The sequence below is a fragment of the Mauremys mutica genome, chromosome 14 (genome assembly GCF_020497125.1).
Source record: "Mauremys mutica isolate MM-2020 ecotype Southern chromosome 14, ASM2049712v1, whole genome shotgun sequence".
In the NCBI taxonomy this organism is placed as follows: Eukaryota; Metazoa; Chordata; order Testudines; family Geoemydidae; genus Mauremys; species Mauremys mutica.
The window spans coordinates 4,882,299-4,953,116 of NC_059085.1; the positions used below are offsets into that span (position 1 = coordinate 4,882,299).

General features: G+C 52.0%; 1 protein-coding gene across 1 annotated transcript; it reads right to left on the reverse strand.

Annotated features, from left to right (window-relative positions):
* Positions 1-6,528: 6,528 nt before the first annotated feature.
* On the reverse strand, positions 6,529-57,091 carry CALB2 (calbindin 2). The gene is made up of 11 exons (XM_044987815.1): positions 56,909-57,091; positions 30,887-30,963; positions 24,783-24,872; positions 19,433-19,513; positions 16,283-16,339; positions 13,743-13,820; positions 11,506-11,561; positions 10,643-10,682; positions 10,489-10,542; positions 9,454-9,525; positions 6,529-7,093 (listed from the first exon to the last, which is right to left on the reverse strand). The coding sequence occupies exons 1-11, from the start codon at positions 56,997-56,999 to the stop codon at positions 6,977-6,979; spliced, it is 813 nt and encodes a 270-aa protein (XP_044843750.1). The 5' UTR covers positions 57,000-57,091; the 3' UTR covers positions 6,529-6,976.
* Positions 57,092-70,818: the final 13,727 nt, after the last annotated feature.

Consider the following 70,818-nt stretch of genomic DNA (forward strand, 5'->3'; position numbering starts at 1 on the left):
TCTATGACTCAGTCCTTCAGGGAAGCGCTCTTCTTTTGTCAGCCCAAAGTTCAGGACAAGAAGCTAAGGAGTTATTCCCAGGATGTTACTGGGGACTAGTACAGAAACAGGGCCAGTTTGCATTGGATGTAGTCTCCGTGGGTACGTGTACAGAGCAAAAAAACCCCACGTCAGCGAGTCTGAACTTGGGTCTACCGACTTGGACTTGCTTTACAGCCCTAAAAATAGCCGTGTAGTGGTTCCTGCTCAGGCTGGAGCTCGGGGTCCGAAGCGAGGGAGGGGGTAGTTTTCAGAGCTTGGGCTCCAGCACTGTAGCATGAGCCCTGCAAACCTGTCTGTAGACCTGGGCTCTGAGACTTGCTGCTGCAGTGTAGACGTACCTTATATGGGGAGAGATGGAACAGTAAAGCTAAGCTGCTGCCTCTGCAGTCCCAGCTGGGCAGGGTCTAATGCAGGAGGACAATTTCCATTTACTTCTGGCCCCTAGACTGAAAGCACTCTGGAGCCAGGGCTGCCCTCCCTGTGGCCTTCTGAAGTGCCAAGCACACTGTGGGTACTTAACAAGCAATGTTGAGCCAATGAGTCACTCCAGTTGGCACCATTATGCAGGACGCTGGGCCATTCTGTCAGCACTGGGTGTTAAAAGATGGATACTACGATCCACTCTAGTCACTCATGGGGCTGTAGGAGCAGCCAATGGGAGCAGGAGGAGAGTTCTCAAGCAGAATATTTCACAAAGCCCCTGGCCATGTGCAAAATCTCTAGCACAGAGGCAAGGTAGAGAGAGCTATGAGATACAATGACCAGCCGTGTTAGCAGGTGGGATTCCGATCTAATGAAACCATCTAATGACTATCTCATTTCTAGAGCACCTTTGATCCAGGAGGGTCCCAACGTATTCGTGGCCACACTCTCCCTTGGTGTAAATGGGTAAAACTCCACTGATGTCAATGGAGCTATGTACTTACACCACAGAAAACTCAATTAAAAGATAGAAGCATTTTTCCCAACCGCTGAAATGTAGCCACCTCTTGGGTGGATTCGGGCAATATTTGAATAGCACAGGGCACCAGCTTTAGAATAATACATGATGTTTAAACTACTGGGGCAGTTAAGGTAGATGGCCCATCACACACAGTGGGAATTCAGGCAGGAGCCTAGGGCTAACACATTAGAAATACAGGGATCCAATATGATAAAGTGAGTCTATCAAATACACATCACTGGACAGACAGAGTCGCTGTCTCACCATAAACATCCAATGTTTAAAGTAAATGACACCATCCCAATCTGCCATTCCAGAAGCAGGAAACTAGCTGCCGAGTTTAGGTTCCTGGTGCACCTCGCCTAAGAGCTCACAGAGCGTTGGCTGTAACACACCTCGTGGAGGGGAAGTTTCCTGGAATGGAGCGATTGCCGTATCCCCTGATGCATGCCGGTTTATGCCGGTTATTGATGTTTATCCTTTTTTAGGATTTTGTATTTGAGGCCTGTGATGGGGTGTTTACCTCACACAAGGCAGAGCAGGTTAAATTAACCTGAAAGGCTGCACCTGGGGGAAAGCCAGGGCTTGAGAGGCTGATTGATGATGGAGCCCAGCTGAGAAGGAACAGGGAGGGCTGACATCAAGTCAGGAAGTTCACAGCAGAAATGGGGTTGGGTTGGGAAGTGGTGGGCAGGGTCGGCTTTAGGCCAATGCCACCAATTCCCCTGAATCGGGCCCCACGCCCAGTGAAAATCCCTTCCCTGGCTAGAGGCGCCTTTTTAATTTTTTCTCACCCGGCAATGCTCCAGGTCTTCTGCAGCACTTCGGCGGCGGGTCCTTCGCTCGCTCCGGGTCTTCAGCTGCACTTTGGCGGCAGGTCCTTCAGTGCCGCTGAAGACCTGGAGCGAGTGAAGGACCCGTCGCTGAAGTGCCACCAAAGACTCAGAGCGCCGCCCGGTGAGTACAAGCCCCATGTGGTTTTTTACATGTGTTTTATTTTTAGTCATCCCTGCCGGGGCCCCGTCGAAACTGTTCGAATTGGGCCCCGCACTTCCTAAAGCCGGCCTTGGTGGTGGGGGCCATAAGCTGTAGGAAGGGCCCAGGGAAAGCAGCTGGGTCTGGAAGGAGGCAGATCACAGTTGCTAGACAGGGTCTCTGGGCTGGAACCTAGAGTAGAGAGTGGGCCTAGGTTCCTCTACCAGCATCTAGGATGGGGTGGGCAAATTTTTTGGGCTGAGGGCCACATCTGGGTGGGGAAATTGTATGCAGGGCTGGGGCAGGGGGTTGGGGTGCGGGAGAGAGTGTGGGGTGTGGTGTGCAGGAAGAGGCTCAGGGCAAGGGATTGGGGCAGAGGAGGGGTGTAGGGGTGTGGCAGGGGGCTCAGGGCAGGGGGTGGGGTGTGGCAGGGAGCTCAGGGCAGGGGGTTGGGGTACAGGAGGGAGCTCAAGGCAGGGGGTGGGGTGTGGGATGTAAGAGGGGGCTCAGGGAAGGGGGTTGTGGTGCAGGAGGGGTGTGGCAGGGGGCTCAAAGCAGGGGGTGGGGGTACAGGAGGGGTGTGGGGTGTGGTAGGGGGTTGGGGTGCAGGAGGGAGCTCAGGGCAGAAGGAGGGGTGTGGGATGTATGAGGGGGCTCAGGGAAGGGGGTTGGGGTGCAGGAGGGGGGCATGGTGCAGGCAGTGGGCTCAGGGAAGGGTGTTGGGGTGTGGCAGGGGGCTGGGGTACAGGAGGGGTGTTGGGGTGTGGCAGGGGGCTCAGGGCAGGGAGGTGGGGTGCAGAAGGGAGCTCAGGGCAGGGGGTTGGGGTACAGGAGGGGTGTAGGGGTGTGTCAGGGGGCTCAGGGCAGGGGGTGGGGTGTGGCAGGGAGCTCAGGGCAGGGGGTTGGGGTACAGGAGGGGTGTGGGTTGGGGTGCAGGAGGGGTGTGGGTTGGGGTGCAGGAGGGGTGCATGGTGCAGGCAGTGGGCTCAGGGAAGGGGGTTGGGGTGTGGCAGGGGCCTGGGGTACAGGAGGGGTGTGGCAGGGGGTTGGGGTGCAGGAGGAGTGCGTGGTGCAGGCAGTGGGCTTAGGACAGGGAGTTAGGGGTGGGGTACAGGAAGAGTTTGGGCTCTGGGGTGGCAGCAGGGCCAGGGCAGGCTCCCCGCATGCCTGCCCTGGCCCTGCGCTGCTCCAGGAAGCGCTGCAGCCCCTGGGGAAGGGGCGGGGGCGGGGGCGGAGGGCTCTGTGTGTGCTGCCCTTGCTGTCCTTCCAGGTACCTCCCTGGAAGCTCCCATTGGCCGCAGTTCCCGGTTCCTGGCCAATGGGAGCTGTGGGGGGTGGGGCCTGGAGGCAAGGGCAACACATGGAATCCTCTGGCCCCCTGCCCAGGGGCTGCTGCTGAGAGCGGCGCGGGGCCCACGGTGCCACAGGAGTGGCCATCCTGCAGGCTGGATCCAAAGCCCTGAGGGGCCGGATCTGGCCCACAGGCTGTGGTTTGCCCACTCCTGATCTAGGAGAAGTGGCACCGACTGGGGAGGGGAACAGAAGACTGCCTGGGACGATTGCCCAACAGGACTTGGTTACCCTGAAAGGGGAGGACTAGAGTAATCTGGTTAGAGGGCCAAGCCCAGGGGCGGTTCTAGACATTTCGCCGCCCCAAGCAGGGCGGCATGCCGCGGGGGGGCTCTGCCAGTCGCCGGTCCCGCGGCTCCGGTGGACCTCCCGCAGGCGTGCCTGCAGAGGGTCCACTGGTCCCGTGGCTCCACCGAAGCCGCACAGGACCAGCGGACCCTCCGCAGGCACGCCTGCGGGAGGTCCACCGGAGCCGCCTGCTGCCCTCCCGGCGACCGGCAGAGCGCCCCCCGCGGCATGCCGCCCCAAGCACGCGTTTGGCGTGCTGGGGCCTGGAGCCGCCCCTGGCCAAGCCAGGAAGAGAGGGTGCCCTGAGCTGCAGAGAGAAAGAGGCAGCAGGGTGCACAAATAAATAGCAGAAAGTGGTGTTGCTCCTGGGACGTGCTAATCCTCAGAACAGCCAGGAGGAGGCGCCATAGTGCACCTCATGACAAGGCCATATTTACAGGGGAGTCGCATCTTATGCAGAGGTTAGGTTCTGAAGTCAGCGCGTAAGGCAGGGGTTCTCAAACTTGGGGTTGGGGCCCCTCGGGGTCATGAGGTTATTATGTGGGGGATCGTGAGCTGTCAGCCTCCAGCATTTATAATGGTGTTATAAATTAAAAACACTTTTTTATATATTTAAGGGGTGGGATCACACTTAGAGGCTTGCTATGTGAAAGGGGTCACCAGTACAAAAGTTCAAGACCCACTGCCGTAAGGCGAAAATCGTGTATAGTCAAACAGTCATTGAGTGGAATGGCGGGCGGAATCGCCCACACTACAGGTACAATATGTAAATTGCTATTGTTCTCTTTTTTGTTTTCTTTTGCCAAGTGTGTATAGTTAAAATCGCATAAGTTAAATGCACTTATGATGCGACTCCACTGTAATTCATAACTTTTTTGACATCCACTGGAAAACAAAGTGGAGAGGAATACACATGTTTTTTAAGACAATTTCCCTTCCATTGTTCTGTTCCCTTGAACCTGGTACATCCCTGGTGAAATGCATCCCCCGGCATAACTGCATCTGCACTAGGGCTTTTATTGGTGTAGAAATGTTATTAAAAACCCCATTACAATTCCAGCAAAGTTTCCAGTAGACCTTCCTGTAGTTTCTCGATGACATCATGGTGAGTATGCTCGTCTTACAACTTAAAGGATGTTATTTCTAGGCTACAGCTACACTAGAGAATTTACAGTGGTGGAGCTGCACTGCTGTAAGCTAATGTAACCGCTCTAAGCTGATGGGAGAGAGCTCTCCCTTCAGCTTCAAGACTCCCGCCCTGTGAGCAGTGCTAATTACGTCGCCAGGAGAAGCTCTCCCACCAGCATAGTGTTGTCTACCCTGGTGCTTAGGTTGGTGTAACTTACGTTGCGTTTTCACACCCCCAAGTGACTTAAGTTATACTGCAGTAAGGGCTAGTGTGGACACAGCCTTGCTGTCAGCTCACTAAGGGCAAAGAGAATCAAGGTGGGATCGTTCTCATGCATCATCACCAGTAAAAATGTTCCTAAGCCCAAATTAAACCCCCTAATACCTGTGCAACTCTGTTGTCTTCAGATCAGGTCCACAGTTACATTCGTGTAATCACCCTGCCACCCCTGGGTTTGCACAGGTGTCCATGATTAGAACTTCGAACAGTTCAATTGATGGTGCACATGGGAGAACAGACGACGCAGCTCACGCCCTGCCATGTCAACACAGTGCAGAGCTAGCACCAGGAACAAGATGAGAGCTTATTTTTATCTGCTAACTCAAGCAGATATACTGGAGAGAAAACCACTCAGGCCCCAGTTTTGCCTTGCCTGCCCCTTGTGTTCTCTCCGATACCTTTGCTAAGTGAGTGTCAGATGCTACCAAATCACAGTTGTAGGGCTAAATTCTCTGCAGGCATATTACCACTGACCTCAGGGGAGTTAGCCGCAGATAATTTGCCCCCTGGTGTTATGCCCCCCTCAGACAGGTATAAGTGATGATAAACATGCAAGGAGCAAATCTGAGTAAGAAATCATTCTTGCATAGCTTCTTTTTAAACTAGAACCAGAGTTTTAAGACACTGGCAGTGGCACAAGCCAGCCCCAAGGCTGCTGCAGGACCACAGAAACACTGACCAGCCTTCAACCCTGATCATGAATCTGAATTTTGGATGGCAAAAAGTAACAAAATATCCCCCTCTGGAGTGAGATTTTCAGAAGAGCTCAGGGCTGGAATTTCAAGGGCTCAGCATTACAGCCAGTGAGATTTTTTTTGCACTGAAGCTCTTTTGAGGGAAGATTAGGGTTTTAACTAAATTATTTTTGAATTAAAATTATCTGCTTTTCACAGGGAAATTCTAATTCTCACTCTCTCCGCCCTCCATTGAAAAACTGAATACCCAAATACTGAAACACTTTAATTCAGAATTGCTTCCGTGGTACCTCGTGGGAGTTGTAGTTTCAGAGCCTCATGCTTCCATTCTCTTCTATGGGCTGGTCTCTCTGGTCAGACTACATTTCCCATGCTGCAGCAAATCCAGCAATTGCCATGATGTACTACCTATCCTCACCAAGAGAGGAGATGGTGATGCATCATGGGAGAGATAGTCTGACCAGGGAGCCCAGCCTATAAATGAGAATGGGATCACAAGGCATCTGAACTACAACTCCCACTATGCACCACAACATCACTTTTTTTTTTTGCAAACACTCCACCTCTTTCTCCTCCCCCTCCAAAACCCCCAACTACCACCACTTTCCAAACAGTTCTACTCAGTACCCAGCACCTTCTAGTCCTGTGACTCTTCAAGAGAGATTTTCAACTGAGTGTAGCACCCAGTGTGCTGGGCACTTAGGCACCAGCTGGATTTTTCCAAATTGGGAGCTGAGCTCTTTTGAAAACCTAGTGTTTATTTGCTTGCAGATGTGGCCTTCATCGTCCCAGAGAAAAGAGATCCAAGCACAGGCTGTCAGCCCCGGTAGCAGTTCTTAAGTTTATTTGTAAACTGTTCTTTGGTAAACAATAAGACAGACCTTGAAAAGAACAAAACAAAACAAAAAAAAAGAGACAGAGAAAAATTATTCACTCCAGATTCAGGAATGCACAGGAAACAAACTATGCCAACGCAAGAGACACAGGCTGTACCCAGGAAGAGAACTGGACTATCACCCTACTGAATACTTAGCCTAAATCACAGAGCCATTGGTGGATGGGGTCATGCATCACTGCCCCTCTCGCTACTGCTGGCAAAGATTCTGTGACCTGGGTCACAAGCAGATCAGCAGGCCTAGTGGGGGGAGGGGGGTTGGAGTTGTTTGGTCAGGGACCCACCCAGTTGCTCTCCCTGCTCACACTTGCCCTCTCTAGTCATCTTTGTGGAAGGTGGCAGGGTGGGGGAGGTGTTGGAGGAGTGGGGGTGGTGCCTCTTTACATGGGGGGCTCGTTGCAGAGTACAATTTCCAGTTCCTTGCGGTATAGCTTCCCCCCGTCGGAGAGGTTCATGATGCTCTTTCTGTAGTTGGTGAGCTGCTGGATGTTCATTTCCTGGCAGACGGTAACAGAAAGGAACGTGAGATAGAATGGCTGCATACACAGGACTAGATTTCAATGGTGTGTTATGGGATGAGCTGGCCCTTTGAAGTGGGGTTCGAGGACCTCCCAGATAGGGTTGCTGACTTGGAATGTCTGATTCTTAAATATTACCACCAGCAATGCCAGAACCTCCCCTGCCCCCCCATCCCAAGGCCCTGCCCCTCCACCATCACTTGCTGCTTTTCCTTTCCCACCCACTCCTGCCTGGGTCAGGAGGGACTCGCCCACAGAGCTGGGGGTGGGAGCTGCAGCTGCCCGACATAGGCAGGAGGCAGCCATAGCCGAGTAGGGGGGGCTGGAGTGGGTGAAGACCCGGCACCTCCCCATCTGCAGCATCCACAGTTTGGGTGTCCGGTCAGTAGATCTGACTGGACACTGTCTGGTCCCCTTTTTGACTGGACTTTCCAGTTGAAAACCAGGCACTGTAGGCTGGTAGCAAAGCATGCTGGGAAGAGAGGCAGTATAAAGGTTGCTTGTGGCAGTTCCCCCTAGTGAGGGGGAAAAAAAGAGGGGAGTTGGATCTCTCCATGGGAGGAAGCTTGGATGTGGGGAGACCTTGAGAAGGAGGGAGCAGAACCCCTCATAGGAGACCCTTGGGCGGAGGGCTAATGCGACTCAGCCAGCAAGGGGAAATGGACAACAGCTGTGTCTGAAGGCAAGAGGTGAGCTGCTTTCTTCCTGAGAGGGGCCAGGCCCAGAGACTCGAACTCCGCCATGGTATGCGGCTGCAGCACCACTGAGAGCAGTGCAGTTTCCCCAGCGTAAAGCGGGCGCAAGACAGGTAAATCAGGCCCAGTCTCTGCATTTGGCCTACAGACTTGCTTACTCTTTCCTTAAGTACCTCTTGGACTCTGCAAAACAGCCGGAGCAGCTGGTCGTACTCTGGCTAGAATGACCCTCACCCCTGCACAGAGAGTCAGAAGCACTGAACTCTTAGAATGGAGCAGATGTGGGACTTCAGTGGAGCACAGGCCTCTGCACGGAGGCAAACTCTGTGCATTGAGCGGCTTGCAGGTAAACACCCATGTCCTGACTTGGCAATGGGCCATATTCACCACTGCACAGTGCAATGGCTTCTTGGCTGGGTCATCTGCAGGGATTGGACCTGGAACCTGTGGATCTAGAACCATGAGCCGCTGCTGTCTAAGCTTAATACCGGTAATAATAAACCTGCTCACTGGCAGCAGCAGCTTCCTTTGTGCCGCTCTGACTGAGCAGCACCTTGCACTGCTGCAAAGGCTCAAGCAAGTGCAGGGCAACAGTGATTCAAGCGCCTGGCCTCCTCTGTCCCTGCATTCCTCAGGGCAGACATTGCTAGCACTGCGCAGGCTTCTTCACAGCCACCTGATCGGGGGCTGAGCAAACCCCCGATGCCCAGCACTAGCACTCTGGCCCACCTTCTGCACCAGGGCCGGTGCAAGGATGTTTTGTGCCCTAGGCGAAACTTCCACCTTGCACCCCCCCGTGCCCCCGCCCTGAGGCGCCCCCTCCACAGCAGCTCCCCCCCTCCACCCTGAGGCGCCCCCCCTATGGCAGCTCCCCACCCTCCACCCTAAGGTCCCCCCCCCCCGAGCTCACGCCTGCTCCGCCTCGTCCCCAAGCACACCGTCGCTGCTTCACTTCTCCCGCCTCCCAGGCTTGCGGTGCCTAAGCTGACTGGCGTTGCGAGCCTGGGCAGCGGGAGAAGTGAAGCAGCCACAGCGTGCTCGGGGAGGAGGCGGGGCAGGGGTGAGCTGGGACGGGGAGTTCCCCTGCGTGCCGCCCCCCCCCACTTACTTGCTGCAGGCGGCCCTCCCTGCGCTCCCCTGCCCCAGCTCCCTCCGCCTAAATGCCGGCAGCGACCGGGGCGGCCAAAGATCCGTCCGCCGCGGTTGCTGCCGAAGAAAATGGTGCCCCCCAAATGCCAGTGCCCTAGGCGACTGCCTAGGTCGCCTAAATGGTTACACCGGCCCTGTTCTGCACCCTGCAGGATTGAACCCTAAACGACAATACCAGCTAGGACTCCAGCACATTAACCTTTGGGCCAGATACTCCAGTGCAGCTTCTGTGCACCACATGGGTCTGCAACCAGCTGGCCCCAAGAGGAGTTCCCCATGCTTGCTGCAGGTATAAAGGATGACCCTGTGATGCACTGATCCATGCTAAGGCACTGCCCTGCACTTCATTCACACAAGACACAGACTAGTCGCGGAGGATGCAACAGCTGCTATGGCAGACCTAGGGAGCAAAGCTGCTCCAGTGGATTTGCCCGTTGACTTTAAGAGGAGCAGCCCTTAGGTTTGTCTCCATCTGTTTGCCCACAAGAAGCTCACCTTCTTGTTCTTCTCATAGAGGTCTTTCAAAAGGGCATCCAGCTCATTCTCATCAATGAAGCCACTCCCATCCTGGGTAGCAAGAGCAGGAGAATACACACACGTTAGTGGCCACTTCATCCAACCCAAGGGGCCCTGCAATCATCTCCCTGCCTCTGCTCCCTAGGGCCGCAGTGGCCCTGCTGTCAATCACCAGACCTGCCATTCCCCTGGATCACTCACAGGTTTGGGGGCCTGTAAGCTACAGGAAACCCAACACAGCAGCACTCTCTTTAGCCCAGAGGGCAGCAGTGGGGAGCTGGTTTCACTTTTGACTGTGTTCATAATGTGATGATGCCACCATCGCAGACACTGCCACTCTCACTGGGGTAAGGCCCTGAGTCAAAGCCCATTGCAGGCACCAGAAAGGCTTTGAGTATATGGCCTGGGCCAGAGCCCACTGGCACGACTCCATTGAAATCAAGGGTGTTACACTAGTATAAGTGACAGGAGAATCCTGCCCTATATACTGGCTGGTGCCAGCTCTACTCGCTATAAAGGCCTGCAGCAACGGTGGTCCAGAAAAGCAGGATTTCATTCTCAATTATTATTCTGTCTCTAAATCCACATATTCCCTGTGTTCAGATCCCTGGATTCACAGAGACTTTAAAATGTGCTCTTCTGTCCTCTGCGGGCACGACTCCCCTGCTCACATTGAAACAAGAGTCCTCCACACCCCTTCCATGAGCAGAGCGGTTGGCTACGTGCTGTGGGCCAGAGCCCCAGCTAGCATCAATTAGCATAATTATGCTGCAACTCAATGGAGCCCTGCAGATTTACACCAGCAGAGGCTCTGGCTAGAGGGTCTTTTATTCTGGGCTGGTTTTATGACGGTGAATGGGAGAAAATGCCCAAAATGCCTTTCCCAGTCGCAGCAGCTAGAGAGACTAGGGGAAATAAAGTGCAAGGAAGAGTTCTTCCTGCACCAAGCTCATGGGATTTCAAATCCCCTCGTGCTTCCCCTGCTCCCCCACCCCATCCACGCAAGCCTCTTACCTTGTCATAAAATGCAAAGATAGCGTTGAATTCCTCGGTGGCTAGTTTCATTCCCTGGACAATGACGGGAAGAATAAAGAAGTGAGCCATGCACACAGGGAGGGATGAGGGGGAAACAATCAAATGGGGGAAAAAGAGAGCCATCTTTCTTTACCTGAAATTTAAGTAGGAAGTTCTCCTGCACAGGTAAGAGTCTGCAGAGAGATTGTGAAAGGGTAAATAGGGAGCTGAGAGGAGACACTCACCCGGCACATGTGGCCACAGCGTGGGGGGAGCGTCCTCAGCGCTCTACACAGATGCTGCCCTGGAGAGATCAGCCTTGCCTGCTCGTCTGTGGATGTACTGCACTCAAGCTAGTTAGTGGAGCCCCGTGAAGATGGGCCTACAGTCTCACCAACTGGCTTCTGAATGGAGGCCTCCCTGTTTGCCACTCAGCCCGCTCAGGAAGGGCATGGTCCTCCACTCAGGGAGACCAAGGGTTAAAAGCTGTTGAGATTGATCAGATGGTCACAGACCAGACTCCCGTGGATGTCTGTCTGCACCCTGAGTTGGCATGATGAGGAGAGTCAGGCCAGATGGGGAATAGCCGCGAGGTGCATTGGCAGAATTGGGCAGGAAGCAGTTTGTTTGTACTACAGGCTGCAGCTACTGGTGATTAATCTCCAGTCATGGCAGTGCAGGGCAATGTTGTTCTTTTACAGAGGCCATAAGGCCAACGGCATCAGCCCGCCTGGAATGCTTTTCCCACAGTATCTCGTCCACCCCCGGTGCTGATTCCCCTGTGGCACTAGTGTGAGTGAGAAGTAACTCCAGGGAGCTCCATTGGTGCAATGGGAAGGGAGTCAGGGCGTTTCAAATGGCTTTGAGGCAGGACTGGAGTGGCTTGCTGAACAAGTTCAGAGGATACCTGGCTGCATGCAGCTGGATTTGATTGGGGGGAGGGGCCATAGTTTTCTTTGGCTCTTGCAGGGGAAGGGTAAGCAGCCCAAGTAGCAAGCAGTGCAAGAGGACCCTTACCGGGACATCTCCGACAGGCCCAGCTTCCCGTCCCCATTCATATCGAACATCCGCAGCTGATGGGACACAAGCCACAGTCTGTTAGTGACCGGCTCTTCCCTCCACCAACGTCCCCAGTTGGGATTGCATCTAAGCCTTTGGCAAAGCAGGGGGTCAGCTGACACCTTGCCAGCTTTCTACTGGGGGTAGGGAAAAGGGGCCTGTTAAATTCAGAGCCATGGAGGTAGGGTTGCCAGGTGTCCGGCTTTCGACTGGAAAGTTCAGTCAAAAAGGGAACCTGGCAGTGTCCGGTCACCTGCAGTAACTCGACTCCGCCAATGCAGGACGGGAAGTGCAGCAGCTGTGGCTGGAGCCTGGAGGAGCTGCTCTCTGCTCAGCTGCTCATGGAGAGGTGGCTGGCTGGCTCTCAGCCATCTCCAGCAGACAGATTGGTGTGTGGGGGGGAATCCTGCCAGCCCCTGCCTGCCCTGCTCTGCCCTGCTCTTCCCACCCTGGCCTCTTGCTCCAGGGACTGACCCCCACCCCCTCCATGCTCCACATGGGCAGGCAGGCACTGCATCCGCTCCTCCCAGCCCAGCTCTGCAGGCGGCAGGTGAGTCCCAGGATGGGGAGGGGGGAGCAACGGGGGGAGGAGCAAGCGGGAAGCAGGGCCTAGGGGTGAGGCCTTGGGGGAAGGGGCAGGAGTGGGGCTGGGTGCCCGGTTTTCAGCAGTTAGAAAGTTGGCAACCCCAGGAGAAGGGCAGGTCTGGTCCAGGGTGTGTTATGGGGAAAGCTCTCGTCAGCCAGATAAGCTTGAGTTTATAGCTACGTAAACTGTAGGGAGAAAAGTTTGAGCCAAATTGTTCCCTAGTGTAACTGTAATGGGCAACCCCCCGGGATACATTGGGCCTGTTACGTGTGTGTCTGCATTTCACACTTAGTAAAGCCTGGGACAGGTTTAACAATACCAAGCTCTTACATAGCACTTTTAATCAGTGGAGCTCAAAGCAATTTAAACAGGAGGCCACTATCATTATCCCCATTATACAGACAGCAAAACTGAGGCACAAGAGGGGAAGGGACTTGCCCAGGGTCACCTAGCAGATCAGTGTCAGAGCTGGGACAAGGCCCCAGGTCTCCACACTTCCAGCCTAGTGCACTCTTCATTAGGACAAACGGAGAGAGGTGAAACAAGTGTACTTTCCACATCACAGGCCACTAGCCAGATTCTGTTGGGAATCTCAGCAGAGAGGCCAAGGAATTGCTGGAGGCCTAGACACCGAACTCCCCTTTCGTGCTAAGAGTGGACCTGTTGGGGCAGTGGGGGAAGCCTGCCCTGCTGCCAACCATTCTGTGGTTAGACACAGGCCTCCGTTCTCCAGGGCTAGCACCGGAGAACTTTGCACTGGCCCCAGCCTGCCCTTTCCTGTGACTGAAGGGCCCAGCCCAGGGGTGTGCTGCTCACACTCCTACAACAGAATGGGCTCGAGTTTCTGAGCCAGATTTCTTACTGCCCCGGGGACTCAGGGCAGGGAGTGCTGCAGAACAAGTGCACCCGTCCTCTGTGCACCATTGCTGTTAGACAGAGCAGCACTTCTGACCGGCTCGGGGAGTCCCATCACTCCTTTGGCTGGAAGATGGTAGCGGTGACCTTGGGGAGGCTCAGGGTCCTGAGACAGAAATAGAATTGCCCCAGCCCAAGCAGAAGATAGAATTCATCCCAGTGCTACTCTGCTACGGGCGCCACAAGCTCTTTGGGGCATGTGTGTGTCCGACGCATAGCACAACGGGGGCCTGAGCAGGCCTCTCAGTGCTACCACAACCCCTGTAATAGAGAACACCTAGCCAGGCCAGGAGTTGCACTGCAGCACATGGGCTCAGACACTCGTGCGAGGGACACATTCCCCACGTTGGCTAATGGAGCTGCTCTCACTGCACCAGCTGAAGAGGAGGAGGGGGTGGGGGGAGATGTTTACCCAAACCAGGCGGGGGATGCGGGAGTATCTCTGATTTTAGCAGTGGAGGGAGGAGCTGTGTTCCCTCTGCTCTAACCCCGACGCTTTTCACCCTTCTTCAGGCAGCTGGACTCATGCAGACCGACTCCTCGGCCCCACAACTTCTTTGAGCTGGTTGCTTCTCTGCTGCAGCTGCTTCCTCAGGAAGCAGAATGGGCTCTGAATGGAGGGAGCTGGGTCAGCTGCCGTAGGGGAGGCAGCAGCAGCAGTACACCCCCCCCACCCGAGATTGGTCTCACTTACTATGGTCTGTGTATATTCTTGCAGCTTTGTCTCATCGTAGGGCTTGTTCGCTTTCTTTAACAGGTCTGACAGGAACCCCTGCGACAGGAGAGGACCACGTAAGCTTCGTCACGGTTACAGGCCCTGGCTTACCAAGGCAGAACTCCACCTGCGTTGCTGTAGTAAAAACATGCCCCTTGTTTTTCTTCACTGGGGAAAAAGGCACATTCACTGCTGGGCAGTCTAGGAATGGTGCTGAGACGCGTCACACCTGTCCAGTCAAGGGCACAATGCCAGAGCACGTCTGAAAATGTTAGTGTGGGAACTTCAAGGGGACGCAGTGGTCAGGGGCTAGTACCTTGGCACCCCCATCGCTGTGCCAGTCTCAAAGCAGCACAGTGCTTGGCACAAATTCCACTCGGACTAAACCTGGGGAATGAGGGCTTAGAGCGGAGTGCCTGCTCCTTACAGGCTCCATAGGAAGTAGCGTCTCCTCTTGCCTCTTGGGGCCAGATTTAGCCCCAGTGTACAGCGACATCAGTGGGGCTGGACCCATTTCCACTGGGGTTGAATTTGTCTGTAGGTTTGTTGGTGTAATCCCCAGTGAGCATTTCTCTCACAGCGTCACGCTGGAGATTAGGCATTTCTCACTCCGAATCACCCCCAACAGACCCTTCTTAAAAGAGCTCTAAATTCCTTCCCGAATGGGAATTGCTTGATCCCCGCTTCATTCTATGTGCCTTGAGAAATACCCCAACCCAAAGGTAAATTGCACCACAGCTCTGACCGACTCCAGTGCAGCCCTGCTGATGTGCACCAGCTGAGGAGCTGGCTCAAAACGTTCTGCTGGCTCTTCACCCTCTGAAAGGTACATGGCACCCAGCCAAGGGGACTGGCCCAATGATGTGCCCAGTCTCTCACAAGGTTTTTGAGATCCAGGGCCACCCAGAGGATTCCGGGGGCCCGGGGTCTTCGGCGGCGGGGGGTCCTTCTGTTCTGGGACCCGCCGCCAAAGTGCCCCGAAGACCCGCGGCGGGGGCCCCCCGCCGCTGAATTACCGCCGAAGCGGGACCTGCCGCCGAAGCACAGCCCGGTCTTCGGCGGTAATTTGGTGGAGGGGGGCCCCTGCCGCGGGTCTTCGGGGCACTTCGGCGGCGGGTTCCGGAAGGGAAGGCCCCCCCCGCCGCCGAATTACCGCCGAAGACCGAGCTGAACTTCGGCGGCGGGTCCCGCTCCGTCTTCAGCGGTAATTCGCCAGCGGGGGGTCCTTCCGCCCGCCAGCAAAGACCGGGAGCAGAAGAAGCTCCTGCGCCCAGCCCCGCAAGAGTTTTCCGGGGCCCCCCGGAGCGAGTGAAGGACCCCACTCCAGGGGCCCTGAAAAACTCTGGTGGGGGCCCCTGTGGGGCTCGGGGCCTGGGGCAAATTGCCCCTCTTGCCCCCCGCTCTGGGCGGCCCTGTTGAGATCAGGAGCACTTGAGCAACCCATCGAGTAAGGCAAAGCTAGGAGGAAGGGGCAGCTTCCAGCATTGTACACATCTAATATCCTAAGATGCACAGAGAGTGACCTGCCATTTCACCGGAACAGCTGGTGTTAGTAGGCTCGGTTCTGTATGGTGCAGCGAGCCCTCAACACTCCTGGACGCTGATGGCAACTGACGTTGCTCAGCACTTTACAGGAACAGCCCATAGTTACGAAGGGAATGAAGCTTTCTTGAAATGAGGCCACTGGCTCTGCAGAAGCCAGTAGGTCACAGTAAGTGGAATTTTAAGATCAATATGTTAACACAGGCAGTCTGCAAACAGTCTTATAATGTGGGGCAATATAGACAATACACAGTGAAACCTGCCTTCAGCCACCATCCACAGGGCAAAGCAGAACCCAGTTGCCTACCTAGGAGCAATGGCTTTCTAACGACTACACCAAACTGCCATGGAAACTTTGGGGTTCCTTTACAGAGGTGACTTAAGACAATGCAATGCCATCATGGAGTGAGTCCTTAGTGCAGATTCTACTGCTTGCATTTGTGCAACCCCATTGGCATTCAGTGGAGTTGCAGTGAAGTAACTGGGCAGGATTTGACCCTGGGTGTGTTTGGTGAGCTTTATTTCTAGCTGTTTCTGGACAGTTGCAGACCTCTGATCGTTATCAGCTCATCTCCCCAAGCTATTCTAATGTAGGACATTCAGTAAGAGCCTCCCATCTGCCTGAATGCTGCGCAGCCCCTAGTGCTGGGTATCCAGAGCCCAGCTCTGCTTATGCCAGAGTCAATGACAGTTTTCCCATTTGACTTCAATGGCAGCAGGAGCAGGCGCTATACTGTGAAGTACAATGCAGGCTGAAGTGATCAGGAGCTGCAAAGGGACAGTGTAAGCTATCAAGCCTAGCTTCTTACAGGCTGAGTGATCATAAGCCAGACACGAGCTGCAGCCATGCACACGCTGCTTTCCTTAGAGACTGACTCGAGAGAGAGGTATGTAGAGAATGCCACCCTAGAATAGCCCCACCAACAGCATAGCCCTTTAAAGTCATATCTCCAAGACACTCTTCAGTCATCCCCCACCTTGAGTTCATTGGCTTCTATATACCCACTGCGGTCTGTGTCATATTTCCGCCAGGCCTGCAATGGAAATGCCACATGTTAGTACAAGTGATTCTCCTACTGAAAAAAGTAATAGATTTTGGATAGTGAGACAGTGATAGCTCTTTGATCTAGAAGACAAAGGTATGGATGCGATCTAATGGCTAGAAGCTGAAGCTAGACCAATTCAGGCTAGAAATCAGGAGAAAATTTAATCCTTAGGGTAATTAACCATTGGAACAACTTACATAGGGACATGATGGATTCTCCATCACTTGAAGGCTTTAAATCTAGAATGGATGTCTTTCTAAAAGATCTACTATAGGTCAAACAGAAGTTATGGGCTCGATGCAGAAATTACTTGGTGAGTTCTAGGGCCTGTGTTATACAGGTCAGACTAGATGGTCATAATGGTCCCTTCTGGCCGTAGCAGCTTCGTGACATTCTCGTTGGGAATCCACTGATTTTACTGGGAACTGCATCCACTTAACACTGGGGCTGGATCTGGCCTGAGGTACATATGTACACAGCAGTGAATGGACTGGGACTACCCGTCAGCTTTTCCTTTTTAGGTAGCCCCTCTCGTGGCAGTGGGAATGGGGATAACTAAAGCTACCATGGCAACAGATCTACAACGCATGAGGTCCATTGTGCTAGTGATTTGTGTGTTGTCTCAGCATTGGCGCATCCATCTCAACTACAATAAGAACTACCCCACAGCCACCTGCACCAAATGCAAACGAAACCCAACCTGTTGAGGCGTTTGGCTCAGTGAGCATGAGCCTGTTCTGTAGCTGTGGAGGAGACAGGCTGTTACCCATAAACAACAGAGGTGACAAAGGGGGAGGGAAGGGCAGTAGAAATGTGCATTTTGCCCCACACTTGCTTAGCATTTATTGTAAGTTTCTCTCTGTCTCGGGTCTATCTCATCCTTTCCCATGACAGCTGAGTCCCCAGTCGAAGTCAGGCCCTATAGAGCAGGAGCCTGTTTACAGTCTCTCTCTCTGTCTCAGATATTCATGTGGACCTAACAAATCAAAAGACATTTATCTGTTCAGAGTTGGTTGATCAAAGTATTTTCCTTCTTCCTGTGAAGACCCTATGTTGTCTCCCCCACACGGTGTGTCAGAAGAGGTCTTCCTCAGTGCTATTCTACTGCCTCCTGTAGCTTTCCATCACCATCTGGCACGGGGAGATCACAGCTCCTCATTGGTCTCTGGAGTTTTCTGAAGCTTCATCTCTCAGGGGACTGGTTTTTGTCATGAGGGGAATTGGTTTAGCAGAGCTGGGTGCACTCAGGGAAAAACAGTGTCAAGAGTTCATGCTCATTATTATACTCGCTATTGATGGAGTGGGCTGAATTTAATATTTAATGGCATGTGCTTATTAAGCAATAACTCCACTTGTCTATTAAATGGCAACAGGTAGGCTCCTGTTTCATCGAACAGCATCACATTTGCATGTTGTTCTCATTTTCCAATAATGATTTAAACTCTTGCAGTGTTGCTGTGCATTGCTAAACAGCTGCTACACTTCACTAGCTGGTGAAACCTTTCATGTACATATAATATTTATGAAGAACTTTGGAATTTGTCAGACAGAGATGCCATATCACTTTATAATTTGAGAGGGTCTTTTATCCTATCCTCTTAAAGAGCGTTTAAATATTAACTACTTACGCCCCAAAAATGTCCCTCTGAAGTAGATAAGGGAGATAAAGGTCATTTTACCCTCCTCCAAAATGCTGCCACTTGTGTGTGGAACACGACTGCTGTTTGATGGCACAAAGTAACACTACATAGTTTAGGACTGAAAGTGAAGAAAAGACCATCCAAATAATACTGGGAGTGAAATTTAGGGAGGCAGAATATAAATATCTAACCTGCAATTTGGGCAAGACACAGGAGCTAACTTCCTTACTGTTCTGAGAAGTGCCACAGACAGCACCTCCAAGAGCACAGCACCCACCGACAGATATGTGTATAGACACTAATCACCTCCTGCATCCCAGATCTATCTCCCGGCTAGTCCCTTCCTCTTCAAATTCTTGAAAGAGGCTAAATAACTGATGTAAAGCACCCGGAAATTTAGAACATTCTCTTGCAACGTGAATTTCGGCAGCACAACACAAGGGAAGTCCTCCTCCCCTTCCACAAGGGAACATCCCACTAATGAGCAGCACCAGGGTGTCAAGTCCAGATTCCTGGCTAGGCCTTGGGAGTGATCAAAGAAGAGAGCTCCTGCCCCAAAACTCCCTCCCAGGTTTTCCAGTGTGAGCTGGGCCAGGCCTTTGGAGATTAGGGAGTGTTCATGGATGCCATTGTTGTGCAGGTGTGAAGATCCTGGCTTGAAGGTGAGCCTTAGTCACTGGGACTTGGGGGTTAGAAACCAGCCAACCTGTCACTCTGGGAAGAGGGAGCAGGGATGTTCCCACAGTCCACTTTGTGCTTGTCATAAACTAGCTGACTAGCTCAGGGACTTGCAGAGTACCTGTCCCCTGAACAAAGTGCATTATGACACCAGAATTATGGTGCAGGCTCTGTGGCAGACCCTGTCTGTCCGTACAGCATCGCTCAATATGGCCCCAATCCTGAACTGCTTAATACAAGCAACAGAAAGGACAAAACTACTGTGTGGATGTGTAGGGCTAAATGCTGCTCCCACTGAAGTCTGTGGCAAAACGTCCCTGGACTTTAATGGCATTACGGTTTGGCTTGTTGTGTCCATAGCTATAGCTTGCCTTCAGTGGGAGGATAGAATTGCAACTGGCATGTAGCTATTTCTTTTCCAGGTAAAAACATTCAGAGGAAGCCAGCATGGCTGCTGGACAGAGAAACCACTCCCCTAGAGAGTGTGGCCAGGCTGTATTCATTAGGAATAGCTTGTTAGTCAATGCATTTCCCCTGGTAATAGTTCAAGTATATTCCCCCTGTCCTGCCAGCCTGCCTCATGCTCCCATCATCCCCAACCTCCTAACATGCAGGAGAAACATTCTACCAAACTGGTCAGAATTAAAGAAATTACAGGCCGAATTTCTTATTCAGCCCTTGATATCAGTGGAAATTTAGCCTAAAAATGGCTTCTGGAACTGGTTTGGTTAGAATAATAATAATAATAAAAATCTCTGCTCACCTCCATGAATTCAGAGCTGGAGCCAACATGCTGTCTGAAACACAACAGGAAGTTCTCCTCTGTGGGCAGGATCTGAGCCAGCTGGAGGGTAGGGGAGACAGCAAAGTGATCAGTGAGTAGAAGGCAAGTCACACAACACACAGAGAATCCTTGGCCCATCCCACTGGTGCGTGTAGACGGTGACACAATAGGATTGTGTTTCCTTTCTTACTGCATCTTTGTAATTTTTGCTGCTGTCACAGGCCACTGCCATTTTGCGAGGGAGAATCAATGCAGCATGTTGCAGAGGAGACACATACGTTGTGCTCTCTCTCTCTTATTGCAAATTTACTTTTGCTCTTAATTGTTTTGCTTAACCTAAAATAAGTCATTGAGACTGAAATAATATGGTTGCTCTTTGCACATGGAAAGAACATAAGTTTTTAAGGTCAGGCTTGACAAAGCCCTGGCTGGGATGATTTAGTTGGGTTTGGTCCTGCTTTGAGCAGGGGGTTGGACTAGACACCTCCTGAGGTCCCTTCCAACCCTGAGATTCTATGATTCAAGTCCCATCTCCATTGTTTGCAATAATTCCCTAGAAAAAGGAATTATGTTTCAGATCTTCTATCTGTTTTGTCCTCTTCCTGATGAAACACATTAGCAGAGTGCATGTTACATTCCTCTCTAATGGCTAGGCCACTAGGCAATAACAGCCTACCGCCGCTACCAGCTAACACAGTGAAACCACTAGCTCCAGTGACTGAGGTCTGTGCTTTTGTGTGAAGATCCTGGCCTTGAATTCTGCTGATAGCTACGAATGAGGTTTGTTACACTGTAATTCAACAGACTTGCTCCATGTGTTAATAAGGGAGTTTGAAAGTATTGTGGCTCTTTTTTACTTCCTTGTGTGGTGCACCAGCATCCTTGCTGAGGCTGAGCCCAGCTCTTGGAGTCGGGCTGCCGCAGAACTAACCGGGGGAGGCCAGTCACACTAAACACTTTGTTCTACCTAAAGCTTTTGTAAAAGTGGCCGTTTGACACTTTAATTTTTGATGATCAAGAAAAGGAGGATTTAAAAGTGGGGCAAAAAAAGTCCTTACGTGTACTATTGACCCCACCTAGGACAACTGAATGCAAAAGAATCCTAAAGAAATTCAGTTTCATCGACCCTGTTTACAATTTGAGCTTTTTTCCATTTGGGTGGGAAAACAAGCTAGACAAGTTCACATGTGGCTCCTAGTCAGTTTCAGGCAGAAGCTGGGTTTCAAGCACAGGACGGACAAAAAACTCTCCTTAGTGACATTTTTTAAAGGAAAACCCATGAAAACATTAGCAAGGGGGGTTGGGAACTTTTTAATATTTGAAGATCAAGGCAGCTAGGACCAAAGAGAATTGTTCCAAAGAAGATTAACAATTTGAAAAGGCCATAGATAAAACAGACCTAAACTTTGTGAGGTCCCTCTGTTTTTCCAATCAGTCAGTTCTCCTTGTCTGCCTGCCTTTCAGTGCCCTTTTCACAGCTGTCTTCTTAACTTTGAGTCATTTCTCCCAAGATAGTGTCAGTGTCTTAATCAAAGGGCTGGACAACTTTTAATAAGGCCTGCGCAAGCGAGCAGCTGGACAGAAGATTCTTCGGAAACTCAGGTTGGCAGGAGCCTTCTTTTTATTAGGAAAATAATAAAGTGGAGCTTCCTGGTAAATCGAGAGAGCAGGCAGCAGACCGGCAGGAGACAGAGTGACTGGCTTCCTTGATTTTTTCATGCAGTGGTAACAGCTAAAAGGAACCATCTCCTAGCCACTGAGAACATCCTGGCTATATAGCTGGCTTTGTCATGACAGCAACTCATCAGAGCAATTTCATTCCCTCTGCAGGTAGGGCCAAATTTAGACCCGGTGTCACTCCAGTGACTTCAACAGGGAGGAGTTTGGCCTGACGAGTTCCCAGATACTATAAAGCTGGAAGGACGTAGACTGGGGAGCAAAAGATCGTATAGCCCCCACTGCGCATTGTATATACAGTATCCCTGCTCCCCAGTCAGAGTCCTCCCCTCGGAAAGAGAAATGAAGTCCGGTTCTGCGAACCAACAGTGGATTCATGCACATCCCACCCATTATGGATGTGACTGGCTTCAGCTGAATTGCTGCCATCCTAAGCCCGGCTTCTGCTGTGCCCATGACACACAGTGCGAAGCATGTTGGGATATGACGGAGTCAGGCCAATTACATATTACTGCTCCCTCTGCATGTGCTGGCTGAAACGCAGGGCCCAGGCCTGGGGCCTGACTCATGCTGAGGAGCATTTTGGTCCATGAGTAGTTAATGGGACTAGTCAGTGTCAGTCAGGCTAGCAGGATCAGACCTGACACAACAGTGCCTCCTTGCTGGTCACAGGGGGGAAGCGGGTGGCAGTTAAAAATGAGGGTGTTACACACGCGCAAGGGTGGGGAAAGGGATGAGGACGGGGAGTCAGAATCACTGATGGCAAAGGGGGGAAAGGGAATGGGAGGAGAGGCAGAGATCAGAGGGCAGAGACCGAAATACATGCTCTGGGAGCTAGTGCCTCATGACTCACAGGCAGGGAGGGCAGAATACAGAAAAGCTAATCCACCTCTGGGGAAGGAGCCAGCCAGACATGCTGCCCTTATCTTACAGGGACATCCCTTCCTTGGTGCCTAGCCTCCTATGCACAGGGATTTGCCAGCATCGTCACAATGTGTGGACCACATCACAACAGGGAGCGCCTCTCTACCACTATCCTCTCTCCTGTCCATCACTGTGTGCACCCAGCTCCCCTACTGGCGACTGAACAGCTGCCCTGGGCCAACCACAGTAACTACTTATGTAGCCAAAGTACTTGGGGCAGTCGTGGGATTCGAATCCAGGACCTACCGAGCTGACTAGATGGGGGTTGGACTAGATGACCTCTTGAGGTCCCTTCCAACCCTGAGATTCTATGAAAGCAGAAAGTAAGTGGGGGGCTGGCCCCCTACTGAAACTTAGTGGGTTTTTGGTCAGTCCCTCCCACTATTAAAAGAAAGGGGAAGGGCCAAAGAGCAATCAGGATCGTGAGATTGTCAGTCCACAGGGCCAATGGGGAGAGGCCAACACTCCAAGTCAGCCCCATTGACAGGGCAGGCGAGCCAATGAGGGAGTGAGGGGCCTGGGGTCCTGTCCTCCCTGTGAGGTGCAGCTGCCTGGGTCACAGTAGGGCAGAGCTAAGGAGAGCAGCAGCATGGAGTCAGAGGTGGGCTGGAGCTGGTGCAGTGCAGACCAGCCGTGCCGACGGGAGCCAGGGCTGAGCTGGGATGGCAGGCATCCCTCATGCCATGAGTAACACCAGAGAAGAGAGTGGTGAGCAGCTGGGGAGAGCAAGGGGCTCTGGGGAGAGGGCCCAGCGCAGGCCTGGAGCCAGCTGGGTGGGGTGTCCCTGGGCCCATGGGCGGGGTGTCCTTGTTCCTTTAACCTTTTCTGTTTTCCCTCATTTTTCTTACAGTTGCTGTTTAGTAAATTGTATTTGGTTTAAGCTGTAAGTAATGATCAGTGGGCCAGGGATGGGGCTGGTGCAGAGAGAGCACCCTATCCCTTGGCCTAAGCGACCACAACAAGACTGGGGTTAAACCTCCCAGGAATCCTGGGCCCAGCTCTGTTGGGGTTAACAAGCACTCTGCCACATAGGAGCATGGAAGAAGTGTCCTCAAGGTCAGGCAGGCTTCTGGGTAAAGGAAGTGGGAGCGAGGACTCAGGTCCTTTCTCTGATTCCACTGGGGTAGTGCAGAAACCAGGAAAGTTCCCCACAATAGTGGGACCATTCCCCCGTTTGCAATGAGCTGCCACCACTGGAGCTAAAGAAGTAAGCATTAGCAGACTTGTACACCTCTTATGGGACGCAGTGTGGCCTAGCAGACAGAGCACTGAACTGGGAACCAGGAGACCTTGGTTATATTCCCAGCTCTGTCACTGGTCTGGTGGGTGACATTGTGCAAGTCACTTTGCTGCTCTGTGCCTCAGTTTCCCCATCTGCCAAATGGGGATTATGATGATCAGTGTAAGAACTTTCTATTCTGTATATCAGCCATTAGAGGGCAACAGATTGAGATTCCTCACTACCCAGAGTGCAGATCACACTTACCTGGGCAGGCAATATTAGTGCTGAATGGAAACACGGAGAAGCCAAATCCTCGTGACCAGCCAGCTCCCCATTGGTCACCATGAAGTGCTCTGCAGACTGTAGTCTGGGACTACTGCCTCATTAAAACAATATGCCCCACAGTTCTCTCTCATATTGGAACAATCATGCAAAATAGATACAACTTTGATACCTCATCCCAGGTATGATTTTATACCACTGTCCCTGAAAAATCTGCTTCATCTTTGACCTGACAGTTGATATAAGAGTTTATAGCCCTTCTCAAATCTTATTCTAGCTACGTCATTTTTATTGTTCCTATCAATGTCTAATCCTTTCCTACATCCCACTAAGCTCTTGGATTTAATCATTTCCTGCAGCAGTGAGAACCAGGCCTCCTGGGTTCAGTTCTTGTCACTCCGACAAAGCAGAAATAGAAATGGTCCAGGAAAAGGCAGCAGAAATGATTAGAAGCCTGTAGAGACTATATGAAGATAAATTAAAAAGATTAAGATGCTTTCCTTTAGAGAGCAGATGAATGAGAGGGATATAAAATCATTACTGGGAGAGAGGAGGGTTCCCATTTGCTCAATCCCATAACATGGGCGCAAAGGGGCAGCCGATGAAATGTAAATCAACAACTTCTACAGCTGATAAAGGGAAATTCTGTTTTATGCAGTGCATAGTTAGCCAGTGGAACTCACTGCCACAATATGTTAGTGGGATAGAAGGAGGAATTAAACATGTATATGAATAGTGAGACCATCAGCAGCAGTTACACTAGCTGGGATAACAATCCATAATGAGCATCAGCTCATGCTTCAGGACACAAGGCAACCACATTAGCTGCCAGGGGCTCAGAAGATGTTTCTCCCATGGCTATTGGATTGTACTGTTGTCCATGTGGTAGGGAACCAAGGATGCATTTTCAAAGGTGCCTAAAGGAACCAGGTGCTCAGATCCCATGGAAATCCAGTGGGATCTGGACACTGGACTCCCTGAGGCTGCTTTGACAATGCAGCCTAATGCAGCATGCGGCAGGATTCCCACTCCCCACTTCTGGAGTGCAAGAGGATCCATGTGTCCATGCTAGGATCTAATCCCCCAACATAGGTGGGCCATCCCGGTCCCAGTGAAGCCAATGACAAGTCACCCACTGACGCCAGTGGGGCCAGGATTCCCCCGAGCATAGTAGTATCGATGAGAGCAGCTTGTGGGAGCGATGCCGGCGCTAGCACCACTCACCTCTGCCATTTCAATTCTGCCATCTGCATTCTTGTCATACTTCTGCATGAACTCCTTCATCTTCTCTGCAAAGTTACCGTTCTTGGAGTCCTGTGAACAAAGCGAGAAGGTTTGTCCCTCTTGACCTCCAGCACGGCCTCTGTGCCCACCGGCTCCTCCCGCTCTGTGACTGTGCCTGGTCAGTGCACTGGCTTCGAGCCATGAAAGGATGAGAGAGAACAGCAAATGGGAAGGACGCTGCTTGGATGTCGAACAGGCCAGTACATCAGAGAGGAGCCCCTTTCCCTCTTAACCCAAGGCAGGAGAGCCAATGGAATATCCAACCTCAGCGCACTAGGGTTAAATTACACTAGTGTCCATGCGTCCCGTTGCACTAGGCTCTGTGCACACGCACAAAGAGACAGACCCTGCCCGGAAGAGTTTACAGTCTAACTAGACAAGAAGAATTAGTCTCATTCCCAGCTAAGAAGCTGAGGTACAGTGAGATTGAGGGAGACTCAGGGAGGCAAGGGCAGAGCTAGGAGGTGAATCGGATTTTCTGCATCTGAGGCCAGTGCCTTAACCCCAAGAGGACTCCCGTCTAGTCCAAGAGAGCAGACCGGCAGCTGGCAGGGGACACTCATCTAAATGAGTCTGAGGTGAGTAACAACCCAGCCTCACATCAAACCAGGAAAGGGAGCTGCCCATGTGTCCCTGGCCAGCTAACGCCGGCTTTACAGATTACTCTGCAAAGGCTGCAAACCTTAGTAGTGAGGGTAACACGCACTGTCCAGAGCAGTCCTGTTAATGCCATTGGGGCTCCTTTGGGTGGGGAGAGGTTGCAGGAGCAGGATCTATTAATATAACTTGTGCTAAGGTGACTCTGTCTAAAGCTTCTATTGATGTGTTACACCTCAAGGCTCCAATGTTAACTCAGCGTTGCTAACTCTCGTGATTTATTGTGAAGCTCACGCTATTTGGTGTTTTCTCTTCAAGCCCCAGCTCATGGAGTCATGTGATTATAGAGGAATTGCAGCTTGCATTTAAAAAAAAGTAGGATTTGAGCACTTGGGTCTGTGGAGAAAAGCTGGAAAATGTGACCCCCTAAAGGCTCCAACAACAAATATAAAGACCCCAGAGCTCTTATTTTTGTGATTGGGAGGGGTGGTGGGGGAGATTGGCTTGTGATTTTTGCAGGGAGGCATTTGGCAATGTTGTTAATGACTCAAAAATGGCAAAGCAGATTTTGCAGAAACTTCCCTAAACAAACATCACCTTGGGGCTGAGACCAAGCCTGGAGGGCCAGATACTGGAGACACTTATGACATGGACAAGCAGAATATTGTGTGTACCGGGGAAAAAGACAAACTACCCACATCCAGCTCTACTCAGCTTGCAAGTCACAGCAGCTGGAAAACAATAACCAGCCTTTCCCCAAGCAGCAGATAGGAGTCTAATGGTCACCCTCTTTTCAGCACCCTCTTCCTTAGTCGGCTTGTCATTTACTCACTGAAAACAAGAAACAAGATCACGAGGTCTGAGGCTTTGTTGCTAGAGTGTCTCAGCCATTAGAAGAGACCAAATTAGATACTAAACAACTGCTCAGCAGCAGTTAAGAAGTTGATGTGCAGAGGAAGTGCAGTCCAGTGGTTAGGGGAGGGGGAACTAGGTGCTAGTGCTCCTGAATACTGTTCCTGATTCAGCCACGGACTTGATTCATGGCCTTAAGCAAGTCTCTTCACCTTCCTTGTGCCTCAGTTTCCCTATTGTTAAAATGGGGCGAATAATATTCTCTCCTAGGATTGCTGTCTGGCTTAATTGATTTCCATACACACAGTGGCTGGAGATCCTCAAATGCCAGGTGCTATTACATTTGTGTTGACTTTTGTTTGGGGCCAGTTCTTCCGTCTGTGAATAATCTGATGGGTGGGTCCCTCTTTAAAGCAGCAGGGGCTTGCCATGCCTTCTTACCTTCTGGCCTTTGCACAGCCGAAGCAGTAGAAAAGGCCACCTGGGCTAAACCTGGTTAGGTGAGGGGTTTTCACTGGCCAGCAGGGGGCAGTGTGGTGACTGGGGCTGAGCAGCGTTTGGTCAGCAGGGGATGGGCAATGGACCTGCTAAGGAACAGGCTTATGCACACAGTATGCGTCTGGGCTCAGGGCCGCCCCGAGGATTCAGGGGGCCTGGGGCAAAGCCATTTCAGGGGCCCCTTCCTGTCTGGGCTCACGCCATGTCAAATGGCTTGGCCTGAGTGAGCAAACCTTGGCTGATGGGGAGGGGCCAGCGGCACAGAGTGGAGCTCGTTCGCTGCCCTCTCCGCGCTCCCCTGTAACGGGAGCACAGCCCCAGGAGGCAAGAACAATCCAACAGCAGCCTGGTTATGCCACAGCCCCTCCGAGGCAGTGAGGCCCCTGCTCTGCAAGGCTGTTTGGAAGAAGAGGAGATCGTGTTTCCATAATTTATGCTGTCAGCTCCGTCTGCAGCCTTGCATATGCTCCAATGAATATTGCACAGACATCCGCCGGCAGGCTGCCAGGCTCTGTGCCACCTGTGCCAGCCTGATGATCACGTGGCAGTGGCCGAGCCTAGTTCAGTCTCACAGTGGTGTGAGAAGGGTGCTGAGCTGCAGGGAAAGCTCGTCTCTGGCTTGGTTTGGCCAGAGAGAGGCCTCCATGACCCAGAATATGAGGGTGATACTGGGGAGGAGGGGAGGAGAAAATCAGAAGAATAAATGAGGCTCTTTGGGGATCCAACCCCCCCTTCCCAAAACCCACCCCTGGATGTTAGGGCTAGAATAAAGGTTTCATAAGGAAGGAGATCAGAGCTGGCTTGATGGCAGGGCTCTGGGCTGTCATGCAGGACAAGTGGCTTCAGGGTCCAGTCGGGACTAGCAGGGACTGGGCTCGGGCTGCAGAGTTGGTAGCTAGGGTCTGAAAGTAGCAAATCACCTGAGTTGCTCAGCAGTGGCTCTCTCAGCTGACTGAGGCCTGAATGGCTTTCGGCCTGGTGCTTAGCCAGTGAGGGCTGGTGACTGAACCCACCCCAGACGTTTCAAAATCACAAGTCGGCCCCCTCCAAAATCATGAGTTTTGGGGAAAAATAACCCATTTGGGGTGCTTTTTATTTGCCTACTGATATCGGAACCTTCAGGTTGTCCTCGGGTCACGTTCTCTAGCTGAGGGCTAGAAACGTATTTGTATTGACCATTTTAAAGCTGTTCTTTACTAACCAGAAGTAGCCAGGACCTGAATTCCCAACATCAACTGCAATACGGCATTGCCAGCTGCTGGGGCCTTAACATCAGTCGTGATGCAGAAGAGTGAGTGACCATCCTGCTCCTTGCAGCACAGCACCTCTAGCTCTATGCTGGGCTAGTGGGGTCAAAAGTGACCTAGAGGGGAGTACCCCACCTACTGAACCTTTCACACACACACCTTCCTGTAGCTGGGGCTTTGGGGCTGCAAAAGAGTCTCATGTAATCACTTGACTCCAGTAGCTGGAGCTTTAAGTAAAACATCAAATATGGCAACACAGACAGTGCAGCCTACAAATGCATATTTACAACAGATGTTTCCAGTGTTTACAGAGAGGCCATAGGCTTTTTAAAGCCAACTGTGAGCCATGTAATAATGTGAACATGTGGGGGAAATATCCTAACTTCTCAGGACATGGAAAGGGTAAGGCACAGACTGATTCCTAGCCAAATCCTGCTGACTCTGAAGAGTCAGGACCAATCATCATCAAGGCCTGGTCTACACTACGAGTTTATCTCGAATTTAGCAGCATTAAACCGAATTAACCCTGCACCTGTCCACACAACAAAGCCCTTTATTTCGATATAAAGGGCTCTTAATATCGATATCTGAGGGGAGCAGCGCTGAAATCGGTATTGCCATTTCGAATTAGGGTTAGTGTGGCCGCAATTCAACGGTATTGGCCTCTGGGAGCTATCCCACAGTGCACCATTGTGACCGCTCTGGACAGCAATCTGAACTTGGATGCACTAGCCAGGTAGTCAGGAAAAGCCCCACGAACTTTTGAATTTCATTTCCTGTTTGCCCAGCGTGGAGCGCTGATCAGCACAGGTGACCATGCAGTCCCAGAATCAAAAAAGAGCTCCAGCATGGTCCGTACGGGCAATACTGAATCTGATTTCTGTATGGGGAGATGAATCTGTTCTATCAGAGCTCCGTTCCAATAGACGAAATGCCAAAACATTTGAAAAAATTTCCAAGGCTATGATGGACAGAGCCCACAACAGGGACTCAACACAGTGCTGCGTGAAACTTAAGGAGCTGAGACAAGCGTACCAGAAAGCCAAAGAATCAAATGGACACTCACGGAGGGAGGGGCGACTGACAACTGTAGCTATCCCACAGTTCCCGCACTCTCCGAAAACCATTTGAATTCTTGGCTGAGCTCCCAAAGCCGGAAGGGTCAAAAACATTGTCACGGGTGGTTCAGGGTATATGTCATCACACACACACCACACCCCCTGTGAAAGCAAAGGAAAAAAATCCTCTCTCACCTTTTTTCAATGTCACCGTATGTCTACTGGATGCTGCTGGCAGATGCGGTGCTGCAGCGCTACACAGCAGCATCCCCTTCCCTTCCCTTCCCATGCCTTGCGGACGGCAGACGGTACACTAGGACTGGTATCCGTCATCGTCGTCCCGTGAGTGCTCCTGGCCGGCCTCGGTGAGGTCGGCCGGGGGCGCCTGGGCATAAATGGGAATGACTCCAGGTCATTCTCTTCTTTAAGTTTTGTCTCCTGGAGATTCACTCCTGCCTGGCATATCATAGTAGCTGGAGGCTGCCCTCCCCTCCCCCCTTTGATCTCTGCTTGCAGAGGCAATAAAGTCAGTGTTGTTTCTTATTCATGCATTCTTTATTACTTCATCACACAAATGGGGGGATAACTGCCACGGTAGCCCAGGAGGGGTGGGGGAGGAGGGAAGCAATGGGTGGCGTTGTTGCAGGAGCACCCCCTAGAATGGCATGCAGCTCATCATTTCTGCAGGATGTCTGGGGCTCTGACCCAGAGCGGCCATTTGCCTCTCTGGTTCTTTAGTAGGCTTGCCTGATATTCTAGGCAGGACTGACTCTCCATTAGACAAAACATAAAGAAGAGACTGACCTGGGGAGTCATTCCCATTTTTGTCCATGAGCCCCTGACCAACCTCACCGAGGCCGGCCAGGAGCACCCATGACAGCAGCAGACGGTATAGTGTGACTGGTAACCGTCATTGTCAACTTGCAAAGCAGCAGATGGTACAGTAGGGCTGGTAACCGTCTTTGCTAACTTGCAAAGGCAAGAGGATGCTGCTGTGTAGCGCTGCAGTACCACATCTGTTAGCAACATCCAGTAGACATATGGTGACAGTGAAAAAAGGCTAAACGGGCTCCATGATTGCCATGCTATGGTGTCTGCCCGGGCTTTCACGGAGGGAGGATTGACTGACGACATTTACCCATAACCACCTGTGACAAATTTTTGGCCCCATCAGGCATTGGGATCTCAACCCAGAATTCCAATGGGCGGGGGAGACTGCGGGAACTATGGGATAGCTATGGGATAGCTACCCACAGTGAAATGCTCCGGAAGTCGATGCTAGCCTCGGACCGTGGACGCACACCGCCGAATTAATGTGCTTAGTGTGGCCGCGTGCACTCGACTTTATACAATCTGTTTCCAAAAACCGGTTTCTGTAAAATCGGAATAATCCCGTAGTGTAGACATACCCCAAGAGGTGTAGCTTGGCACCCACACTGGGATTTTAGGTACCCGAGAAGTGGGCCTGAGACAGAGCGTTCAGAACCAGACTGTTCCAATGTCCAGAGCTGTTTGGAGCCAGGACTGGGACACCACACCAATCTCGAGTCAGTCCTAAGCCCCTGAGTCCTTTTGAAGTTTGCTTTTCACTCCTGGGCATGGCCCCTAAAACTTGCAGGTGACGGGCACAGATTCCAGCTCCCTGAGAAGGGCTCTTCATTGCAACCCTCACAGGGAATGAGGCAACACTGGGCTGTGTGGGAGACTCAGGTCAGGAGAAGAACAGGGAAGGAGGGAAGAAAGAGGAGGAGGAAGAACGGCAGGAAGAGGAAAGGAAATGTGTTTTTCTTACCACTCCAGCCCCCTTTCTAGCACTTTCCAGCTCCTGGAAGAAGTTTTCCAGTTCCTTGCCTTCAATGTAGCCATTTCCTGCAAGGAAAACAAATATATGGTTAATAGTGGTGGAGCCAGGGAGGGGGTTAAGGCAGTGCCAGATTAAGGCCTGTGCGGAGAGGCCCAGCTCCTGGAGTCCTGTGATTACACCAGAATTTAAACATTCAGAAAAAAAACAAAATGAATTTCTAGCCTTTGTGGTTGGGAAAAAAAGCTTGAAAACATTGCCCAAGTGTAACCAATGCAGTGATGTCTGCCTGAGTCTGCAGAGAGCCTGCAACAATTGCTTGGAGAGGGAAACTGCCCCTTGTTTCTCAATAGGGGGCTAACTCCAAGACCTTCTGCTCCAGGGCGACCCACCAAACCCGGCCGGTCAGAGGACTGGGTGTAACAGGAGGAGTCGAGTGCAGCTGGCCTGGCCCATGTATCTAAGTGGTTTCACCTGGCTGCTGAAGTATGTCCTGAATTTCACCACAGCCTATGCTGCTGCTCATGGGGGAGACAACAGGGCAGGCTCCATACTGCTTCTCTTGCCTCCACTCCCAGCTGGGGTTGGGCCAGGGCACAGGGTTCTGGGGATAGAGCCATGAGGGGCCTATGGTCCCAGATTGCCTTATCCATCCCCAGTCCATCTAACAGGAGGAGCTCGTGTGTCTATGGAGTTCCCTTGCCACACTCCTCTGGCCCCTGAGCACAGGCAGGAAGGAGGCTCTGTCCCCTACACTCAGCTCGGGAGCCAGTAACTCAGCCGGGGCAGGGAGTGGGCTCAGGAGAGAGCAGCACAGATTCAGGCAGTGTCTCTTCCCTGGATTTCCCTCTGGCACTATTCACTCCTGCGAGGGCACAGACTGGCGCAGCTGGGGCTCGAACCTTCCAAACGAGGCCCAGAACTCGGGCCAAAGGGCCTGGGCTTGTATCAGGAGAGAACTGGCTATGGGCCCACGGCACAACATTTTCGATCCAGGTTGGAAGCGTGAGGCTGTTGCAGCCAGGCTCTTGCCCCATCATTGGAAGACAGGCAGAGCCCTGCTGGGTTGGGCTGAAATCAGACCAATAGACGCAGCCTCTGCTAACTGAAAGCATCACATCTGGCGCAGCTCCAGGCCAGGGCCGGCGCTTCCATTAGGCGACCCTAGGCGGTCGCCTAGGGCGCCAGGATTCGGGGGTGGCATTTTGTGCGCTCCCCACGGGGCGCACAGGAGCTTCCAGTTCTGCTCCCGTCGTGCAGCCGAAGAAGGACCTTCTGCCGCCGTGCCGCCGAAAACAGCGGCAGGCAATTGAGCAGCTCAATGACCGCCGCTGTCGCCTGCGGCATTTCGGTGGAGGGGCCTTCTTCGGCGGCGCGATGGGAGTGGAACCGGAAGCTCCCGCGCGCCCCATGGGGAGCGCACAAAATGCCGCCCCCCGAATTCTGCCTAGGGCGCCAGAAACTCTGGTGCTGCTCCTGCTCCAGGCAACACTTTGTTCCCACACGTGCCTCTGTCTAACCCTCACCCTGCCTCATCCCATCCCCTCCTGCCCATCACCCCCCCGCTGACAGCTAAAGCCCTGCCACAGCCCGGCCCCCTGCCCAGTGCACAGCGTGAGGGGTGTCACAGCTTTGCATCTAACCGCCGGGTTAGAAGGGACCGCAAGGGTCCTCTCGTTCAGGGATTCTCAATCCGTGGGGAGCTGGGCTCCCTTCCCTGCCGCAGTCACTGCAACCTCTGGCTCCCAGCGCCACCCAGCCGTGGCCCAGCCACCATGAGCTAGGTCACAACTCCACTCACACAAATGCGGTCCAGTCAGGGGGTGGGGCCAAACCGGAGTGGTGCTGCACCCCTGAGGTTGCACCATCTGGAGCAGAGAGCCAAGCCCACAGGTGCTGTGGGGTGAGGCCGGCAGGACCCAATCCCCTGGGAGGCAGGATCTGACCAAAACCACCCCAAGGCCTCCACCCCCAGACTATTTACTGGGCCATGACAGGCCATAAACACTTACAAAGGTTGAGACCCCTGGGCTAGTCTGACCCCCTGCCAAGATGCAGGATTTCTTGGGGGTCTAAACCACCCAAGACAGATGGCTCCAGCCTCCTTCGAAAATCGCCAGGAGAGGAGATTCCACAACCCCTCTAGGCATCTGTCCCATTGTCCTTCTGTTCTTACAGATACGAAGTTTTTCCTGAGATTTAATCTAAATCTGCTACGCTGTAGATTGAATCCATTCCCCCTTGTCCTGCTCTCTGGGGCAGGAGGGAACAATGTTTCTCCATCTTTGTTATAGCAGCCTTTCCAGTATTTGAAAACAGCTATCATGTCCCTCCCCCAATCTCCTCTTTTCCAAACTAAACCTACCCTGTTCCTTCAGCCTTTGCTCATATGACTTGCATTCCAGCCCTTCGAGCATCTTTGTCGCTCACCTCTGGATCCTTTCCAGTTTCTCCACATCCTTTCTATGCATTGGTGACCAAAACTGGACACACTACTCCAGCTGAGGCCTAACCAGCACCAAGTAGAGCGGTACTGTCACTCCCATGCTATGCCTCTGTTAATGCAACCAAAATTGCAATTGTTTTTTTTGCCGCAGCATCACATTGCTGACTCATGTTGAGGTTGTGATCCACCACAACTCCCAGATCCTTCTCAGCAGTGCTGCTGCCAAGCCAGTAATGCCCATTTCACAAAACCTGGTCGCCTTGCTGAGCTGCAAACCCACATGAAGGGACGCAAAGATTAGCACGGCACCTTGTGAAATGCAGCACAGATTCTTCTCCAGCGCTGCTTAGCCCCCGTCTTTCTGCCCCCATCTGTGGCATGTCTGCCCTTCACTAGGCCAGGAAGCAGGACTCCTGCACTAGCTTCCAAATAGGAGTATGTAGTGCCATAGCTGCCTTATGCAAGCCCCAGATCACTGACTTGGAATGACCAGGGCCTTCGATCCCACCCTGTCTGTTTGGGGTCTGGGTGAGTGGCTCAGGTGCCATCTCCATTTAACATTTACAGGAAGATCGGGAATAATGTGCCTGGTGGCTTGGAGTCTGTCTGATTTCTCAAGCAAGAGGGAGGAGCTGGCCGCAGCTAGCATGGTAGCCGGTAACTCATGAATAACCCTTCCCGATCCCAGGGGAGATAATCCCGAGGACTAAAGCTCAGTACCTGGAATTTACAGTGACCTTGTGACTTGGAGGAAACCAAATCAAAGTCATTTGCCCTCGTGAGACACTCTGCACCTCAAAGGAGCACCCTGGAACTCCCTATTCACCACTGTGATATGAATATGATGTGTTTGTACAAAGGATGCCTTGTGAAGTCTCATTTTGTAAGTCTTGATTTGTTGAACAATAATATCCTGTTGGATTATGTCTGCTATCACTGTGTGCAAAGCTCTGAGGTATTGCTTTATGTGTTACTGAAATGTGCTGGGAGGTTGGGAACACCCACAGCCAGCCTTTCAGTCACAACAAAGGAGTAGCCATCAATAGCCAGACGGTCGTTAATGGCCCATCAGTGCACAGTCCACTAGCCCAGAGGCTTCTCAGAGAAGGCAGGTACACAATGGAGACCGCCTGATCCACAAGTCACAGCAAGGACCTTCCTGGCAGCTGGAAGAAGGTATAAAACGAGACACTGACATAATCACTTGGCCTCTTCCCTGTGCCCACCCAACTCAACACCTGGAAGAAGGTCTGGAGGACAAAGACTTCAGGAACTGTAACCTGCTTGTACCCTCTGTCAGGGTGAGAAAAGCTGTTTCATTCAATTCCTGCTTAGACTAAACATTTAGGATTTAGAATGTGTGTTACCTTTTAATTTTCTTAAGGTAACGATCTCTGACTTTATGCCTCCCACTAACAATCACTTCAAATCTCTCCCTCTGTCATTAACAAACTTATTTTAATGTTGCCCTTACCAGCGCGTCTGTCTGAAGTGCTTGGGGAATCCGCTCATGTTACAAAGGCTGGCGCCGGCCCACTTTCCTTTGGTGAAGTGGCGAACTGGATAATGAACTTACACTGGCCAGGCTCCTGACCAGTGCAAATTGCTACAGTTCTGGGGTGCAAGACTGGGGAGCTGGGGGGGATTGGCTGGAGCCTCCCCATTGACGGGTCATGAGTGGCTGGGAGATCATTCATGCATAGGGTGACCAGACAGCAAGTGTGAAAAATCGGGACGGGGGTGGGGGGTAATAGGAGCCTATAAAAGAAAAAGACCCAAAAATCGGGACTGTCCCTATAAAATCGGGACATCTGGTCACCCTATTCATGCAACTCAGTTGGGTGTGTCCCTGCCAGCGGATGGCTGTGTGAGTGCAGGGCCTGTCAGTATCACAGTGTGAGAGACAGCCCAGGGTGGTGGCTTTGGAGGACTCAGCGAGTCCACAGTCCAGGATGCACCTCGGGGACCCCGCCACAGCATGTCAACAACCTGGCAAGATCTCACACAGAGATTCACTAGGTGCCATCCAGCAGAGCAAGACCTAGTCTGCCAGCCTCCCAGGTTAGCCTGTCTGGGCCAGCTACAGCAGCCAAAGCCTTTCCAGAAGCTCAGACCTATAGCCCTAAGCAGGCCTGTGGGCTGCTGTAACCTGCAGCAGTGGGCCAGTCTGTCTTTCTATGGTACTTATATGGCCCCCAATACCGTAGTATCTGAGCACCTCACAGTCCATTACCGTATTTATCCACATAACACCCTGGGAGGCAGGGAAATGCTATTATCCCATTTTACAAGTGGAGCTAAGTGACTTGCACAAGGTCACATGGGAAGTCTGTGGCACAGCACTAGGTCTCCTATGTACTACGCTTCTGCTCTAAGCGCTGAACTATCCGTCTCCCGTACTGAGCGTAACAGGTGGCTGGTGTGTGATGTGATTAGTGTCAAGTTATGATGGAATCCAGTGGATTTGGAACCTCCTCCTCATGTTTGAAAGAATCCCCCCTCTCTCTCCTGGTCTCCAAGCGCTCTTACATTGGGTCGATCTGGGGCTGATGCAGCTTTGTTCCAACCCTGGCTCTGTAGTTAATAGTCTGGCAGCATTTCCATTATAAACTCTCATTTCAGGGGCGTACAGCTCAGCCCCAGCTGCTCGGTCTGGGCTGTGACTTGCTGCACAGGGTGTCAGCCCATTCCCCTACTTCTCTCTTCTTACCACTCTGAGACTATGTCTCCACTACTGCAGTAAGTCGACCTACGTCACGCCACCCCAGACATGTGAATAACACAGCGGGAGTCGACGTAGCTTAGGTTGACTTACTGCAGTGTCTACACTGCGCTGAGTCGACGGGAGATGCTCTCCCATCGACTTACCTTGCTCCTCTCGTTTGGGGTGGAGTACCAGGGTCGACCGGAGAGCGATCTGCGGTTGATTTGGTGGATCTTCACTAGACCCACTAAATCAACTCCCAGTGTGTCAGTCGCCAGTGTGTCGATCCGGCTGTAGTGTAGACATGGCCTAAGAGCGTTAACCACGGCCCTTTTTGAAATTGCAGGCGAGGGGGGGAAAAGAAAGATGGGTCCGATTCTGATCCTTCTTAGAAGTCAGGCTACAAAAATGGCTTTGTTAAAAAGAAGAAATGTGGTAAGTGAGTCTCCCACAACTTGATCAGATCATTGCTTATATTCTGAGATTAGACATCAGTCAATGCACGAATAGTAAAAGAAAATCAGCCACTGACTATGCAGCAACTTGTCTTAAAAACGCTTTCATTTGCCTTCTGGTTGTGCATAATGACACCTTATATTGCTCCTTCCTGATGCCTCGAAAGATTGCTGAACCAGAGGAGTGATTTCAATCACCACTAAAATGCGGCCACTTCAGGTGTGGAATGTGGCAGTCTGTAGCCATTTTACAATCCATTAAATACAAACCCGAGATATGAAAACAAAGAACCCTCCAGCAACAAGCCCCTCTACAATGGAAACTGGCCCGGCAGAAGGAAACGTAACCAAAATCTCCACAACCCGACTCCCAAGAAGAGGCCAAACATCACTCAGGAAGATGGAGTTTGCAGCATGACCCAAAGGCCAGGCTAGGACTGCTTCAGACACAGGAGGGAGGGAATTCCTAAGTCAATACATGCTCATGGAAAATGCACTGTCAGAAGCACCCTCTTTTCAACTGCTTGGTCACGTCCAATGTTCACAACTGCTGCAGCAGCCTGGCAAAGTGCTAGAGGCCTCTCTCAACTGCTAATAATCCCTAGCTCTGATCTGGCACTGTCCTGCTGTAGCTCCCAAAGTACCTACAAAGGAGGTTAGAATAATTATCCCACGGGGGTGGGGAAACTGAAGCACAGAGAGGGGAAATGACTTGCCTAAGGTCACCCAGCAGGCCAGTGGCAGAGCTGGATAGAACAGAGGTCTCCTGAGTCCCAGTCCAGTGCTCCATCCATTAGATCACCCTGCCTTTGAGATCCCACACTTCGTGGGTCATCACCAACATCTTGCACTCCACTCAGAAACCAACAAGCAGCCACTGCTGATCATGGATGGGTGGGTCTTGCTCACACGCTCAGGGTCTAACTGATGGCCACATGCAGGGTCAGGAAGGAGTTTTCCCCAGGTCAGATTGGCAGTAACCGTGGGGGTTTTCACCTTCCTCTGCAGTGTGTGGGTGCAGGTCACTTGCCAGGATTATGTGGGTGTATCTCACGTAAGCAGTTCTCTGCCCTCCTAGGGGCCTTCTGTTCTCTGCCTGTGGCACATCATAGTCTAGTCTCCTGGGGGCCGTAACACCTTGGTCTCCTTTCTTTTGTTGTGTCAGTGGGCCAGTGGCCTGTGCTATACAGGGGTCAGACTGGATGATCTGGTGCTCCCTTCTGGTCTGGAACTCTATAACGGCAAGTACTCCACCTAGCAAGCTGACGGCTGTGTTCTGCGTCAGCTTCCACGTGGCGTTAAGGTGGCCATGTAGAGCGTCCACCCTAGAGGCTATAAAGATGTGGATTAGTTTAGGGAGGCAGGATGTAAGTCCCCAAACTGGAATTTGTCCAGCACACTGAGACCCTCATCCCTGCCATGATGCTAAGTCCTTGCCCCTGGCCATCTCATCTGAATGCTGAATACTGACTCGGGTGTTACCAGGCCACTACTGACTCGGGTGTTACCAGGCCACAGGCTGGAATGGCCCCATACAACCGCCTGGGTAAATGGCCCTAAACACCATTTGGAATCTTTGCAACTGATGAAGAGAACATCTATGGATGGAAAAAGCTGCCTTAATCCATATTTATCCAACCTCTAGAAATGGCTCAGGAATCTTTCTCATGAAAGAGTCACAACAACCTCTCACCTGGGATATTGAATAGCCTGTATCCTGATGCTCTACATTACAATCATTCTTTGTTAGGAATGGAAGGGTGGGGAGGGAGATAAGATAGGATGCCAGGGTTGAAGCCTAGAGTTACAGGAAGCTTGGCTCAGGTTTGCCAAAAGATTTTTAAAACTGGGCCAAGATTCCAACAACCCTGGGCTGGTGTTAAGTTTTTGAGCGGCAACCATGTCCGATCCTCTGGATTCACTTGTTTTTAATCCCAACTGAGGCAAAACCTTGCTCATTATTCCTCCCCAAGAGGTACCAATGAGAGCTAATGCCTGGAAGTTGAAGCTAGACCAATTCAGACTGGAACAAAGTTGTATGATTTACCAGTGAGGTAACTAATCATGGGAGCAATGTACTGAGGGCCGTGGTGTCCTGTGGGACCTTGGGGAAGGCCCTTAGGGTCTCTGTGCAATGGGGATAATAATGCTTCCCTGCCTGACACGGGTGTTGTGACGATAAAGACATTAAAGATTGCATTGGGCAGCTCAAGGCATGTCACAAAGTGTTATACAGGGAATAGGCATTGTAGCGAGGCAGTGGGATACCCCACAGCCCCGCTGAGGGACGAACCACCCCTAACACCAAGGTGGGTGGAGCCACTGGGTCCTGCGCCCGCCCCTCAGAGGTCACGGCGCCGACCCGGAAGTATAAAAGCTCACCGGCAGAGCTCAGTGGAGAACCAGCCGCCGGAGAGACCGGACGTCTGCGACCGAGCTCCCTCTTGGGAGACAGCAGCAGGCCCCGGCCGGCCGGAGGTCGCACCGGGCCAGCCGAGCCTAACCCTCGCTTGTTACCACGAGGACTGACCGGGCCTGCCCCTTTCCAGCTACCCTGAGTAGGAGCCGAGCCTGCCCCGTGCCAGCTACCCCAAGGAGGAGCCGAGCCTGCCCCGTGCCAACTACCCTGAGGAGGAGCCGAGCCTGCCCCGTGCCAACTACCCCGAGGAGGAGCCGAGCCTGCCCCGTGCCAACTACCCCGAGGAGGAGCCGAGCCTGCCCCGTGCCAACTACCCCAAGGAGCAGCTGAGTCTACCCGTCACTACCTACCCGGAGGAGCCGATGGTGCTCAAGACCGCCGAGGACGCTAGCCCGACCCAGGTACCCTACGAGGGGGAGTGCGGAAGTAGCCCGTGGGCAGCTGACCCCAGTCTGGCTGCAGCACGGCCTGAACCTATGTCAGTGTGTTGCGGCCAGGATCCCCGCTGACAGCAGCGCGTCTTTGCCGCTGCCAGGGCCCCGGGCTGGGACACAGTGGAGAGGGAGGGCCTGCGTCCCCCCCGCCACCCACGCCTTGGGTGACAGGCTCCCCCTTGTCCTGGCCTGGAGAGGCTAGGGCTATTGGACTATTGACTCAGCCCCTGCTTAAGGGCCTGAGTCCCTGATTGTTTGCTTGCTGCCCCGCCCTGACCTAGGGCCTGGGCTGCTTTTGAACTATTGACTCAGCCCCTGCTTAAGGGCCTGAGCCCCTAACCGTGTGCTTGCCGCCCCACACTGCCGCAGAGCCCGGACTGGGGTTAAGAGCAAACAGAAGCCTGTGGCCAGCCAGAGAGAATCCAGTTCTGGGAGTTGCTGTCTGACAGAGAGGAGGGAGAGACTAGGGGTACCACAACCCTGCAGCAGCAAGTCTCAGAGCCTGGGTCAATGGACTGGCTTGTGCTGCAGCAGGGCTAAAAGGAGCAGTGTAGCCATTCCGCTCAGAGCTTGCTGTCTGCAGCACCTCCTGCTGGTCTCCTTCCACCCCTAGACCTGCCTCTTCGCTAGCTCTTCCTCCTTCACAGCTGTCTCTGTGGCAGAATGCAGGGGGTGACTGCGGAGACAAAAGTGCCCTCGACCTTGGAAGGCAGGGGAGGGGGAGATCAGACAGTGGCTGCAGCTAACTACAGGCTCTCACTGTTTGAATGTAAAGTACACCACACACTCCCTGCATGATGTTCTCTTGCTGGATATGACCAAGCTGCAGCTCTCCCCCAGGCAAGTCAGCCCAGCTGCCCACCCAGTGCATGCTGCCCAGCTGCAGGTGAGACCGCCAAGGTGTGCTTGTCCTCCTCGCAGGGCCGGTGCAACCATTTAGTAGGGCGCTAGGATTTGGGGGGGCGCCATTTTCTTTGGCAGTGACCGCGGTGGCTGGATCTTCGGCTGTCCCGGTCACCGCCAGCATTAAGGTGGAGGGAGCTGGGGCAGGGGAGCGCGGGGAGGGCCGCCTGCAGCAAGTAAGGGGGGGGGGGCGGCACACAGGGGAACTCCCCACCTCAGCTCACCCCTGCTCCGACTCCTCCCCGAGCACGCCGTCGCTGCTTCACTTCTCCCGCCGCCCAGGCTTGTGGCGCCAATCAGTTTAGGTGCCGCAAGCCTGGGAGGCGGGAGAAGTGAAGCAGCGATGGCGTGCTCGGGGTGCTTGTGCTTATGCGTGGAGCAGGGGTGAGCTGGGGCAGGGGGGTGCCTCAGGGTGGGGGGGTGGGGAGCTGCCGCAAGGGGGGCACCTCAGGGCGGAGCTGCCGTGGGGGGGGGCGCCTCAGGGCAGGGGCACGGGGGGCTCAAGGTGGAAGTTTCGCCTAGGGCGCGAAACATCCTTGCACCGGCCCTGCCTCCTTGGAATTATAGCCCAGGCTCCCAGAGTGAGCGGCGGAAGGAGCCAAATGCAGCGACTCATCCAGTCTATTCCCATTCCCTAGGGCACTGTACGGTAGCAGAGGGCTACAGAAACCCTTTGGCTGGCTGGGAGGGTTGGGTCTTGCCTCCAGATGGTGTGATGGGCGGGGGGAGGGGTGTCGGGTCTTGCCCCTGGGGAGTGGATTTGGCGACCAAGCCTGCCCTGTGCAAACCCTGCAGCAGCAGCTCCTGTCCCACAGGATGGGGCACAGCTTCCTGCGCCGGCCCGTTGGGTCCCGCCAGTGTCACATGACACACGTGTCCACCCTTGCTGGCCCTAGCGCTGCCAGATCACCTGCCCCAAGCTGGGCTGTGGTGGGCCAAATAAAATGACCTGCCAGGCTGGATGCAGCCCCTGTGCCACCAATTGCCCACCCCTGCCCGAGGGTGTCCAGCGTTAGCGTTTATAATGCGGTAGCACCCAACAGCAACAGCCTGTGCTAGGGCCTGTACAAATCTACCATGAATTACAGCCCAGGCCCTACAAGGCTTCCATTGCCTGGTCGCTGTCTCCTTCCTCACATGGCAGCTCTTGGCTGAACACCTGGCATTGTTTGATCGGCGGGAAGGGGTTTGTGGGACTTACCTACTGCAAAGACTAGGGCCAAGGAGTGAGAAGGGATGTGACTGAGGGATTCAGTTACAAACGGCACAGTGAGAAGTGACCCGTTCCTTCTTTCTCCCATAATGAGAATGGTGGGGCTCAGCAGCTGGAAATGCTTCTCCCTATAGGGTGGAGTTCACGGCTACGGAAGGCCATTGTGTCAGACGCTATGGCTGGAACTTACCAAGATGATTTTATAAAGAACATCTGCAGCTATTGCAAGCAAAGATAAATCAGTCTCATGGCTCAGGGGCTGGGCATACACTGATTGCTGCTATGGTCAGGAGGAATAGTGTCCTCATCCCTCAATCTCCCACAAACTGTACAGGCATTCCTGTGCATCACTGGGAGTTCTTATCTTCCTCTGAGTTCTCTGGCACTGACTGCTTTTGGAAGAAGGTTATTGATGGGCCAGCAGGCTGGTGCCCCAGTGCTTTGTGACATGCTGCAGTAACAGAGACTCACTTGTTAAAATTCCCAAGGAGATAAATAGCTCCTTGTGATAATGGCTGAATTTCCTTAGTTATAGAAAAACAGCCCATATGTTCTTTAGCTAACAGCACAACGTGGTGTTTAGGCTGTGCCAATTTTCTGTAAATATAGACATTCAGTATCTATCACTAGAACTCTTTGTTTATTTTCTTTTTTTATTATTTTTTTCGTAAAAAGTGAGAGACCGTTTTTACACAATGCATAATTAGCCTGTGGAACTCATTGCTACAAGATATCACTGAGCCAAGAGCTTACCAGGATTCAGAAAAGACTCGGACATTTATATGGCTAGTGAGAACATCTACACTTAGATTAACTAGGAATATACATGCACCAACACCAGAACAGGGAAGGGCTAGAAGCCTGCGTTGCTTCTGGGGCTAAACCAACACCTCATGGAGGAGTTAATCAGAAACTTCCCTTGAGGGCTGGTCATTAACAAATGTCCACTGGTGGGTCCTGCTATGGCCTCTATTATCTGAACACCTCACAGTGTGAACCAGAGTTGTCCTGGCAGCTTCCCTGGGAGGTAGGGAAGTGCTATTGCCCTCATCTGACAGATGGGGAAGTGAGGCACAGAGACAGACTAAGGCCCTTCTTCAGGGTCACACAGGGACCCCCAGCAGAGCAAGGAATCGGACCTGGGTGTGTCCGAGTCGCAGGGATCATTGCTGTTGTGCATGGGGTGGCTGGCACTGCCGTGGCCCCTGCAGTAACTAGCTCGTGGGGCTAGAAGACATATGTCTCCATGACTGTCATGCTGGCACCTTCCATCCACGCAGTGTTCCACTGGACGGCACCCACTAACTCCCTCGGTATCCTCTTGGAGCAATGGATGTTGCCCCGGATTCCCTGCTTGCTGCCTCCTTGTAGATCCCTTGTTTTGCTCCCAGGACCTGCGTCCCCCTTCTCCTTTTGTCTTTCACTGGCTCCTGTGTTCTTGTGACCTCTTTGTTTCCATGGGCAGAGCCCCACCACACACCGATCAGAAAGGCTGGTACCCTGCACCCACACATACATCCAAGCAGCGTTCCACTAGCTCCCTTCTTCTCAGGAGAGCGGGCGCTGTCTGGGGGTCTCCGCTTGGTGCCTCGCATTGATGCTCTTCTGTTGTACCCTTGACCCATCTCTGCACTGGTCATTTGTCCCATTAGTTGATCTCAGGGTTTTTCCGGCTCTTCCCCACTCCGCAGAGGGTGGTCCCTCCCTCTACTGGAAATCAAAGAGCCCGGAGCCTTTCGCTAGCGCTGAACAGTACTTTGAAAATGCCAGTCCCTTGCTGATCTCCGTTTGGCCACTTGGCTCTGGGCCCTCAATCCACAGGGCTGCACGAGTGGTTTCCTGGAAAGGGCCCCCTCTCTTTGCTGCCCTCCCAGGAAGGGTGCAGGCAAGCCATTGCCAGTCGAGCCTCACGCAGCTTGTGCAGCAGCCTCTCCCCAGTCGCTGGGCAGCCAGGTTGGAAGGGTCAGTGCACAGAGTATGGCTGATGCTTTGGCCCGGGAAGGAGCTGGCGTCTGGCCTGCAAACCATTTACTGGCCTTCTACGCTGCTGTACACTTAAAGCTGGGGTTCCTATGGTAACAGTGCCTTCTCGCTCCCTTAATGAATCCATGCCCAATTAGTTTCCGTTCGGTCTCCCTTCCTTCCTCTCTCTAACTCCAGTGCATCTCTCTGCCATCGCTTTCTAATTGCCAGCTGAAAGGCTCCTGTGCTCGGGCGTTCTCATGTGCAGCAGCGCAAGCGGGGTGAGGCTTCAGCAAAGATTTAATCAAGCGACCGTGGGGCTGCGGCGCTCAGCCAGGAATCCGGGGAGCAGCGATCACTATCGCCTGCCTGCAGCGCCTGCCCCCTTCCTATCCAAGCCGCTACATAAATAGCTGTGCCGCTGACACCCCCTCCGCGCCCCTCCCCCAGCCAGCAGCTGGGCGCGTGAGTGCACCGGGCCCTAGGAACAGCCAGCAGTGGGATTGTGTCTGCGCTTTCCCAGCACGGTGACTAAGGAGGCTTGTCCTGCAGCCGTGCCCGGAATGACACACACGCACCAGGCTGGTGTGCGTTGCACAGGGCTGTGCTGGGGCTGGAAGGAGCGCGGACAGATCTGAGCGTCTCTACCCATGCCCTGCCGAGAAGAGGAAGCTGTGACCATATTTTCTCTCGGCTGCACCAAAGGGAAGCCCTGGAGAAGGAAACACCCAGAGGCAAGAGCTAGGGAGACACCTGCTTATCTCCTCCCAACCCCTCACCTTCTTCCTGAATTGTCTGGGAATGATTGACTCCTTCGGGTATGTCAGGTTCTGGGCTGGGGCTGGGGCTGTTGGATTGTGATGTAGATGTTCAGGCTGGGACTGAACTCTGCAATGGCAATCGAACAGCCCCTGAGCCCGCGCCCCGCGAGCCCAAGCCAGCTGGCATGGGCCAGCCGCGGGTCTCTAGCTGCAGTGCGGCCAGACCCTAAGACTATTAGGGCTTGAAGGCCGTGCCGTGTCTTACTGGGAAGGGCATCTTTCATGCATGCTAAAGTACCAGGTTAGAGTGCTTCCATTCCTGCCTCTCAGAGACCCCAGGGCACTGGGCTAGGCAATTGCTCACCCAGTCGGCTGGTTCCTGTATGTGGGTTTCCATTGTCACCCACCCTTGACTGACAAGAAGCTGGTGGATTTGTCATCATTATGTAAAATCTGTCTAGGTACTTCTATGGGCCACAGCATCTCTGTTTCTGGATTGAGCCTCACAACACCGCCCGCCCCATGTTCCCATTTTACAGATGGGAAACTGAGCCACAGAGCGATGCCGTGACTTCCCAAAGATCACATGGGAAATTTGTGGCACCACTAGGAAGATAACCTGAGCCCCAGGCCAGTGCTTTAACCAGGACACCATTCGTCGTCCTCTTTATCAATAAAAAATGCAGAGGAGCCCCAAGCACCTTTCAGTTCAGTTAAAGAGCAGCAATTCGTTCACCAACTTGAAAAGAAAAACAAGAAAAGCTCCAAGTCACTGGATTCTCTTTTGCCATGGCCACGTCAGAGCTCTCAGCAAAGCAGGTGGATCTTACCCTCCCACTACAGCACTGTAAATGACCCACAGCCCAGTGTCAGATCGCGTCAGAAGTTTCACCCATAGGGTTATTTAGTTGTTCCATGGACAGACATGGTAGTTCAGATTCTGCTCTTCATGGACCTCAACTAAGTGGCACAGTCCAGAATTTTGGTCTCCTTGCTAGAGTAGGTTTTTGGCCCCCATTACAGCATCTGAGCTCCACAGTCCCTCATGTGAGGTAGGGCTCTGCTATTATCTGCATTTTACAGAGAGGAAACTGAGGCACAGAGACGCTAGATGAATTTCCTATGGTCACACAAGGAGTCTGTGGCAGAGCAGACAATTGAACTCTGTTCTCTAGCTACTTCCATAACCCCTGGGCCAACCTCCATCTCCTGTGCATCCCTCCGTCTGTGTCACCACAGAGCCAAGAATGCATGCAGTGCACTGCAAGCCTGGGGAGTCGATCTGCTTTTAGTGACTCCATTCTGCACTGTGAGTTCTGTACCCAGCTAGTTCACATTCCTGCAGGATTCAGCTATCCCCAGTGACTGTCAAAGGTGAGAGTGGCTGACAAGTGGGCTCATGCTGGCGGCAGCCAGGCACAGAGCTTTGCGGTCTGTTTATTTGGAGTGAGAAGAACCTTGCCCTGGTATCTGTGCCCAGTGAGAAGAGAGGCGGGAGAGCTTGGTGGGAGAGCTGTGGCTATTTATTTCAGAGCCATCGCTTTGAGTCCACCCTGTTCTGACATCAGATGAGTTTCATCTAACCTGACCGACTATAGATCACAGACCTCCAACACCCGCACACTAAACCCAGCCCTGGAAATGAGACCAAAGCAAATGAGATGTTCGAGCTTCAGCAGTGAGCTGCTGCACTGTCCCACTGCCCTGGCCTCTGCTTAGGAGCCCAGACAGAGGAGAGGTAGATGGTTATTGACACTGTCCCACAGTGTTCTGAGGTCTGAGTGGGCATAGCCAGAGGGGCAGCAGATTTATCCACATTCACTGACTCTCAGCTGGGTCCCAAGAAGCCCGGTGCTTCAGTGCGGCCGTTCTTTTCCATATCAGCTGAGACAGCCTTCAAGCCAGTGAGCACAAAATAGAAGTGAATGAATAGACATAGGAGCGGCAGTGACATTCACAAGGATAGACACAGCCAACATAATCAACCCTGCTGCACTTGGGAGCGCAATGGTCAGTGATTTATTGGTGAATGTCCTCAGCAGGCAATGGTCCAGACCAGGGCTACAGGCTGAGCGAAATCCATGTGCTGCAATGTATTCATAGGTGGTTGTCACACCAAGAGGAAGGGGGTGGAAGTTGGGGGAAAATACACCTCTACCCTGCTATCACGCCACCTGCTATAACACAGATTCGGATATAAGGCGGTAAAGCAGCCCTCTGGGGCGGGGGGGGGGGGGGCTGCGCACTCCGGCGGATCAAAGCAAGTTCGATATCACGCGGTTTCACCTATAACACGGTAAGATTTTTGGCTCCTGAAGACAGCATTGTATCGGGGCAGAGGTGCACATTTCCCAGCTAGGAAATTCCCTTCATGAAAAAAATCTGTACAGCTGAGCAGCGGCCATGGACAAAACCCATTGAGCACACCCTCTTGGAACCTCACGATCACAGCAGGCTAGAACTCTGATGCGCCTATCACCGACAGCACAGGCACCTGCTATTAGAGCCCAATGAAAATCCCCTCTAAGCATAAGTAATGTAGGGTTGATGGCACACAACTGAGCAGTTCTGATTGCTGCCAGTAGACGGCAGTCATGCACATATAAACCAGTTCATTACAACAGCTTTATGGGAAATGTAGGATGGTCCAGTGATCATGGCGCCAGCCTGGGACTCCACAGAGCCTGGTCCAATGCCTTGCTCTGCCATAGACTTCTTGTGTGACCTTGGTCAAGTCACTTAGTCTCCTGTGCCTCAGCTTCCCATCCATAAAATAGGGTGACTAGTACTTCCCTGTGGGACTGGGGTGCTGTGAGGATAAATACACTGTGAGGTACTCAGATACTAGAGTAACAGGGCCATGTGAGTCCCTGAAATACCTGAAGCTTCTGTCTCTAAAGCTTCTGGTGCTGTGGACAGAACCCAATGGGCCAGTGGTCTTTTGGGTGATGGCAGTTTCTAAGTTGATCTGTTCCCTTGTTTCAATAGTTTGAGCGATGGCTGCTTGGGAGTCGAGGGGTGCACAGGGCAATGGCTGTCAATGGCTTTCCCCTTGTGTCTGAGCCGCAGGGAGCCCAGCCAAGCCTGGCTCACATCTTTTTAAAATGCTGATTTTTATACAATTTTCCCCTTTGTTGGCAAGAAGCGAGCGTGGCTCTTTCCAGCTCTGGCTGGGCTCTTTGATGCGACAGTAATGGGCTGAACAGTCCTTGTTAAACAGCCTCTTTGCAAGGAGAGAGGATTTAGCTGCTGCTTTTCTGTGGGTCTCGCTGCAGCTGTCTGCACTAGGGACGTTTCCCCTTCCAGTCGCCCCACCATTGCAGTCACTGGGGAAGCCCAGCATGCTAGCGATGATGGGAGCCTTCGTACCACCGTGCTGGCTAATCCTGCCCAGAGCAAGTAGAGATGGCATGGTGGGTAAAATGCCAGAGGCCATCTACACTAGCTGCCCTTTGTTGCAACAGACTCACTGTTTGCAGAGTTAGCAGGGGAGGCTCCAGGCCCCAGCACGCCAAGCGCGTGCCTGGGATGGCAAGCCGCGGGGGGCGTTCTGCCGGCGCCACGAGGGCGGCAGGCAGGCTGCCTTCAGCGGCTTGCCTGCGGAGGGTCTGCTGGTCCCGCGGCTTCGGCGGACCTCCCACAGGCAAGCCGCGGAAGGCAGCCTGCCTGCCGTGCTTGGGGCGGCAAAATGCCTAGAGCCGCCCCTGAGAGTTAGCAAGGGTGGGAAATGCGAAGGCTCTAGTGTAGACATGGCCTGTACATGAATTAATGGCTGGATCAATTTATCCTCAGCTCAGCGGGCCAGATGCAGCACCTCTGACTTCACTGGCCACCTTATGCTGTCCGTCTCCACAGCCATGTTTCTGGCAGCAGCTTGTGCTGCTCCTCTGACCCACTTTTGGCCAGCATGACAGACCCGTATCTATGCTGCTGCTGTCCTGCCTCTCAGCTGGAGAGGAGCTGTGGTTGGGTGGCTGTACCTCATGCTCTGCCTAATCGTGTTTTGTACCCGTCAACAGCATTGAGTTGGGTGGATGGTGTCTGGCTTTTCATGTCCTGGGGACCTCCTGTCCTGGCTAATGTCCCAGATATATTGGCAGGCAGAGGAGTGTCCCCTAACCTCTCTGAGCAAAGCATGGCAGGCTCAGTTTTCTCTGCTCCCTGGCTCCTCAGCCCCAGGGAAACAAGGACCAGATTTTCACAAGAGCTCTGCACCCAATGGACACCCCATGAAAATCCGGGTCAGGCCCACCAGGATGCTATTCCTTCCTTTGCTGGAGCGAAAGGGAAGGCAGGGGGCAGGAGGGGCTGGGGCACTTCTCTCTCTCTCCCTTTTCTTGCAAGCTCCTGTCGAATTTGAATCAGTCCGGCAGACGGGGTTTAACCGAACACTCACCACAGGACGGCTGCGTCCAGCAACATGCCCATGGACACGTCCCTTTTCCTGTACACACCACAGGGCTGCACACCCAGAAGGAAAAATAGCTCCCACCAGTTCGGCGTAGGATTCATGTAGCGATAGCCCCAGTCTTCCAACATGGAGACGGCAGGTCCAGCTCTTACTGCTAGATGCTTTGAGGCAGCTACATTTTAAACAGAATTTTTGTCTGTCAACAAATAATCACTTGCTGACTATCTTACGGGGTGGGGGAGCAGTAAAACCAAACGGGACAGTGCCTCAGCAGTCAGGATCCCGGAGCTTCCAAGTTATTGGGCATGATGCAGGACTCGCTGGGCAAGGTTCTCCGACCAGTTACGCTGCGAGTTAGGGTCCATTCTGGCCTTCACGTCCATGAAGGGACCCAGGCACCACTGCCTCTTAGTAACCCTCCGAACTGGCAAAGAAAGCAGAGGGTGGGGAGGCTATAACTGATGGAGAAAGCCAGTCCCCATTAGCCAGGTCTTATCTCAAGGCTTAATTCTTCTAAACTAAACTTCCCCAGTGTGGGGTTCATACCCTGGCGCTGCTCAGACTCCTCCTTGAGCACCTGCCCACTGAGCTCAACTTAACCCTTTGCTCACCAGGAAGTGACCACATTTTGGCCAGTGCTGTCAGTGCCGTGCCTGGCTATCACTGAGCGGAAGCAGGGATGCTACATGGTGTGTCCTTTGCCCTTGGAGTCTGCAGCCAGAGTAGGACTCTAGGGCAGGCACACTGGGCATGGGTTGTAGCCCTTTGTAACGGAGCACCGCGCCCTCCCGCCGCATTTGGTGCACCCCGCAGCATATGGGACCAGCAGCAGGGCGACTGGCCACACCTCCACGGTAAACTGCCTGGCATTGTGCCTCCGAGCACTTGAGTACTGGGGAGACTCCTGCCCGGCAATGGGGCCAAAACCCCTCCCTCTGCCCTCTCTTGACACTAGCACGTCCAGGCAGCCCCAGGCAAGGCTGGGGGTTTCCAGTTCGAGGGAACTTAATTTAGGTAAAAACACACACAAGCTGCTTTTCAAGGTAAGAGGAAATGGGACAGTCTCCCAGGAGCAAGGAATCTGCCAGCTCCCAGAGGTGTCCTGGCCTTTCCATGCCAGTGTGCTGCCTGCCTAAGCCAGTATTTCAGAGGGGTGAGGACCCGGGGCACTAGCTTTGTACCCGGGAGGCTGCAGGGTTGCTCCTAACAGACTGGGCTCTTGTACCAGAGTTGGGCAGGCTACCAAGGCTCCTTCTCAGACAGCGACACCGGAGATGCGTCTCCCATAAGATCCTTTAACGCCCTGCCAGGAATCACAGTTGTGAGCCTAGCAAGGTATGTTACACACGGCGCCACCTAGTGTCTGAACAATACAACACCGTGTAGCATTCCATTGCATCCTGCGCAAGACAAGAGCTCCATGAACAAAGAGCTGCCAAGCAGGAACCATTTGCAGGGCTCACCATTTATTGGTCCAAGAAAACCTATGAGCAATGCTGGATACTGGCATATTACCATATTAACTAGCGATGTGCAGATAGCTCTTCTGCAGCAATCTTCCAGCACTGGGAAAGGTGAATGGGAGCCTCATTCGGCCCCAGGGCCGCCCAGAGGATTCAGGGGGCCTGGGGCAAAGCAATTTTGGGGACCGCTTCCATATAAAAAAGTTACAATACTCTAGAATACTATATTCTTGTGGGGGCCCCTGTGGGGCCCAGGGCAAATTGCCCCACTTGCCCCCCCCACCCCGCCCCCCGGGTGGCCCTGTTCGGCCCCAGGGCAGTGAGGGCCTGTTCTAAAGCCCACTGGACCCATTGGAAAGAATCCTGTTGGCTTCACGGGATTTGACTCAGTCCGTGCATGAGTAACTAACTGAAGTCAGGTTTCAGTGGCAGCCGTGTTAGTCTGTATCAGCAAAAACAACGAGGAGTCCGGTGGCACCTTAGAGACTAGCACGTCTATTTGGGCATAAGTTTTCGTGGGCTAAAACGTGTATCTTCCAAAGGAGAAATGGAGGCCTAGGAGCAGAGGAGTTCGTAGCTGATGTTGAGACCTGGGAAATCAGAAAGAGAGCGAGCGAGATGGGGACTGAGTAAGCAGGGGCGGCTCTAGGAATCCCGCCGCCCCAAGCAGGGCGGCGCGCCGCGGGGCGCGCTCTGGCGGTCGCCAGTCCCGTGGCTCCGGGGGACCTCTTGCAGACGTGCCTGTGGAGGTTCCGCTGGTCCCGCGGCTCCGGTGGAGCATCCGCTGGCATGACTGCGGAAGGTCCGCCGGAGCCGGCTGCCGCCCTGCCGGCAAAATGCCGCCCCAAGCGCGCGCTTGGTGCGCTGGGGTCTGGAGCCAGCCCTGTGAGTAAAAGAGGCAAGAGACACAGGCAGAGGACGAAAGCGTGGGAGAGAGAAAAGCCAACTAGAAATTGACACATCTGTAAGAGGTAAGGAGTGAATGAGGGGGAAAGGATGAAATGACAAAGAGAGAGAAAACTCAAAGAAGACCAGCGAGCTGGATTTTGCTTGGCGCTAATGCGCCTCATGTTTTAATTGCATTTCCCTGGCCATTAGACTCAATCCCTTGGCTGCCTCTAGCTTGAAAATCTTCAACTCCGCTGGGGCTGAGAAATCATTTTAACTGGGTTCAAAAGTAAACAAGGCGCATCGACCCGCCAGACACCCGTGCTGCGTGCTGACCTGTCGGGTAACCTCTGCCATTCTCATTTGCAAGTACGGCCCCCTCCAAGGGCCCAACAGATGGGTTAATATTTTCATTTGTATGTGCCGCCACTGTCAAGGACAGAAATGACCGAAATATAGCAGCTCTGCACTCCAGTGGTGCACTGAGCATGCTTCCCTTGGGGCCTACTGTGTGGCAGATGGCAGAGACATCACATTTCCCAAATCCCTCGGTAGAACCCCCAGCCCCTGCCATACAGGGTGAAATCTCTGGCCTGTGTGCTGCAGGAGGGCAGGCTGGACTGGCACAACAGTCCCTTCTGGCCTTTGGGTCTTTGAGACTTAGTGGGGAAAATTCTTACTAATGTAAATTAAGACAGTTTCAGTCCCAGCTGTACCCCTTGCAGGGCCGGCTTTAGGAAGTGCGGGGCCCAATTCAAACATTTTCAGCGGGGCCCCGGCAGGGATGACTTAAAAAAAAACACATGTAAAAAAGAGCCTTTCATTTCTTAGCAACCGGTTCCCTATAAAAAGTTCTGATTTAAGGGATGTGCCACAGTACGTATTTTTTGTAGCAACAGGGTTACCATACGTCCGTATTTTCCTCCCGGATGGTGATTTAAGAACCAAAAAGCCTGAAATGTCCGGGAAAATACGGATGTATGTTAACCCGACCTAAAGTTCTTTTTTAAAAAGCTGGGCCTGAACTAGAACTGAGCTCCGCTTCACATGTGTGGGTCCCCGCCACTCCCTGGGGGTGTGCTAGGGTGACCAGATGTCCCAATTTTATAGGGACAGTCCCGATTTTTGGGTCTTTTTCTTATATAGGATCCTATTACCCCTCACCCCTGTCCCGATTTTTCACACTTGCTGTCTGGTCACCCTAGGGTGTGCACAGGTCCCAGCTGTTCTCTGCCCCTCTCATTGAAGCAGGTGTGCAGGGTTACTGCCCTGGGAACTGCAGGGCACCAGTGGACATGGGGCTGGCTGGAGGCAGGGCAGGGGCTGACTGGAGGAAGGGTCTGGCTGCAGGCAGGGCAAGGGTTGCAGGGCTGGCTGGAGACAGGCGTGTGTGGGGTGGGCTGGCTGGCTTCAGGCAGGGCCGCAGGGGGGTGCGGCAGGGGTTGGCAGAGCTGGAGACAGAGAAGTGCGGGACTGGCTGGCTTCAGGCAGAGGGGTGTGGGAGGGGTTGGCTGGAGACAGGGCAGGGGGTGCAGCAGGGGCTGGTGCGGGAAGAGCAGGGGGTGCGGGGCTGCCTGTAGACAGGGTCTGTCTGTGGGCAGGGGGTGTGGGGCTGGTGCGGGCAGGGCAGGGGGTGCGTCAGGGGCTGGCTGGAGACAGGCTGGCTGCAGGCAGGGGGTGCGGGGCTGCCTGTAGACAGGGTCTGTCTGTGGGCAGGGGGTGCGGGGCTGGTGCGGGCAGGGCAGGGGGTGCGTCAGGGGCTGGCTGGAGAGAGGCTGGCTGCGGGCAGGGGGTGCGGGGCTGGCTGGAGACAGGGGCTGTCTGTGGGCAGGGGGTGCGGGTACAGGGGGTACAGCCCACCCTGTATGGTGAGTGCCCCCTCCTCCTCCCTCCCCCACCAGGGTAGCAGCAGCAGCCCGGGGCTCGGGGGCTATTTAAAGGGCCCGGGGCTCCCCTGCTTCCACCACCTCGGCCCTTTAAATAGCCGAGGGAGCCCTGGGGAAGCGGTGCGGCTTCGGCGGCTATTTAAAGGACTGGGGTGGCAGAGGCAGCTGAAGCCCCGGCCCTTTAAATAGCCCCCGGAGCCCCCCGCTACCCCAGGGCTCCCTCGGCTATTTAAAGGGCCCAGGGCTCCCCTGCTTCTACCGCCCCGGCCCTTTAAATAGCTGAGGGAGCCCTGGGGAAGCAGTGGGGCTCTGGTGGCAATTTAAAGGGCCTAGGGCAGTAGAAGCAACGGGAGCCCCAGACTTTTTAAATAGCCCCCAGGGCCCCGCAGCCCTACCCCAGGGCTCCAGCGTGGGGCTCTGGTGGCAATTTAAAGGGCCTGGGGCTCCAGCCCCTGCTGGGAGCCCCAGGCCCTTTAAATTGCCCCCTGGGGAAGCCGGGCCACCTCGGTACGGCTCCCTGGCTCTTGCCGGTACGCCGTACTGGGGCTTGGGCGCGGGGCCCTCTTAGGGGCGGGGCCCGATTCAGGGGAATTGGTTGAATCGGCCTAAAGCCGGCCCTGACTCCTTGCTTCCGATGTTGAGGAGGAAAGTGGGTGAGGGGATGCTGCTGCAGTGGGAACTGGAGTTGTTAAAGCCCAGCCTCTTGCAGCATTCAGGGCGCTGGTTGGAAAAGTGATTGACCAGAAATGACTTTGTGACATTCCACATTGAATCTCTCAGCGAATGCTGATCGGATCTGTTCAGTTTATAAATCAAAAGAAGGCAGAGGAGGGCAAATCCTGTTCCTGGTGGCAGTGGTGTAACTCCAAATCAAACCACTAGTTTCAGTGCCGTTACTCCAAATTTATACCAATGTAACTAGGAACAGAATTTGCCATGATTTTTCCCATACCCGGCAGCACGGAAACCTCCAGCTGGGTTCTCTCTGCCTCTTCCATCACTGCTGATAATAAAGTTTCTGCAGCCAGAACTCAGCTCACGGTTTTGGAAGAGAATCGAGTTGGTACTGTTAGATGTTAAGGAGAACCCAGGAAGCTCTCCCCTAGCTGCAGGGACTGCCAGTGCAAAGAGCTCTGTGGTTATTTTAGCTCAACCAGCAATGATTCTTTGAATTGCTTTGCACTCAACATCCAGCATATTTTTCCTGACTGTCTGATTTTAAAATAATCACAAGTGCTTTCAAACTGAGATAGAAACTAATGTGGGCAGCTTTTGAAAGCAAATGAACCCAAGCCACTACCTTCTGTAAATGCTTCCCAAGCTCACTTTTGCTGTTTGTTTACGAGGCTTGTTGGGTTGTGGAGTGAGAGGCTAGTGTTTCTTGAGCAGGTGGCTTTGTTTAATTGGTCTCTGCAATGCCCTGAAGGGAGAGATGATAATCAGGAGAGGTTTCCTTCACAGGTGTTGGTGAGATGAAGGGTGGAGAAGGGAGGGGGAAGAGAAGGGCCCCAAGGACAAGGCTGAAAACAAAAAATGACGATTTGGCTGAACAAACCTTGAGCCACAGCTGGAAAGAGCTGGAGATAAAGGTGGCTGGGACACTCCCATGGAATCTTTGTTCTATCCTTGGATCTTACTTAATTCCTATTTCACTGCTGCCACCTACTCCTCTCCCTTGTTCCTGGGCTTGCTGTTCACCTTGGTTCTTGCTACAGGATTTTAAACCTTCTTGTATTTTCCCTTCCCCAGTTTATGACCCCAAGTGCCTAGAGGCTCCCTGGACTCACAAGCAAAGACCCCTCCACGATCATTCCCTAGTGCCTCTTCCCCCCTAGACTCAGCTTCACCTCCTCACCCCAGCTTTACCAAGCTGCCGAGTTTCTGCTAGAGATGGGCTAAACTGGGATCATCTGGAGTCCCTCCAGATTCAGGGGTGTTTCAATTTGGAGCTTTGCTTCGGGCGACCGTCTGCTTCTCGCCTTCTGCTCTAATTGCTGTCAAAGTGTGATGCAATGGCAAGGACATGGCTAATGCTAAGCTAGCATGACAATAATAATTGGCAGCCATGCCAAATAAGTGCCCCCCGGTCTCCTGGGAAGTCCTCTGCTCTCCTGCCCTATCCATATGTACTGATTCACTCAAAAATTGCAGTTTACACATCAACACCCTGTTTACTCAGACTGTGTGTGTTATTAGATGTTCCAGATGTATCAGGACTGATGTCTTAACCCCTCCACAAATACAAGGCTCCCCACCAGTCTGTTCCAATTAGCAAATACTTCTAGAGATGAAAGCTCTACAAGGAGATTTCTGAGGAGAGTTTAAGTAGCTGAGCACCAGGTCATTGCATCTTGGTGACCTGCACACCCATCACACTGATGCTGTGCATGGAACTCCCTGCCTTTTGCTAGTGTTCCAGCTTATTCCTGAGGGAATCCGAGTCTTTCTCCAGCTTCACGGCTGCTGTTTCCTTCTGATGGAAGCTACAGATCCATGTCTCAGGAAAGCCCTTCAGCACCTTTAGCCTGTGAGGCGGGGAGGCTTGAAACTAATAAGAAGTTGTTTATTTATTGTAAACAATCAGGCAGCCTGTACATCAGTGCTCCCGCTCCTCTGTGAATGAATGTCCTGGAGTCCTGGAAACTTAAGATTCCTCCTGCTCTGTATGGGGAATTCCATTAAATAAATTATATAATGGAATTCCCACCAAGGACATTCCTTTTGTGCAGTAGGGTGGGATGTCAAGGTTTCAGGACCAGGTAAATGGACAGATTACAAGGGTCTGCAAGTGGCTATGATTCAGCGCTGGCTTACCTGGCTAACTACCCCTTGATAGCAGTTGTCAGTGACAGAGAAGCTGGGCACTTTGAAATACCAGCTGTATAGAGACCCTTCTGCACAGCCAAGCTCACTCTCTGCTTCAAGAGGGACACGGAGAGGAAGTAAGGGGATCGGACATGCACAGGGGGTTTCTTTCTGCTCCACCAAAGCCATGCTCACATTAGGACAGATTTAAAGCCAATTTTCATTTTCAGGTTGCATTGGTATCTCTGGGCTCAGATGGGTCAAAACTGCAAAAACTTCACTTGCCATCTGGTTTTGAAGCCAACAGCTGACTGAAAGGACACAACAGACACCCCTAAACCTTCACCTAGGAGATGGTGCTGGCTGTCATGCCTGCAGACAGCTCACCCCATTCTAGCATACCCCGACATGCTCAGCCATGCGCTCAGCGTAGCTTGCTACCAGAGTAACCATCCACATTCCATCCCCCCTGCTACCGCACAGAGGACAAAAGCTACAGAACTGACCAAAGATCTGGACTCTTCACATAGAGATTTAAGACTCGGCTCAAATTCAACCCAGGTGCAAACAGGTACAACACCACTGACTTCAGCTAAATTATGCTGGGTTACCCCAGGTTTAATTTCAATCTAAGTGTCACTTTTATTCCTCATCAGATCTGGACCCTGCTGAACATCAAACAGAACCAGCGGAAGGAGGATTACTGGGCTGCCTGACCTGGAATACAGAACAGCACCACAAGGGACTGGAGTTAAGATCGGGGGAGTCCAGCAAGCAAGAACTATTGGGGCAACAAAGCAAAATACTAGCCAGCTCCATATTTTAAAAGGCAGCTGCGTGGCTCCCACAAGGGCACAGTCTTGGCACAAGCAAAGCCAGACCCAGCAAGTTACAGTGATAGGAGTTCGTCCTGTGCAGCTTAGGATGCTGGTGGCAGTGTCATGCCAAACAGAGCAGACGGGCCGGGAGACGACTAGGTGCAATACCTAGTGCCCAGGTCTCCTAGCTGGAGCTGTGTCCATTGAAAAAGTTTCCTCCAATTAATAACAATAAAAAGCCCCTTAAAATGTGCAGTTAGGAAAAGTTTTTTTACAGCTGTCCCACTAGAACAATATACATTTCCAAAGCCCAAATGCAACAGCTCTGACTCTAGCAATAGCACACAGGGATGGATTTTTATCAAATATTTAAGGGTTGTTTTAAAAATCCTCTTAAAAGTATCTGAGATTTAAAAGAAGTTTTGGGGGTGAGTTTCTTACTGACCATCAGAATCGTAATGTTTCCAGATGTCCAGGAACTGGGATGCTGTGAGCTCAGCCAGGTGCAGGTAAGGGGTCTGCTGCTTCACCGCCATGGTCAGCTGCCAGGGCAACCCTCAGTGCTGCTCTCTGCCTCCTCTTCAGCTCCAGTGATCTCGCCACCAATATCTCCAGCCTCTCTCTGCTCCGCCTTTATATAAACCCTCCGGAGCTTGCACAGGGCCCTGGCAGCCACGAGGGGGCGCACAGTCTCTGAGAACCTAAGCTCCAGCCAGGAAAAGGCAGGGAATGCAAGAGAGAAATGGGCAGCGATGGGGGGTGTGGAGCATAAGGGGGTGAGAAGCTGAAGGGAGGAGCTGAGTTTCCAGGATTTCGCTAACATCCGGGGGTTTCTGCATAGCAGGAGCCAAGCGATCTAGTTAAAAGGGTCCAGTTGTCTCTCTGGGATTGTTGTCACGGATCGATATCGCAGCCTGCTGAGAGCTCACCAGCCCTAGCATGGTACCCTCCCTATGACAGTGGGTCTGGGTGCTCCAGAGTGAACTGGCCGGCAGCGCTCTGGGATGAGACAGACCAGTTGGACCCATTGTAACCGAGTCCAGAGCAAACTGGGCTGAGCTCAAAGACTTTCAAGACTCCTCTGGGTTGTGGCACCCAAGCCCCGGGACAGGACCTGGGTAAGAGGTTTCAGTGCTGCTCTGGGTAGTAAGGAGACATAGTTATCCGGAGGCTGACCGGTGGTCACTGTGAACTGGGCTGGGAGGTCTCCAGCCAGCTCCACCACCCCAAACTGGTCCTCGTTGGCCTCCGTATTGTCAGTCGCAGCAGAGAAACCAAGGCCTGGGAAGGCCAGGGAGACTGAAGTCCCCTCTAACCCTCGGAGGCTGGTGTGATCTGGAATCCTGCCCCCCTCCTACCACCCCCGCCCTCCAGCCAGTCCTTCCCCAGGGTTTGTGGCTGTGCTACCCCGTATCTGCAACAGGCCTTCCTTACAAAGCAGCCCTTCTAGAGCGCGGGTCCAGCTCCTGGTGGGATCACTGGGGGATGGCTGCTGCCTCTTCCCCGATGGGCCTGGTCACTGGGGAGGGGATGCGGGGCTCTGAGGCTGTCAGTCCAGAACCTTACACAGGCACTGGCCATTGACAATTAAAAGAGAGACTCAAACTGGCCCAGCTGCTGTGCTGTGTAACAAATGACAGGATCAGAGACAGTGGCGCTCAATAGCACTGAGACCGTGTGATCCACGCCGAGCAGGCCAGGCCAGAGTGAGGGATGTAGCTTCGTTCCTGGCCCACCCTCACAGAAGGATCTTGCTGTAACAAATCAGACTGAGCATGCCTTGGGAAATATCACTGTCCGCTGTTGTGAGGCCCGGACTCTCTGGTCTCTTGCTCTCCAACCCAGTGGGATCAGAAGGGCTGGGAGGTGGAAGCGTGATCAGCTTCCCAGTGGCCGGGTTACTGTCACGGCCTGCTAGAGAAATATCTGCCCCCTGATCATGAGCAACATTAACTGAGCTCTAAATAATAATACCACCAGCTCTTCTACAGAACCTTTCAGCCATGGATCTCAAAGCAAGGAAGGAGAGAAGCATCATTATCCTCATTTGACAGATGGGGAAACTGAGGCACGGAATGGCGAAATGACTTGCCCAAGGTCAACCAGCAGGCCTCTGGTCTCATCTAATATAGAGGCCAATATGGTTATTGTCCCTATAAATCCCTGATCCTCTGTACTGCCCCATTATTTCCCTGTTCAAACAGGCGCTGATCCTGCAAACATTTAGGCATGTGTTTGACTATAAGCACGTGAATACTTTCATTGACGTCAATGGGGGCTACTCACATGAGTAAAGTTAACCGTGCATGTAACTGTTTGCAGAAGCAGGGAGCTACTCCCTGCAGCTAGACCCCTGCACCCAAAAAAGAGCCCTGTTGAAGTCTCCACGCAGGCTCACAGGTCTGTCTGCATAGAGCAGCTTGCAGGGCCTATGGAGCTGTAGTTCGGATGATGTAAGCAAGCAGGCTATAGGAGTACAGTGGAGTCTTTATTCAAGCAGCTCTCAGAAATATACGACTCTCTGCTATCTTGAAAATGTCCTCTCCTTGCTCTCCCTTCCAAAATTTCCCATGGGTGTCTTTGCATTTAGCAATGTTTGCTTTTTTTCAATTAGCATTAAATCCTAATAAAATCTTAGGGTCTGATTCTCCTCTCCCACCAGTGTAAATGAGAAATAGACTCTATGAAATCAGTGCAGCTAAATTGATATGAATGAGAGGAAGGAGCAGACCTCTAAAGACCAGAGCCAATGGGAGTTAGTTGCCTAAATACTTTTGAGGATCTGGGCCTAAATCTTTGAGATCTTCTTTGTAAGACATTTTCATGCAAGGAAAACAATACAAAGATTATATACAGAAGTTGGGGTCAGTAGCAAATTATGCATGAGATCTTCTTCCCCCCACCCAGATCCAGTAACATCAAGTCAGCGACACCACCAGAGGATCCAACCACATCAGCCACACCATTAAGGGCTCATTCATCTGCACGTCTACTAATGTGATATATGCCATCATGTGCCAGCAATGCCCCCTGCCATGTACATTGGCCAAACCGGACAGTCCCTATGTAAAAGAATAAATGGACACAAATCGGACATCAGGAATTGTAACATACAAAAGCCAGTGGGAGAACACTTCAGTCTCCCTGGACAGTCTATAACAGATTTTAAAGTCACTATTCTTGAACAAAAAAACTTCAGAAACAGACTTCAAAGAGAAACAGCAGAAGGAAAATTCATTTGCAAATTTAACACCATTAATTTGGGCTTGAATAGGGACTGGGAGTGGCTGGCTCATTACACAAGCAGCTTTGCCTCTCCTGGAATTGACACCTCCTCATCTATTATTGGGAGTGGACCACATCCACCCTGATCGAATTGGCCCTGTCAACACTGGTTCTCCACTTGAGAGGTAACTCCCTTCTCTTCCTGTGTCAGTATATAATGCCTGCAGCTGTAGCTTTCACTCCATGCATCTGAAGAAGTGGGGTTTTTACCCAAGAAAGCTTATGCCCAAATAAATCTGTTAATCTTTAAAGTGCCACCGGACTCCTTGTTGATCAAGTCAGATTATTAGTGGATTTTTTTTCTGCTTCCTGTCAGCTTCAGAATTATAGGAAGATTTCCAGACCCAAACAAACAGGTGAAACCTGAGGTTTGTCACTTGCTCTGACAAAACGTGCCTCAGGGAAGAAATGTTGCCATGGATACAGGAACCCAGATCCAAAGAGGAGGTTTGTCCAAAGTAAGTGGTTAATTAAAAATTAAAGGACTATAGAAAAGTTCATACAGGCACAGAACAGAAAACTAATCACTGGCAAACAGATGCTAAGAAGTTATCTACATAGAATTTATTATCACAAGATGTCGAGGACTTCACGCTACATGCAATGGCGGTTTGGATTTTGGCAAGGATGGGGCTAGAACTCCTTTTCCTTCCTCCAAGGAGCACAAGCAGTGATTGGTTGCAGGGGCGGTATTTTGGCTGCCCCAAGCATGGCAAGCAGGTTGCCTTCGGCAGCTTGCCTGTGGGAGGTCCGCCGAAGCCGCGGGACCAGCGGACCCTCCGCAGGCAAGCCGCCGAAGGCAACCTGCCTGCCGCCCTCGCAGCGACCAGCAGAGCGCCCCGCGGCTTGCCGCCCCAAGCACGCACTTGGCATGCTGGTGCCTGGAGCTGCCCCTGATTGGTTGAACCAAAGGAGAACGTCTATTAGTGCTATCAGGGCTGTAAGCCACACCTGAGCTGTGCTATGTCTGTCCTTAGAAGACAGTGATGTGAACACCCAAACTGGCCCGTCTGCTACAATATTTGTATTTAAAGTTTAGGTTGGGGTTGGGGAGGAGAATAAAAGGCAAAGAAGTAGTGAGAGATTAATTCAGTTTAGGGAAAAACAAAATCAGGACCGTCCAGGTTGGATATTAGGAAACACTATTTCACTAGGCAGGTGGTGAAGCACTGGAATGGGTTCCCTAGGGAGGTGGTGGAATCTCCTTCCTTAGAGGTTTTTAAGGTCAGGCTTGACAAAGCCCTGGCTGGGATGATTTAGTTGGGGATGGGGTTGGTCCTGCTTTGAGCAGGGGGTGGGGCTAGATACCTCCTGAGGTCCCTTCCAACCCTGAGATTCTATGATTCTATATTTTATGAGGCCTAGTACAGAGCAGCCTGGGTTGTCCTGGCCATTTGCCCAGTGGTTCTGTTTAGCCAAACAGCACCATGTGGCCCACGCACAGCAAGTAGGAGACAGTAAAATGCTGCCCTGCAACCAGCCTAGATGGGTGGTGGTCTGTGTACAGGAGAGGACACATACTGCACGGGCCAGTGAGTTACACATGCCCTTACTCAAGATGGGATCTTTTCACCCTCTTATGCTGGTTTTACATCAATTTAAATTTCACAGGCATCTGCTTTCCCTCCTGTCATGATTACAGGGCAAGCTGTGCTCTAGACCCTTTTACAGTCTCTCCAAGTGCACCCCACAGATGACAGGCTTCACTACCTTTGCCCAGGGCCGGCCTTACATATGGGTGATATGAGCAACTGGTCAGGGGGGCACCATGGTCACTCCACCGCCCCCCCCCCAAGCCAGCCCAAGATCCCTTTAATCCCCAAGCTCTGGGTCTGGAGTCAGGGAGAAGCTCCTACTGTGTGCCAGGCTCCCGCTGCTAGTCCCGGCCAGGATGGGGAGGGACAGCACTTCCTCTTCCCCTGCACCGGCCTCCCACCTCCGGGAACTCCCCCTCCAGCTGCAGGAAGCTCTGCACCTCACCCCCGCTTCCTGCCCCCATTGCTCCCCAGTCGTGGGGGGAGGGGTCACTGTACGGGGAGCTGCCCCATCCCTTCCCTCCCCTGTTCGCCCAGGGCACCATTTTCCCTAAGGCCAGCCCTGCCGTCTCCCCTCTCTGGGTGGAGTCCCAGATCCCACCAGAGTCTCTGGGCTTCAGGGCCCCTGTTTACTACCTGAGATAAAGGAAGGAAGTTGTCTCTGGGAGCCTGTGATCGGGGGCTGATTAAAGTAACTCAGAACAGCTCCTTAAAAGCCAAGTATTATTTATTCACCCATACGTACGTAGCATTCAGAGAAGTGAGTTAACACAACAAAAGTCTGCATGCATCTGGTCTCACCCAAACTTTCTCCTTTACAGGTTTTGGCAAGCTCTGCTTAACCCAGATACCCCTAGTCCTGGGCTAGGAGAGACAGGCAGTTTTTGCAGAGTTCTCTGCCTCTTGCTGTATCTCACCTGAGCAGCTGCTGCCCACTCACCCTGTCCTTCCTCTCTAGCCAGGGGTTTTTGATCCTGGGCTCAGACCAATGAAGAATAAACCTGCAAGCCTGACTGCAGCCAGGAAGATGGGCATTTCCTAATTAACAGTGCCCTCATCGTTCCTTTAAGTCCCGTTGGTATTTTCCTTTTAGTTATCTCTCTCAGTCATTGTTTCAGTTCCTGCTTAGTTCTCCCTAACAGCATCCTTTGATTTGATTCCATGTCGTCAGACGAAATAATCGTAAGCAGGTAAACTGAGGCACGCATGCTATTAAATAAAAAATACATTCGCTACAGCTACAAATGTACATTCCCAGCAGTGTGTGCTGTGTGAGCTCTGGTTCCCCCTGGTACTGCTGCTACAGTCCTGCCTCAGTTCTGATAACAAATGAGACCTGCTCTGGGAGAGTGCCAAGGCGGGTGACACAGGGTTTCCTAATACCATTTGGTAAGGTGTGTTCATAAGGCGGGGAGGGACGTGTGTACAAGATGAGTAGAGTGAACAGGTGGGCTAACTAACTTGTTTCTGTTAGGCTGTGTTCTGTGCTGCAGCACACGTTCCATAATGCTCAGTTCCCCATGGAGCGCCCATCCTTGCCACAGGAAGCAGCACAGATGTGATACGTTGTTTCTACCAGCTCTCATCACTGTGAGGTGCAATTATAACCCACACCCACCCAGCATGGTGCTCTGTCTATTCCACTGCGTTCTGTACAGGTTCCTATACCGCACTCATCTCACTACACTGCTGGGCCACATATAGAGGTTGATGAGCTTACTACAGCCGTAACAAGTAGAGCCGAGTCTCTTAGATCAGGCAGTAGTAGCTCATGTTTTAAGATTCAGAGGTCCCAAGTGTGATCCCTGCAGCTCCTGGGCACCTTTCCCTCCCCTGGGTGCAGCGTTACACAATGGAAGAGTCCTTAGTTTAGTGAAGACACAAGTGTTGGATTCCAATTCCCATCAGATTGGCTGCAGTTGAGGACTGGAGTGCTTTAGCACAATGCCTATCAGTGTGCACTACTGCCGGACTCGGGTCTGTGACTTCCACCTTCCCCAAGAACCATGTGTGACAAAGTGGGGTTTTCCCTCTTGTTATGTTGTATGTGAGTTTTACTGTTTTGGATGAGTGCGGTGCGTGCCTCGGTTTCCCTGTGTGCTGCACCAAAGCCTAGGTGGTGGGAATATGGGCGTGTGAGAACCAGGAGGGAGATGACACTGCCAGGGAAGCCAAAGACCAGAGGAGGGGCAATGGGCATGTTGGAGGCCAGGCGGCTGGATCCTGTTTGGGACTTGGATGGGGGGTGTTCAGGGGCACTAGGCCCTGGGTCCCCCCAAGTGGACTTTGCTGAAAGTTCCTGATTTCTGTGCTAGCAAACTGTTCTATGCTATGTTCACGGCTGACTGCGAAGTTGGGGTGCAGGGCCCGCTGCGGGATGTGCACGGTGAGAACAGGGGTGCTGAACGCTCTGAGGTCAGACCCAGGAAGGCCACAGCCAAGGAGGCTTTTTGCCCTGGACAGCATGCCCTGATGGGAGTCACGCTACACCAGAGTCCTGGCTGGCTTCATACCGAGCAGTTCCAGAGCATTGGACCTGTCACTCTGTGACACCATGAAATAAAAAAACCTGTCACCATAGCCAGGCCTGCGTCTCATTTATGCTAAGGACTCTCTCCCCTGCTCTGGCTGTGCAAAAGGGCCTTAAAGTGGGTGCACAATGGTATAAAGGGGTCTTAGAGTAACGGAGAATCAGACCAAATTAGATACCATTAACTCTGGCTTGAATAGAGACTGGGAATGGCTGAGTCATTACACTACTTAAATCTATTTCCTTATGATAATTATCCTTACACCTCTTGTCAACTGTCTGTAATTGACCATCTTGATTATCACTACAAAAGGTTTTTTTCCTGCTGATAACAGGTCATCTTAATTAATGAGCCTCTTAGAGCTGGTATGGCATCTTCTCTGTATGTATATATAGATACTCTTCTTATATGTTCCATTCTATCCATTCGATGAAGTGGGCTGTAGCCCATGAAAGCTTATGCTCAAATAAATGTGTTAGTCTCTAAGGTGCCACAAGTGCTCCTGTTCTTTTTATGGATACAGACTAACACGGCTGCTACCTGAGAATCAGACCCTTTATCTTCGGAGGGTATCTGCTTAGCACTGACTTGTGCCTGCCCCTGTGGAGTCCTGCTGCATGGAGGATCTCAAGCTGTGCCCATTTAAGTGTGCGGGGAAGGCTTCATTTCCCCATCTCCGGGGTTTCTCTTTTCTTGTTCCCGCCGTCTGCCCTTTTCTGGGAACCTGAGCCTGCTTCTTTTCCCTGTGTGTCTTCATCTTCCAGGAGAGAATGCTTCCATGATCCAGGAGTGGAAACTCACTGCTTTCTCGGAGTTGACCTCAGTAGCAGCCTCCCCAGCTGACATTCATACAGCACAGTATTGGCCAATGAGAGGTCAGGGCAGTGAGAGTGAAGATTGATCCTCTAAGTACCAACCCCATCATGTGGCTGATTTGTGAAGCCGCTGGATGCCAGTCACCATCAGCCCTGGAGCCATTTCAGCTGCTGGGGGCCAGACCCTTCAGTAAAGCTTTGCCCTGGTTTTCGTGGCTCACTGCAAGGAGAGCACCTCTACACCCTCTGAACTGCTTTGAAAAGAGGTTATTGCTGCACATTAGTTGTCAGGGAGTTTCCAGAGCTTATCTCTAGCACAAGACAAGTGGGTCATTCGTGGGAACAGAGACCTCCTGAAGGGGAACTGAAACCAAGAGGGAGGAGGATATAGCTCCAGCTTGAGGGGTTGAGTCAGCACACACTGGGGGATCAATGATCTCATTGCTGTCACTCTGCTGTAGGGAATCCTGCGGCTGGGATGATGAGGATGGGGAGGTCAGCACTTGCATGGGGAGGTGGAACTGGGCTGAAAAAATTAGACCAACCACTTATCATCTTTTCTAAAATCAGCCTTTGGGATCTTTTGCCTCTCTATTTACACGGGAAGCTCATTGGGGCAAGGACCCACTTCGTGTTCTGTGTCTGTACAAAGCCTAGCACAGTGGGGTCCTGGACCGGGACTAGGACTTATAGGCACTGACACAATACAAGTAAATAATAGTAATAATGTTTATGTGGCCCACTCAGCGTGGCGTTCTGTCCCCCTCTAGTGGTGGCTCCCCCATCTCAAATCACCTTCCATGGCCATCGCCTTTCTGTCTCTGTGCTTTGGGGTTGAGGCAATAGCCCAAGACCACAAGGCAGGAGATCCAGAGTCTAACACCGCTTGTATCACTGACTGTGTGACTTTGGACCTCAGTTTCCCCATTTGAAAACCAAGAATTATTCTACTCCTTTGTGAAAAAAGGGAAAGCAGTAGAACAGAGACCCTGGACTTCAGAAAAGCAGACTTTGACTCTCTCAGGGAACTGAAAGAACAGCTTACTGTTAGCAACAAGTCAAGGAAAGTGTGGGCCCCTTGCTGAATGAAGGAGGGAACCTAGTGACAGAGGATGTGGAGAAAGCTAGTGTACTCAATGTTTTTTTTGCCTTTGTCTTCACAGACAAGGTCAACTCCCAGACAGCTGCACTCTGCAGCACGGTATGGGGAGGTGACCAGCTCTCTGTGGAGAAAGAAGTAGTTCGGGGCTATTTAGGAAAGCTGGATGAGCACAAGTCCATGGGGCCGGATGCGCTGCATCCGAGGGTGCTAAAGGAGTTGGCCGATGAGATTGCAGAGCCATTGGCCATTATCTTTGAAAAATCATGGCGATGAAGTGCTCTGAGCTCTTGCTGGTAGCAAAGAGCAAAGTTTACTGGCAGCCCATCTAGGTAAGTCAGAAATTACTGTGGAGTGGGAGGGACATAGTTTCTCACAGGCCCTGGGATCACATTGTCCTTTTATACAGGAGTGGCAGGGAAGGGAAGGGTCACCATTCTCTAGAACATCCAATGTCAGCCACTGCCTGAGACCAAACAAAATGGCTCAAAGATCTGGGGCTAAACTTCCCACTCCTGCAAGTGGGTGCAGCTCCATTGGTTTCAATGGAGTTGTACTTGCATGAATTTAGTCTCTGATCAGGCCATGAGTACCCTGCTTCTGGGAACCAGTCACCTCGGTCCCTTCTCTGGTGCTTGGGATCCAGAGTACAGAGCCACAGCCATGGCTCCTAGGTCCCCAAGTCTCACTCCAACACATCAGCTGAACAGCCATCATATCTGCCATCAGCTCTCAACTCAGACACGCCAGGGGCCCAGTGAGTGAACACAGAGTTGCTCTAAAACACCAAGGGCAGGTAGCAAATTTAGGGCCAAATCCTGAGATCCTTCTTCATTGTCTACTCCCTGCTTCCTTGGGCATGATGCCTTCTGCGGGCAGGGAGAGTTTTGCCTGTGTGCAAGCTGAATAAGGATCTGAAGGATCTGGCTCAAGGAAGTTACTTGCACAATGCAATATTTTAAATTAAAAAATCGAACTACAAAATAGCAATCCTGGGCCAGAGTCTGTTCTCAGCGATACCTGAGTAATTGCTCAGAGTGGATTTAAGCACAGATGGTCAAAACTGCCAGTGTCTTAAACCTACTGCTGGATGGTGTAATTACTGCAGGTGCTCATCTCTGCACAGTCACCTCGCAGGGTTCCATGTCCACTAATTAGCCACAGTCAACATGGTTGATTCCTAAGACAGGACCACTGTCTGTTTTAATACCGGGCCTTTATTTCCCCTCCCTGACAGCAAAACACCAGTCACTTGCAAGATCGCATTTCCGGGGGGATGGAGGGAGACCTCTCAACTGAGCTGGAGGTTGGTAGAACAGGAGAGAGAAAGCTGCAGGCAATTGCTCCTGAATTCATCTGGGTTTACTAATTGGCAGGACTTCCGTTCAGATACCTGGGGCTGGTCTTTTCGCTCAGCAGAAACTGAGCCTGATTCCTCCTACCCATCCTCCACCATCTCGTTTCTTCTTCTGGCTCTTTTTAAACCTGATTTTGACTTGTTAAAAAGGTCAGGCCTGACTAGGGTGACCAGATGTCCCTATTTTATAGGGACAGTCCTGATTTTTGGGTCTTTTTCTAATATAGGGTCCTATTACCCCCCACCCGGTCCCGATTTTTCACACTTGCTGTCTGGTCACCCTAGGCCTGACTGCTGTTTGTAGCAGCGAAGATGCTGGCCTTCTGGTTACAAGGCCTAGAATGCTGCAGCTCACTTCTGAGGGCTCAGGCTGGTTTCCATGGAAACAGATGCAGAGTTGCTGGGCACTGCCAGGTATCCAATGGATAGTGAGGAACCGAACTGCTCAACGATATAATGCGACATGACAGGGAGAGGAAAACCAGCTAGATCTAATCTTATTCCAGAACTGCATGTGCATGCATTTGTGTGCAGGTACAAACATAGCTGTCGCCATATCTGAGGGAGAATGGTGCGGTGTATAAATAATAGGAGATATACCAATCTCCTAGAACTGGAAGGGACCTTGGAAAGGTCATTGAGTCCAGCCCCCTGCCTTCACTAGCAGGACCAATTTTTGCCCCAGATTCCTAAGTGGCCCATCTCAAGGATTGAACTCACAGCCCTAGGTTTAGCAGGCCAATGCTCAAACCACTGAGCTATCCCTCCCCCCAAGTATATAGCATCATGTGTTTGGAATTGCTTGTAATAATGTGCTACTCATTTACTTCGTTGTAATGGTGCACTTGTTCTGTAAGGTTCAGGAAGGCAACCAGCATGTGTGAATTCCTCCTCATCCCAGGATCAGTATCTGTGGGACAGTGGAGCTCGCCTCATGAAGGCAATTTGGGGTTTATGAAAAAACCTGTGCTGCTGATGCTGTTTTTAGGGCCCTCAGCAGTGACTGGCTCAGCAGAGTTGGCAGCCTATTCCTCCCTGAGATCTATCCAGGAAAGCAGAGAGTACTGGGAAATGTAGTCCCCTGGGCAGCCATGACCATAGTTGTCATTCATTCATTCATTCATTCATGCCCGTCACCCCAGTAGGGGTATGGGCCGCCAACCACAGATCTCCAGAGCCCTCTATCCTGGGCCATTTGCTCTAACTGGTTCCAGGTATAGCCCATTTTTGTGCAATCAGCCTGAAGGTCGCGTCGCCAGGTGTTTCTTGGACGGCCTCTTTTCCGCTTGCTTTGGGGGTTCCACCGCAGTGCCTGTCTGGTGATATTGGTTGGCTGCTTGCGTAGTGTGTGTCCTATCCAGCCCCACCTTCTTCTTCTAATTTCTTCCTCTGCTGGAGGTTGACAAGTCCTCTCCAAGAGGTGGATGTTACTGATGGTATCTGGCCAGCGGATCTGAAGAATCCTTCTAAGGCAGCTATTAATGAAGGTCTGGATCTTCCTAGTGGTTGTTTTAGTTGTCCTCCAGGTTTCAGCTCCATACAGTAGGACTGGTTTCACGTTGGAATTAAACAGTCAAATCTTTATTGCCAAAGATATCTCTCTGGAGCTCCAGATGTTCTTGAGCTGTAGGAAGGCTACTCTTGCCTTACCAATCCTTGCTTTGATGTCTGTGTCTGTGCCACCCTGCTGGTTGATGATGCTGCCTAGGTAGGTGAAAGACTGCACTTCTTCCAGGGGGCTTCCATTCAGTGTGACTGGGTCGTTGCTGATGGAGTTAATCTTGAGGATCTTGGTCTTGTACTTGTGGATGTTGAGGCCAACCTGTGATGACGTGGCTGCCACTACATTGATCTTCTCTTGCATCTGCTGTTTGCTGTGTGAAAGGAGTGCAAGGTCATCGGCAAAGTCCAGGTCATCAAGCTGGGTCCACAACGTCCACTGAATTCCGTTCCTACGCTCGTAAGTGGATGTCTTCATAATCCAATCAACGACGAGGAGAAAGAGAAATGGTGACAACAAGCATCCTTGTCTGACTCTGGTTCGTACCTGGAAGCTGTTTGTGAGCTGCCCTCCTCTCTTCGCTCTGAGCTCTATTGTGTCACCTCTTTGTAGTTTCATGGATTCATCCTTGCAATGAAGTATTTAAATTCTTCATCTGTATTAAATCCTTCCAGCGAAGAATGAGAGAGCTTTAAAAATAAAATTCAAATGCAGATTTCTGGTATAGAGAAATCTGAGAAGGACGTCGATAATTCTGAAAGCAGCATGTGTGTCCTGTTACTGAGATGGGTGATTGAAATTCCATTTTAAAAAGGTTTTTCAGTTTATTTTTATGGTAAAAAAAAAAAGCCTCAATAGCTATTCTCGTGTAAGAGAGAGTGTCTGATAAATGAAACCTTGCAAGATATATAGGGGCCAATCTCATCATCAGTTTGTTTGTTTTTGTTTTTATCTTTTTCCTGCTAACAATGGGGATTTCTAATGGTGTGATCTGGCCCACGTTGTTATCGGGGTCCTCTGTCATAATCACTTCCATTCAAGACAGTCATGATGGCATAGAGATAGGATTATCCATAATGTCAGTGGGGTAAAGGCAGCAGCAGTTGACCACCTAGGGGAGGAAGATCCAGCTTTCATGAAAGTTTTCTGTGTAATGATGAATAGGTAAAGTTAAATGGCAGGCATACATGATGGGCCAGGCTTGCTCCTGGGATGATGGACCCCCAGCAGTGGTAAATCTGGGTCTAGACCTGACCTCAAAGTGGCAGGACTGCCCACTGGGAGGGGATGAGACCCAGCTGCTCAGGAGCTGTGCTGATTGAATAGCCACCAGGCAGCATCTATCCTATTGCCATATTACCAAGCCCAAGCATTAAAAAATGACGAGTCAGGCTTCCAAATCAGGAGTTTGGCTTAAAGACCATTAGATTAAAAAACAAACAAACAACAAACGTCGAGTTCTTTTTGTCTTCAGTTTTCTGGCTTTAGGGTGAACTCACTTCATGTTTTCAAGCTTTCCTTAGAAAGCATAAGGGCTGGAAACTTACTTACTGTAATCTATTGATTTCAGCAGCTGAGGCTTTGAAAAAACACCAAATACTGCGAGACTCACGATAAAATCAAGTTGGCAACACTGCATCCACCAGCAGGGCTCCAAGAGCCCCAGATTTGACTTCTTTAAAGCTGCCTTCGCCCAACAGAATCTTGGGCATTTGTCTTTCATCTTCTGTTCAAACCCTCACTTGGTCCACACTTGCGCATATGGTCCTGGTGTTGGGATATATATATATATATATATATATATACACACACACACACACACACACACATTGTGATTCATATATCCATGTAATATGTTATAGGTCATTGAGGCCTGGTATGAATGACACATGCTTGACATGAGTACATGCGTTGCAAGTTGACAACCGAAGCAAAAACTTAAGGTCAAGGACTATTAGAACTATTTGTGCAAAAACAATCTCGTTATGTTAGGAGAAAAATACAGAAAATCCATCAGAAAAGTAACCACCACCAGCTGGACTGATGTAAAATGGTATAAGAATTGGAGGAAATGGCACACCTGTGATCATGGCGGCCCACCCAGGATTGTCTCTTTGGAACTGTGTGGATAGAAGGCCTAGTAAACAAAGGCAAAGAACCGATGATGTGACAGAATGGACTATAAATAGTTGCCTATGATTTCTGCAAATTGGAGTCATTTATTGATCCAGA

Bases quoted from the DNA above. Each gene is read 5' to 3' on its own strand.
- CALB2 (XM_044987815.1), bottom strand. From the start codon at position 56,999: ATGGCGGTGAAGCAGCAGACCCCTTACCTGCACCTGGCTGAGCTCACA. The intron at 16,340-19,432 runs GTGAGCAGAGAT...TTTCCATTGCAG, and splicing joins CCAGCTCTGAATTCATGGAG to GCCTGGCGGAAATATGACAC. The intron at 9,526-10,488 runs GTAAGAGGCTTG...CTTGCTACCCAG, and splicing joins TCTTTGCATTTTATGACAAG to GATGGGAGTGGCTTCATTGA.